Source organism: Pseudophryne corroboree, chromosome 2, assembly GCF_028390025.1.
Source record: "Pseudophryne corroboree isolate aPseCor3 chromosome 2, aPseCor3.hap2, whole genome shotgun sequence".
Lineage (NCBI taxonomy): Eukaryota > Metazoa > Chordata > Amphibia > Anura > Myobatrachidae > Pseudophryne > Pseudophryne corroboree.
In genome coordinates this window covers 791457363-791529451 of record NC_086445.1, presented here as the reverse complement: position 1 = coordinate 791529451, position 72089 = coordinate 791457363, and positions in this window count along the sequence as shown.

The following is a 72089-nucleotide window of genomic DNA, read 5'->3' as shown; positions in this document are numbered from 1 at the left end:
AAGTTGTGGCATAACTGACATTTTAAGGGCAATTATCCTACCCAGCCAGGATATAATGTGCGTCCTCCATCTTATCAAATCTGATTTGATCTTGTTCAGTATCCGTGGAAAATTTTCAGAGTATAGGGAATTATAGTGGGAGGTAATAAAGACTCCCAGGTATTTGATCTTATTGGTTTGCCAACGTAAGTCAAAGGAGGACTGTAGAGAGCGCCTAAGGTCTCCAGGGACATGAAGCAGCATGGCTTCTGATTTAGAGTAGTTTATTTTATATCCCGAGAGGGAACCATATTCCTCTATTATCCTGTATAGGGCGGGTAGGGAAGACTGCGGTTGGGTTAGAGAAAGAAGGACATCATCGGCAAAGAGGGAGATTTTGGACTCCTGTGAGCCCATCTGCACTCCCCGAACACTGTTTGATTTCCTAATCATAGCTGCTAGTGGCTCAATGACCATGGCAAACACCAGGGGCGAGAGAGGACAGCCCTGTCTAGTTCCATTAGTCAATGGGAAGGGGGGGGACAATATCCCGTTGGTAAGAACTTTCGCTATCGGAGAGGAATAGAGAGCTGAGATCCCAGTCAGAAATTTCGCCGATATCCCAAACGCCTGAAGAGTCTGCAGTAAGAAGGGCCAAGAGATGCGATCGAACGCCTTCTCAGCATCAAGAGAAAGTATAATAGATGGAGTTTGTCTGATATTCAGTAGGTGGATAGTGTCGATCGCTTTTCTAGTGTTGTCTCTGGCCTGGCGTCCTGGTATAAATCCCACTTGGTCATAGTGAATCAATTCAGGTAACACACTGTTGAGGCGAGTGGCCAGGATCTTTGCATATATTTTAATATCAAGATTTAGTAGGGAAATGGGGCGGTAGCTTGCGCAATTTCGCGGGTCTCTACCCTCCTTATGTATAACTATTACTCTGGCCTCCAGCATGGTACTAGGTAGTGGGGCTCCCTGTAGGACTGCATTAAATAGTACCCGTAGATGGGGGACCAACAAGGGGGCAAATTTTTTGTAATATGAGCCCGTAAAGCCGTCGGGGCCTGGGGCTTTAGAAGATTTAAGGTTTCTCAGGACGGCTGTTATTTCCTCCTCCGTGATATCTCTGTTCAAGTCTGCCGCATCAGTGGCCGATAGTTGGGGGAGGTCAGCTTGTCGGAGAAATTCTGAGATTAACACATCAGGGGGGTTGGGGCTTGGGGCCTTGGGGTTTAAGTTATATAGTTTGGTATAATAATCCCGAAATTCTCTGTTTATACCTCCTGGGTCATATGTAAGGACCCCAGAGTCAGACTTTACCGCTAAAATATTGTTACGAGAGCTTTGTGCTCTAAGGCGAGATGCCAGGATTCCGTCAGCTTTGTCGCCTTTCTCGTAGAAGGTCTGGTTAAGCCTCTGGAGAGTCTTCGCCGTGCGTTCCGACAGAGATAGTGACATTGCATTCCTAGCCTCTAGCAGGGGTTCTAGGTTAGATATGGTGGGGGAGAGTTTGTGTTGACGTTCAAGGGTCTGGAGTCTCGTGGAGAGGGAAAGGAAACTGAGCTTCTGGGATTTTTTAAACCTAGCCGTCTGGCTTATTAGATGGCCTCGTAAGACAGCTTTGTGTGCTTCCCACAGAGTAGTCGGGGATATCTCCGGGGCGTCGTTGAGAAGGAAGTATTCGGTCAGGCAGTTCTTAATTTGAGAGGTGACTTCTTGGTTATGTAAGACGGAGTCGTTCAGACGCCAGGAAACGGGGGGGGGTCGCGGGGTGATGGATTGAAGTACGGCTATGATCGGGCAATGGTCCGACCATACCATAGGGAGGATACCAGCGGATTTCAGTTTTGGGGATATATCCCGGCTGAGTAGGATCATGTCAATTCTGGAGTAGGTTGTATGTACCGGGGAATAGAAAGTGTAGTCTCTAGTCAAAGGTTCAGATATCCTAAAGGAATCGAATAGCAAGTGGGTTTTTAAAAGGTCTAGTAGGGCAAGGGATGCCAGCGTCGGGCGGGGGTGGCGAGGGGGCCCATGCCGTGGAGGGGATGATCTATCTAAAGAGGCATCTAGCACCTCATTAAAATCTCCAGCCATAATAACCTCTCCTCGGCCGAGACTAGTTAGTTGCGCGCTAATTCTCCTAAAAAATGTAGCTTGGTTTTGATTTGGTGCGTATATGTTAATTAGAGTGCATAGGCTATCATTCAGCTTCCCCACTAAGATAAGCCATCTACCTGCTTTATCTGCGTGACTGTCCAGCAGCTCAAACGTGAGGTGGGCAGCTATCAAGATGGAAACCCCCCTCTTCTTATGTGTGGCATCGCATGCGTGGAACGTGAGTGGGTAAGCTTTGGATTTTAGGTCAGGGTGTAGGGATTTCTTAAAATGTGTTTCCTGAAGGAAGACTAAATCTCCCTTGGACTGCTTAAGGGAGAGAAATAGTTTAGTGCGTTTATGGGGGCTATTCAAACCTTTAACGTTGTGTGAGTAGACTTTAAGAGCCATGTCCTACCGGGTCTCGAAACGCTTCATCTCCTCCCTCCGGAAACCGCATCTCTACAGAGAGCCAGAACAAAAACATTAAAGGTGTATGCAGATTCTGATTGGTATTTATGCATGGACGGACAGAAGGGAAGAAAAAGCCTAGAAATTGGGATAGTGATAGAAACAGGGAAGACAAAACGAAGGAAAGACAGGGAAGAGAGGGGGGTTGGAGACCAGAAAAAACGGTATCTGGCCATATGTGCCGGTCAAGGGGAAACCATAGGGGGTCACCAAGTGACAGCGACCGGGCAAGGGTATAAGACCCAATTGTGGGGACGCGGCCTGGCCGAGCCAGACGCATCAAGTGTTGTGGGCACTCATCTCAGTGCCCCGAGTCTGGGAATCTACGCTTAAAAAGATAAATGCGTAGGCATCCGTTCCCCATCTCCACCCTCCCCTGGGTTATCTAGCCATATACCATCGGCCAGCTTAAATTGCCATATCTAGATGACGGTGCAATGGATGCGGGGAGGTGAAACCCTATTTAGGGTGAAAGCAGGAGAAAGCCACGCCTGAGAGAGACAGACATACAGTTAAACAATGTAGAATAGAAGAATAAGGCAACTTTTAGACTAGGCTGTCCTCAGGGGTCTCGGCCAACGGAGGCGGACTTCCGCGCTGGGGGGACCCGTGTCCAATCACGGTTCAGGGAGCGTCTCGGAGTGTCGGACGACTCTGCATGGGGACCCTCGTTTGTCCGCAGCGGGGATTCGGGCATATTCAGGGACGAGGTAACGCCTAGATTGCGTAGAAGATCTTTAGCTTCAGCTAGGTCCCTAGCCGAGTGAAGGCGGTTATGATGCCACACAAGTATGCGGAAGGGGAATCCCCATCTATATCTAATGCCCTTATCACGGAGAGCCAGAGTGATAGGACGGAATTCCTTTCTTTTGATTAGCGTGCTGGGAGCAATGTCCTGGAATATTTGGAGGGAGTGACCCAGGAAGTCCAATTTAGAGAGTTTTCTGGTCTCCCGGAGCAAGTCCTCTTTAGCCGAATAGTAGTGGCAGCGGAGAATAACGTCTCTTGGTTGTGCTTGGTCCTGAGAGCGGGGGCGAAGTGCTCTGTGGGCTCTGTCCAGTAGAAATTGGTCTTCCGGCGTTGAGGGCAAGAGATGGGCGAACAATTTCTTAAGGAAGCCGGGGAGGGATGTCATATCGATTTCTTCGGGGATCCCCCTAATGCGAAGATTATTCCGGCGCGCCCGATTATCCTGGTCCTCCTGGCGTTCCTGGATCAGGCGCATTTCTTGTCTCATAGTATGGATATCGTCTTCTACCCCCTGCTGAAAGGCGACCACTTCGTCCATTTTGGACTCCAAGTGGTCTGTTCTGTCCCCCAGGTCTGTGATGTCGGCTTTAAGAGAGGTTATAGCAGTATGTACCTCCGCCTGAATCGCCTGTACAGATCTTCTTGTCTCCTTAATTTCGCAGAAAAGCAGGTGGAGATCCTTTCGGGTCAGAGGAGATTGGTCGGAATCCTCCGAGTCCGAGGCGTCGAGTTGCGGCGTGGTCTCTTGATCAGATTTTTTGGTATTTGCATAGGCGAATTTCTTCAGGTTTGGGGTCGCCGCTGCCGCTTGTTGCTTTTTGTTGCCTTTAGACATAGTGAGGTTGCGTGTGTATGAACTGGTTCAAAAGAATTACTGCATCGGAGAGTTTAAAATAGTCCCGGTGGTGGAGACGGAGCAGCTTCTATTTTATATATCATAGGTGATCCCGAGACTCAGGGCATGTTCAGATGAGTCACATTATGAGATACAGGCTAGACAGCCTGTAGCTGGGAGCAGATATGAGGGCCACCAGCAGATGGAGCTCCAGGATCATATATCATAAGTGAAGCAGAGCATTGTAAAATGGTGATAGATATTTATAGCAAGTTATTCTGCACTGGTTAAGTGCCCGGCTCCGGGGGTTCCTTGTGGGCTTTATTGTGGAGTGCCCGATTGGGTTGAGCAGCTCTGGTTGACGTGAGGGAGGGGGTATTGAGGTTATGGCGGGCTAGGGCCAGCGAGCCCAGCGAATACCCGCTTCTATGTCTGCCGGACAGAGATGTTTATATTTTGGGGGGGCACACTTCTAGGATCCACAGTGGTGGGAACCCGTCTGCGGTCCAGCCGACAGACCGGGTCCCCTAATCTCACCTCCTGGTCCCGCCTGCCGCGTCCGCACCCGGTCTCACTCTCCAAGATGGCCGCCAGCAGTCGGCCTGTTTCCTCCAGGCCCCTGTGTGGTGCGTCTCGATCCCTCCCGGCGGAGTAGGCAGCTCCGATGCTGATGGACAGGGCCGCCGCCGCCGCTCGCTGCCCGCTACAAGAGCCAGCTCCCAGCCTCCGGCGGATCGTGACAGTCGTCCCGGCGCACACAGTGCTCGCCGCAGGCAGCCGTCCGGGTCCTGTCTCGCTCGCCGTCCGAAACTCACGGGGCTCCGCACCTACGGAGCTTACAGGAGAGGTTGCAGGGTATGTGGCTGGGCCCAGCCTGTCCTCTGTAGGCTCCGCACCACTCCTCCACATCGATCGGGGCCTCCTCCGAAATCCAGCCCCCGGTCTCCGCCCGGCGCCTAGGCCCCAACCCGCAAGGAGGCAGGAGGCCTCCTCCGGCTCCGGGACCCGGTGTGATGGGAGCAGGGGGGACCGTGAGAGGCAATAGGATGTTGCTGGGGATATATATAAGCCGGATAAAGGGCTATTTCTGCTGTTTACCAGCTCTGGTGCCTGGAGCTGATCCTAAGCACGTCTATCCAGCTCAGCTACCCGGCCACGCCCCCAGAGCAATAAAGTTTAACAATGCCATTCTAAAGAATATTTTCTCACTAGTGATGAAATTTTTACCATTGAAAATCCAAACTGCAGAATGTATACCTAATTATCAGAGAGCTGTTTCTAAACAAAACATAATTGATCTCACATTTTACATGTGCTCCAGAGAAACCCAAACATTTGACATAACTCTTCTATTTACGCACCGACAAATGCCATTGGTGGAATCAGTTTGTAAAGCAGACCGCTCATACCACATAAGCCTATGAGTTTGGGATTCAAAAGTTACTGTATGTATCTTTGCATATTTGGATAATTGTTAATCCCATTTTTGTCATGTTTATAGATTTTGATTATAAAGCACTTTTTGGAATTTTAAGTATACCTCTACAAGAAGTCTTATAGGCCCTACACACTGACTGCAAGATATGAACGATCTCGTTCATTAATGAGCGAGATAACGTTCATATCGTGCAGTGTGGAGGCACCAGAGATGAACGATGCGTGGCCCTGCGCTCGTTCATCGCTGGTGCCCCGTCGGCTGTGCATGCAGACCAATATGGACGATCTAGTCCATATTTGCCTGCACTTCTATGGAGCCGGTTGACGGGGGGAGTGAAGAAACTTCACTCCCCCCGTCAATGCCCCCACAGTGGAGCAATGTCGGGCCGATATGCCGTTTCGTAACTACTCATTGCCTACATCAATCAGTGTGCGCGCTCCCGCTGGTTGCTAGCGTCTGTCATTTGTCATCCGTGCTGCACATCAAACCTAGCGATATCGCTAGCGTCATTGCTTATGCCAATGAAGGATGGAACTCCCTCCTTCATTAACATTGCTGCAGTGTGTACAGGCAATCCCCGCTGGCAGGCATTCGTTCCGATGTTGAAGTGAATGCCCGTCACGTTGCTCTGTGGACTTGTCTCTTCCAAGTGCTGCTTGGACTTCTAAGTGTGAGTTTTAAACAGCAAAAAGGTGAGTTAGAATACAGAAAAAGGTGAGTTTTATAATACACAATCAGGAACACACATTTGCAGTACCATTAAACTTCTGGTGAGGCTGCAAGGGGCTGACCTTGTGAGCGAGTGAGAGGGTCTCTTACTTTGAGTAGCAGAGGGGCTGTGATTGTGCGTGTGTGAGGGGCTTTTTTTTTTTTTCTCTTTTTTTTTTTATTAGCAGGAGCTGGAAGCCGAGTGAAAAGGAGGTGCAGTGAGCTGGAACAACTGCAACTGCTAAGTGGAGTATAGGTGCCGCAGGAGAGAGTACTACGGCTGCATAAAAGTGAAGGACCAAGAACCGCACAAAGATAGATAAGTATAAGCCAGCTTAATTTATTGTATAAGTGAGATTGCTTGTCTTCTACTTTTTATTTTTGCTGCTTTTTCTGTGAGAGTAACAGGGAGTTAGACCTTACAAACAATATGGGAGGGGCTGTGATTGAGGACCTCACTCAGTGCATGTCGTGCAAGATGTATGCACACCTGGAGCTACCAGCCCAGTGTGATTACATCTGCACGAGGTGTGTGCGAACTATTGCCCTGGAAGCCCAGGTAACTGATCTAGAGCAAACCGTTACGCAACTGAGGGAGATTCACAATCTCGAGCGTAGTTTAGACAGAACGGTGGAGGAGTTGCGGGAGGGGTCACTGGTAGAAGAGGATGATGATCAGGTAGCCAGTTGGGTCACAGTTAGAAGGAAGAAAAAGAGGGGGAGGCACGACATCTCCGAACTATCAAACCCGAACAAATTTGCCCGATTGGACGAGGAATCGGAGGATGATAGTGAAGAAATGACGGTGCCGGAGGAGACTGCTCCCTCTAGCATCCAGAGGTGCGGTCCCTCTGGCGCAGTTGGGATAAAAGATAGAGAGGTACCTAGTCAGATGGTGGTGGTAGGGGATTCTATCATCAGGAAGGCAGATAGGGCAATCTGCTACCGGGACCGTGATCGCCGTACAGTCTCTTGTCTCCCGGGTGCTCGGGTACGGCACATCGCGGACCGGGTAGATAGATTGTTGGGAGGGGCTGGCAAAGACCCGGCGGTCTTGGTGCACGTTGGCACCAATGACAAAGTTAGCGGAAGGTGGGATGTCCTTAAGAAAGACTATAGGGACCTAGGAAAGAAACTGAAGGCAAGGACATCTAAGGTAATATTCTCGGAATTATTACCCGTGCCACGCGCTAGTCCAGGGAGGTAGAGGGAGATTAGGGAGGTAAATGTGTGGCTTAGGGATTGGTGCAGGAAAGAGGGGTTTGTGTTCCTGGAACACTGGGCGGACTTCTCAGTCAGGCGCCATCTCTTTTGTCGTGACGGATTGCACCTGACTGAGGAGGGGGCAGCGGTGCTGGGGGGAAGGATGGTTAGAAGGTTGGAGGAGATTTTAAACTAGGAGCCTGGGGGGAGGGTTTAGCTAGAAACTACGGGTCATGCAGTGAGAATAGTGGGGATGGCGGTAGTAAACGAAATGGGGGAGAAGTTGGGGGGAGGGTAAGAGCAGGCGGTAAGGTTACTAACATGGGTACTAAAAGGGATTTTACCAAAGCACTAACCAATGACGATTACAGGTCATCCTTGCTACATAAGGTGAAAGATGTCCCTAACGTAAGGGAAAATACTTATCTTAGTTGTATGTATGTAAACACCAGAAGCATTACTGGTAAAAAGGGTGAACTAGAAATACTTGCAGCAAGCAAACAGTATGATATTATAGGCATTACTGAAACTTGGTGGGATGAATCTCATGATTGGACAGTCAATCTAGAGGGCTATACACTGTTTAGGAGAGACATACTAAATAAAAAGGGTGGAGGGGTGTGTCTTTACGTAAAGCCGTTTTTAAAACCTAATATATGGGAAGATATTCAGGAGGGGACTGTAGACACTGTCGAGACATTATGGGTAGAAATTGCATGCGGGGAAAAAGGAATAAAAAAGTTAGGATTGGGTGTATGCTATAGGCCGCCTGGTATCAACGCATCTGATGATGAATTGTTACTAAAGCAAATTGAAAGAGCAGCAGGAGTAGGAGACATAGTAGTGATGGGAGATTTTAACTATCCAGAGATAAACTGGAAAAACGATTCATGTGATACTGCTAGGGGCAATATGTTTTTAGTCCAACTAATTGAGGAACCAACTAGGTTCCAACTAGGTACAATGCAATCTTAGACCTGGTATTAACAAACAATGGAGATTTGGTATCAGGTATTATAGTAGGGGAACCCATAGGAAACAGCGACCACAATATGGTCACATTCAATATCAGTTTCTATAAACAGCCCTATACTGGCTCAACTAGGACTTTAAACTTTAGCAAAGCAAATTTTGAAAAGATGAGGGTATTTTTCAGGGATATTGAATGGGAAGTTTTGTTTTTAGGAAAAAATACTACGGAGAAATGGGAGGTACTAAAATTCCTGCTAGCTAAAAATACACTCAAATGTATTCCTATGAGTAGCAAAAAAAGGAATAAAAATCATAAACCGATGTGGCTTAACAAAAAGATTAAGGAACTTATGGGCAAGAAAAGGCGAGCATTTAAAAAATACAAATCTGACGGGGAAGCAGAGTCATTTCAGCACTATAAGGAATGTAACAAAATTTGCAAAAAGGAAATAAGAGCAGCTAAAGTAGAAACTGAAAAACTAGTAGCAAAGGAAAGCAAAGCGAATCCCAAAAAAATCTTTAAATACATTAATAGCAAGAGATTAAAGAAGGAGAGTATAGGCCCTTTAAAAGACAAGTTGGGAGTCTTAAGCAAAAATGATAATGACATAGCGGACACACTAAAGGAGTTTTTTTCAACAGTATTCACTCGTGAGGACCCAATTCAGGGACTAACGCACAATCTCAATAATGAGAATATCACACTGATAGGTACTTATTTAAGCGAGGAAGTAGTCTGTGACCGATTAAAACATTTAAAGATTAATAAATCACCAGGGCCCGATGGTATTCATCCAAGGGTTCTAATGGAGCTTCACTCTGAACTGGCAAAACCGCTATCTTTGATCTTTAAGGATTCAGTTATATCAGGTATGGTTCCCAAAGACTGGCGTATAGCGGAAGTAGTGCCTATATTCAAAAAGGGAAGTAAAGCTGAACCAGGTAATTATAGACCAGTTAGTCTTACATCTATAGTGGGGAAAGTATTGGAAGGTATTCTAAGAGATAGTATTCAGAAGTTCCTTGAAACCAATAAGGTCATTAAAAGGAATCAACATGGGTTTATGAAGGACAGATCCTGTCAAACCAACTTACTTGGCTTTTATGAAACAGTAAGCGCAAACCTAGATCAGGGTAAAGACGTGGATGTAATCTTTTTAGACTTTGCCAAAGCGTTCGATACTGTACCACACATGAGACTTATCTACAAGCTACAAGAATCAGGGCTAGGAAGCACAATATGCACTTGGGTCAAAAACTGGTTAGATAATAGGAAGCAGCGCGTTGTGGTTAATGGATCTTTTTCAACTTGGACTGAAGTGCTAAGTGGTGTGCCGCAAGGCTCAGTATTAGGACCGCTATTGTTCAATATTTTCATTAACGACCTAACAGAAGGTCTAGAGAGCATGGTGTCAATTTTTGCAGATGATACCAAATTGTGTAAGGCTATAAATACAGAGGAGGATGCCGAGTCTCTTCAGAACGACTTAGTTAAATTAGAAGCATGGGCAGCCAAATGGAGAATGCGCTTCAACACAGACAAGTGTAAGGTAACACTGTGGTAACAAGAACATAAATTACACCTACCTACTAAATGGGGTAAAATTAGGGGATTCTGTACTGGAAAAGGACTTAGGTGTCCTCATAGATAGCAAGCTAAGCAGTAGTACCCAAAGTAGGACTGCAGCAAAGAAGGCTAATAAGATATTAGCATGCATAAAATAAGAATTTACTTACCGATAATTCTATTTCTCGTAGTCCGTAGTGGATGCTGGGGACTCCGTCAGGACCATGGGGAATAGCGGCTCCGCAGGAGACAGGGCACAAAAATAAAGCTTTAGGATTAGGTGGTGTGTACTGGCTCCTCCCCCTATGACCCTCCTGCAAGCCTCAGTTAGGATACTGTGCCCGGACGAGCGTACACAATAAGGAAGGATATTGAATCCCGGGTAAGACTCATACCAGCCACACCAATCACACCGTATAACTTGTGATCTGAACCCAGTTAACAGTATGACAAACGTAGGAGCCTCTGAACAGACGGCTCACAACAATAACAACCCGAATTTGTTTGTAACAATAACTATGTACAAGTATTGCAGACAATCCGCACTTGGGATGGGCGCCCAGCATCCACTACGGACTACGAGAAATAGAATTATCGGTAAGTAAATTCTTATTTTCTCTAACGTCCTAAGTGGATGCTGGGGACTCCGTCAGGACCATGGGGATTATACCAAAGCTCCCAAACGGGCGGGAGAGTGCGGATTACTCTGCAGCACCGAATGAGAGAACTCCAGGTCCTCCTCAGCCAGGGTATCAAATCTGTAGAATTTTGCAAATGTGTTTGCCCCTGACCAAGTAGCAGCTCGGCAGAGTTGTAATGCCGAGACCCCCCGGGCAGCCGCCCAGGATGAGCCCACTTTCCTTGTGGAATGGGCCTTGACAGATTTAGGTTGTGGCAAGCCTGCCACAGAATGTGCAAGTTGAATTGTGCTACAAATCCAACGAGCAATCGTCTGCTTAGAAGCAGGAGCACCCCTCTTGTTGGGTGCATACAATATAAACAGTGAGTCAGACTATCTGACTCCCGCCGTTCTTGAAATATATATTTTCAATGCCCGGACCACGTCCAACAACTTGGAATCCTCCAAATCGTTAGTAGCCGCAGGCACCACAATAGGCTGGTTCAGGTGAAACGCTGACACCACCTTAGGCAGAAAATGAGGACGTGTCCGCAGTTCTGCCCTGTCCGTATGGAAAATCAGATATGGGCTCTTATATGATAAAGCCGCCAATTCTGATACTCTCCTGGCTGAAGCCAGGGCCAGTAGCATGGTTACTTTCCATGTAAGATACTTCAACTCCACCGATTTGAGCGGCTCAAACCAATGGGATTTGAGAAAATCCAAGACTACATTAAGATCCCACGGTGCCACTGGGGGCACAACCGGGGGCTGTATATGTAGTACTCCTTTTACAAAAGTCTGGACTTCAGGAACTGAAGCCAATTCTTTCTGGAAGAAAATCGACAGGGCCGAAATTTGAACCTTAATGGACCCCAATTTGAGGCCCATAGATAATCCTGTTTGCAGGAAATGTAGGAATCGACCCAGTTGAAATTCCTCCGTGGGGGCCTTCCTGGCCTCACACCACGCAACATATTTTCTCCAAATGCGGTGATAATGTTGTGCAGTCACCTCCTTCCTGGCTTTTACCAGTGTAGGAATGACCTCTTCCGGAATGCCTTTTTCCCTTAGAATTCGGCGTTCAACCGCCATGCCGTCAAACGCAGCCGCGGTAAGTCTTGGAATAGACACGGTCCCTGCTGAAGCAGGTCCGGTCTTAGAGGTAGAGGCCACGGATCCTCCGTGAGCATCTCTTGAAGTTCCGGGTACCAAGTTCTTCTTGGCCAATCCGGAGCCACTAGTATCGTTCTTACTCCCTTTTGCCGTATAATTCTCAGTACCTTTGGTATGAGAGGCAGAGGAGGGAACACATACACTGACTGGAACACCCACGGTGTTACCAGAGCGTCCACAGCTATTGCCTGAGGGTCTCTTGACCTGGCGCAATACCTGTCCAGTTTCTTGTTGAGGCGGGACGCCATCATATCCACCATTGGTTTTTCCCAACGGTTCACAATCATGTGGAAGACTTCTGGATGAAGTCCCCACTCTCCCGGGTGTAGATCGTGTCTGCTGAGGAAGTCTGCTTCCCAGTTGTCCACTCCCGGAATGAATACTGCTGACAGTGCTATCACATGATCTTCCGCCCAGCGAAGAATCCTTGCAGCTTCTGCCATTGCTGTCCTGCTTCTTGTGCCGCCCTGTCTGTTTACGTGGGCGACTGCCGTGATGTTGTCCGACTGGATCAACACCGGCTGACCCTGAAGCAGGGGTTTTGCCAGACTTAGAGCATTGTAAATCGCTCTTAGCTCCAGTATATTTATGTGAAGAGACATCTCCAGGCTTGACCATACTCCCTGGAAGTTTCTTCCCTGTGTGACCGCTCCCCAGCCTCTCAGACTGGCATCCGTGGTCACCAGGACCCAGTCCTGTATGCCGAATCTGCGGCCCTCTAACAGATGACACTCTGCAACCACCACAGAAGAGACACCCTTGTCCGTGGCGATAAGGTTATCCGCTGATGCATCTGCAGATGCGATCCGGACCATTTGTCCAGCAGATCCCACTGAAAAGTTCGTGCGTGGAATCTGCCGAATGGAATCGCTTCGTAAGAAGCCACCATCTTTCCCAGGACTCTTGTGCATTGCTGCACAGACACTTTCCCTGGTTTTAGGAGGTTCCTGACAAGTTCGGATAACTCCCTGGCTTTCTCCTCCGGAAGAAACACCTTTTTCTGAACCGTGTCCAGAATCATTCCCAGGAACAGCAGACGTGTCGTCGGGGTCAACTGAGATTTTGGAAAATTCAGAATCCACCCGTGTTGTTGCAGCACTAGTTGGGTTAGTGCTACTCCGTCCTCCAGCTGTTCTCTGGACCTTGCCCTTATCAGGAGATCGTCCAAGTAAGGGATAATTAATACGCCTCTTCTTCGCAGAAGAATCATCATTTCGGCCATTACCTTGGTAAAGACCCGAGGTGCTGTGGACAATCCAAACGGCAGCGTCTGAAACTGATAATGACAGTTATGCATCACGAACCTGAGGTACCCTTGATGTGAAGGGCAAATTGGGACATGTAGGTAAGCATCCTTTATGTCCAGGGACACCATAAAGTCCCCTTCTTCCAGATTCGCTATCACTGCTCTGAGTGACTCCATCTTGAACTTGAATTTTTGTATGTACAGGTTCAAAGATTTCAGATTTAGAATAGGTCTTACCGAGCCGTCCGGCTTCGGTACCACAAATAGCGTGGAGTAATACCCCTTTCCCTGTTGTAGGAGGGGTACCTTGACTATCACCTGCTGAGAAAACAGCTTGTGAATGGCTTCCAATACCGTCGCCCTGTCTGAGGGAGACGTTGGCAAAACAGACTTTAGGAAACGGCGAGGGGGAGACTTCTCGAATTCCAACCTGTAACCCTGAGATACTACCTGCAGAATCCAGGGGTCCACCTGTGAGCAAGCCCACTGTGCGCTGAAATTCTTGAGTCGACCCCCCACCGCTCCTGAGTCCGCTTGTAATGCCCCAGCGTCATGCTGAGGGCTTTGCAGAACCCTGGGAGGGCTTCTGTTCCTGGGCAGGGGCTGCTTGCTGCCCTCTCTTACCCCTTCCTCTGCCCCGAGGCAGATATGACTGTCCTTTTGTCCGCTTGTTCTTATAGGACCGAAAGGACTGCGGCTGAAAAGACGGTGTCTTTTTCTGTTGGGAGGGGGTCTGAGGTAAAAAGGTGGATTTTCCGGCAGTTGCCGTGGCCACCAGATCCGATAGACCGACGCCAAATAATTCCTCCCCTTTATACGGCAATACTTCCATATGTCGTTTGGAATCCGCATCACCTGACCACTGTCGCGTCCATAAACTCCTTCTGGCAGATATGGACATCGCATTTACTCTCGATGCCAGAGTGCAAATATCTCTCTGAGCATCTCGCATATAAAGGAAAGCATCCTTTAATTGCTCTATAGTCAATAAAATACTGTCCCTATCCAGGGTATCAATATTTTCAGTCAGGGAATCCAACCAGACGACCCCAGCACTGCACATCCAGGCTGAGGCGATGGCTGGTCGCAGTATAACACCAGTATGTGTGTATATACTTTTTAGGGTAGTTTCCATTCTCCTATCAGCTGGATCCCTGAGGGCGGCCGTATCAGGAGACGGTAACGCCACTTGTTTTGATAAGCGTGTGAGCGCCTTATCCACCCTAGGGGGTGTTTCCCAGCGCGCCCTAACCTCTGGCGGGAAAGGGTATAATGCTAATAACTTTTTTGAAATTAGCATTTTTCTATCTGGGTTAACCCACGCTTCATCACATACATCATTTAATTCCTCTGATTCAGGAAAAACTACAGGTAGTTTTTTCACCCCCCACATAATACCCCTTTTTGTGGTACTTGCAGTATCAGAGATATGCAAAGCCTCCTTCATTGCCGTGATCATATAACGTGTGGCCCTACTTGAAAATACGTTTGTTTCATCACCGTCGACACTAGATTCAGTGTCTGTGTCTGGGTCTGTGTCGACCGACTGAGGTAAAGGGCGCTTTACAGTCCCTGACGGTGTCTGAGACGCCTGGGCAGGTACTAACTGGTTTGCCGGCCGTCTCATGTCGTCAACTGATTTTTGTAATGTGCTGACATTATCACGTAATTCCATAAACAAAGCCATCCATTCCGGTGTCGACTCCCTGGGGGGTGACATCACCATTATCGGCAATTGCTCTGCCTCCACACCAACATCGTCCTCATACATGTCGACACACACGTACCGACACACAGCAGACACACAGGGAATGCTCTTATCGAAGACAGGACCCCACTAGCCCTTTGGGGAGACAGAGGGAGAGTTTGCCAGCACACACCCAAGCGCTATAATATATATGGGAACAACCTTATATAAGTGTTGTTCTTTATAGCAGCTTAAATATATCAAAATATCGCCAAAAAAATGCCCCCCCTCTCTGTTTTACCCTGTTTCTGTAGTGCAGTGCAGGTGAGAGTCCTGGGAGCCTTCCTCACAGCGGAGCTGAGCAGGAAAATGGCGCTGTGTGCTGAGGAGAATAAGCTCCGCCCCCTATTTCGGCGGGTTTTTCTCCCGTAGTTTTAGATAACTGGCATGGGTTAAATACATACATATAGCCTCAATGGCTATATGTGATGTATTCTTTTGCCATAAAGGTATTAAATATTGCTGCCCAGGGTGCCCCCAGCAGCGCCCTGCACCCTCCGTGACCGCTTGGTGTGAAGTGTGTGACAACAATGGCGCACAGCTGCAGTGCTGTGCGCTACCTTCATGAAGACTGAAGAGCCTTCTGCCGCCTGTTTCCGGACCTTCAATCTTCAGCATCTGTAAGGGGGGTCGGCGGCGCGGCTCCGGGACGAACCCCAGGGTGAGACCTGTGTTCCGACTCCCTCTGGAGCTAATGGTGTCCAGTAGCCTAAGAATCCAATCCATCCTGCACGCAGGTGAGTTGAAATTCTCTCCCCTAAGTCCCTCGATGCAGTGAGCCTGTTGCCAGCAGGACTCACTGAAAATAAAAAACCTAAAAACTTTTTCTAAGCAGCTCTTTAGGAGAGCCACCTAGATTGCACCCTGCTCGGACGGGCACAAAAACCTAACTGAGGCTTGGAGGAGGGTCATAGGGGGAGGAGCCAGTACACACCACCTAATCCTAAAGCTTTATTTTTGTGCCCTGTCTCCTGCGGAGCCGCTATTCCCCATGGTCCTGACGGAGTCCCCAGCATCCACTTAGGACGTTAGAGAAAACGGGGTATTGATGCTAGGGACGAGAGTATTATACTCCCGTTATATAAATCACTAGTGAGGCCACACCTTGAATACTGTGTACCATTCTGGGCACCGTACTACAAAAAGGATATCCTCGAGCTTGAAAAGGTACAGAGGAGGGCGACCAAACTAATTAAGAGCATGGAGACGATGGAATACAAGGAAAGGCTTGAAAGACTAGGCATGTTTACATTGGAAAAGCGGAGACTAAGAGGGGATATGATCAACATCTACAAATATATAAGGGGACAATACACAGAGCTTGCGCGGGACCTGTTTTTGGTTAGATCAACACAGAGGACTCGTGGACACTCGCTCAGGTTAGAGGAGAGGAGATTCCGCACAATACGGCGTAAAGGCTTTTTCACGGTAAGAACAATACATGTTTGGAATTCCCTGCCCGAGGGAGTTGTAATGGCGGAATCTGTCAACACCTTTAAGAATGGGTTAGATAAATTCCTAATGGATAAGGATATCCAGGGGTATGGTGCATAGTCATGCATTATAGTTACTATAAATAGGGATAAAATGTAACGGCTGACAGCAGCATCAGTCAGAAATTTTAGTCAAATCATCATGCATAGGACACCACAAATAGGTTGAACTCGATGGACAATTGTCTTTTTTCAACCTCAGATACTATGTTACTAGGTCATCAACATATTTCGGCATGTGTCAATCTGCATTGGTGATGTCAGCTTCATGCTGAATGGCAAAGCCAGCCTGGGTAGCAGAGAAGAGGGAGTTGGCTGGGAAAGCAGGGGACAGAAGATGAAGCCAGTTAGGACAGCAGAAGCAAGCAGGTAGAGTATGTCTCTTAACTGCTTTTCTCTGAATATGCAAGTAAGATGACATAATGCTATCTAGTGATGTCATTAGGTTTATCAAAAAAGATGACAGAAGAAATATCATTCCTGCACAGCCCTATTGTAACCAATGGGGCTGCAGGAATGCGGCAAGAGAAACGAACAGGTGGAGAAATCAATGATTTTGCTGCACTTTATATGTATCTAAATACAAAAAAAAAAGTTGGCTTCTTCCAGCTAAAATGTTGAAGAAAAGTTACCTTTGGTATATTAAATATTAAACGCTTATTATCTATAGGCCTAGAGAATAATGATGACATTTAACACGCAGGGAAAGCCAAATTGTATTGGTCACTGCTGAAAAGCACAGACATTTCCAATTAAATACCTTTAAACCCTGGGACTTCCCTTGAAAAAAGGGACATTAAGAAACTAGGGCAGTCTGTGTAAACGGGTGTAGTATGGTATGCCGGCGGCCGGGCCCCCGGCAACCAGCATACCGGCGCCGGGAGCCCGACCGCTTGCATACCGACAGTGTGGCGAGCGCAAAGGAGCCCCTTGCGGGCTCACTGCGCTCTCCACGCTGCGGGCACGGTGGCTTATTCTCCCTCCAGGGGGGTCGTGGACCCCCACGAGAGAGAATAGCTGTCGGTATGCCGGGTGTCGGGATCCCGGCGCCGGTATACTGTGCGCCGGGATCCTGACATTCGGCATACTGAAGACCACCCATGTAAACTGTCCTAATTCTGTTCTGCTGTTTGACACTTCATAATAATACATAGTTGGCATAAACTCCAGAGATTTTGTAGTGAATGCAGGGCTGGAAACATACAAATGTGCCAAGATACAATGACAATCACATCACATGCTTTAACCTCCATGTCCAATACCTGGGCCAAACAATCAATTACAGGGAACTGTTTTAACATGTTTTGCAAACAACAATTTATGCAACACACCTTATACAATGTAATCATATTTTACATTACACATAATAATTTCATATAATCATGTATTCAACCTCTTAAACCATTACTGATTATATCCTTCAGTATTATTTTAAGAAGACTACCAACGCATTATGTAAGCCCAACTGTGAGATAGATTATACAGAGAGATAATGACATCATAGACAGGATTGTATGAACGCTGATACAAGTATCTCTTAAGGTTTTGCTTTTATTTACAACAGATTTATATGAATATTACAGAATAGTCACTAGTCTCATATTAAGAAAGCACTAACCCATACAGCTGGCAACTGAATGAACATTACCACAAAAGCCACAGCTATATAGACAACCCTCATAATAACATATGATCATTTTTAAATGAAATGCAGATTTGGATGCGATACCGCATGTCTTTGTAGTTCCAGTACTTGTTTCGCATCCCTGGAATATTACTGGAGAGCATATAGCGCAATCCACAGAATCTGTTTCAATGCTAGCCTGTGTTATAAGCATCCAGGACATACATGGTATATTCAGCAACAAATGCTGTATTCAAACCCCAATAAGAGCACATACTGTACATCTTCTACAGTGGTAAGCTCTTCATGGGTTTATATTTACTTATGTTTAAAGAAAGAAAATAAATTGACAGAAATATTAGTACTCAATAGATTTCTATTTTAAAAGCACTGTATTGGATACGGCAGTCATATGACATGTATATTCAGCAAGCAGCTATGAGTACATAGATGATCATTGCTACATTATACACCACATTTCCAGCACTGATACAAGCCCAGTCTTTGCAGTAGAGCTGATTAGCTTTTCTCATTATTACATTCGCCTTTAGTGCACCCAGGGTCCTTGGCATCACTGTGGTTACAGACATGTCTCTATAGAACCTCATTAATTACACCATATACAGCAAGAAGTAGGGACAGCCCTGAGAGCGCGCTGAGTCTGAAGGGGTTAATCTGCCCTGGGAATTAGCAAAGACACCTGTGTGGATACATATATCTATATGGATATATAGCTACACAGCTATATATACTGACAGTATACACCCACACACACCACTAATCTCATGGCTAGCAGACGTGACTGGCAGGACAAGCAGCCACCGTACACCTTCTCCACTGACAAGCAGTGATTTCCCCATATGCCCATTACCCCCGTATTCAAGGGGTGCCCGGTGGCTTAGCCGGTCTTGTCCCCCCAGCCTGGCACAACAAGGCTCTTATTTTGCGCAGTAACCATGATTAGAGCAATGCAGGAGGAGTGGATGGGAGACAGGGGAGGACATGTACAGCCCAGAAAATGTATCTTATTAATTGCGAATTGTTTCCATCTAGCAGGGAATATCGGGCGCCCTGAGTGGCAGGGGCACAATGCATGGCACGGAGCGCTGGTGGTACTCACCCAGAAGACGAAAGAGTAGATTATCAGGAGGGTTTTCAGACACGTTATAACTGGCTTGGTCTCCATTCTCCTTGATGCCATGCTACTGAAATCCGGCAGCCGGGTGTTACTGCTGCTGCTCTCAGCCCCTCCTGCCTGCAGTTTATCCCCAATCCGCAAGAGGAGGAAAGAGGGAATGACAGCAGCGTTCCAAGCAGGAGCTGTCTCTCCTCCGCCACACTAGTGCCTGCCTCGTATATGCAGATAAGGTCTGACTGTGGCGACCAATCACTCCACCCCATAGGTGAGATTCCTGGCCCTGGCCGTGGTGCTCTCCTGCTGGGCAGCGGCCGACGAGGATTTCGCTGTCCGGCCTCTTTGGCAGCAGAGTTGATGTAGAATGACATAACGTAACGATACAGAGGTGTCACTTTTATAATTGTAACATTGCGCGGTACATATTTATCATCTAATTGATTGCACATGATTCCAGCAATGAATAAGATGCAGAATTTCTACTAATGACGTTGTAATTACACATGACTTAAAAAAAAAATAATAATAATAATAATAATAATAATAATAATAATAAAAACAATCCCCCAAAACTGATTTTACAGCGTTTGGGGCTTATCCATGGATTCAGAATTAGGTAAAAACTGAACCGGTCCGGAACCCGGAATGCCAGACCAGACTGGCTCCATTTCTGCCTTTCTTGGGGGCCCATTTATACATAATCACATCTGCAGTGTGATCCCAAAATCTCCTAATGATTTTTGTGAATTGTTGCCTATAGGTTGCAGCAGCACAATGCCAATTGAGTTATTTGCGGGGCCAACCTCCAGAGTAAATCTGACAGCATTGCATCCCCCCATAGAAAGCTATGGGGGCCAGTAGTGTATCTATAATGGGTGCAGAGTGTGTGGTGCATACAGGCCCCTGGGTCCAGAGAGGGACCCACACTGCACACCCTTGACCCATTTTTCAATACCTTTCTGGGGGCCTGTGGCAGTGACAGTGGCTCTGAGCATAAAGTGGTGCACAGGTCTCCAGGCAAATGGTGTGGCAACCATTTTCCCAACCTTTTTTTTGTATGCATAGTAGGGAAAATGGCCGCTGCACCAATTTCCTGGCCTGCATACCACCTAATGCTTAGATTCACTGCCTCTGCCTGCTAGAGAGGAGGGGGCTCGGATGGAGACTGCACACTAGCCCCCTCTTCTCTTAATACGCCCCTGCTGGGGACCTCTTTCAGAAATGGACAGTCCGCAGCAGATATTGGAGATAACTGCTGTGCTCCCTCCCTCCGTCATGCATTTCAGTGATACTTAATATTTGCGGTATATTCCCCAAAAATGTGTGTCACACTGATCGCGCCTCTCCCACTTGAATGGCTCATGTCTGAGGGGCAACTGTGCCCCATTATGTAGCTCACTGCATCGCAAAACTGTTCCTCCATACTTTAGGACATGCCCCCCCCCACCCCCCATCCTTCCCCCAGTATAGGGGCAAACGCAGGATTTACTGGCAGGGGTTTCCATAGATCAACAGATATAGATAGATATATAGAGATATATGAAAAAATGTACATAATATGAACTGGGCCACTGTAATGTGGAATAATATATAGTGGGGACCCTATAATGTGGCATAATATGAACTGGGGGCATTGCATGTCATAATGGGCGGGATGTACTAATGTACATCGCCGCCCATCGCCACCCTGCGCCACGATGCTGATCACATATGTACTAACATATGCGATCAGCATTGCGGAGGACAGCTCTTCCGATAAGAGCTGTCCTCCTCGATGCGCAGCGGCAGCCTAACTTCCGGGATTCGGCCCCAGGAGTCAGTCTGCGCATGCGCGGGGTGACGGGGGCGGCCGCAGGGCATGCTGGGAGGGATCCGATCGGATCCCTCACACAGCGCCGCGGAGAGAAGCCCATAGGCTTCTATGGACGTACCCCGCCGCGGCGCTGTCCTGCCTGCCGGGGGTTAGTACATCAGGAAAATGCGGTAAACAGGGAGTTTATCGCATTTTCCGCTTAGTACATCCCGCCCAATATGAATTGGGAATGCTTTGTGGCATAATGTGTGCTGGCATCCCTATAATGTGACATAATGTGAACTAGGGCACTACTATGGTTCATAAAATAAACTAGGGCACTACTATGGGGCATAACATTAAGGCACTACCATGGTTCAGAAAATGAACTTGAGCACTATTTTGGGGCATAAAATGAACAACTGCTGCGGAGAGGTGTCTGTCTAGAAGCATTGGGAAAGGGGCTACTTCAAAATGTTGCTATGGAGCCCACAAAGTTCTGGCTTCACCACTTTGTATCAGGTTTCCTATCACTGTGCTGAGCTCTCTTCTGGATGACTCTTTAGTGTCACCATACCACAATGGGTCTGATTCTGAGTCGAATGCATCCACTGCTGCTTGCTGCGGCAGCTTACTTACTAGGTTATGCTAATGTAAGTATCCGCCTGCTTATGCAATTATCTGTGCGCTGAAATTTGTCTGAGTAACAACCATGACTATTTTTCCATCAGCAGCCGCAACTGACATGAATAGTGTCAACACTTACCCCATCCTATGCTGCATGCAAAATATCTGTCTGAAACTGGTGCACCAGCTGTTTCCGGATGCCTCAAACAAGCATAGAAGTTGGGCTACGCTGTTCTGATGCAGCTGTTCTGTGTTCACGAATAGTCATCACCCAGAAGTGCCTGGTATGCTACATCAACTCAAGCAATGGCTGAGATAGAGATGCTTGCTACGTTTGCATTGTCGGCAGAAAATCTCAAGATGCATCCATTTCTGTGGATACATCCGACTGAATCAGCCTACATGTCAAAAAACTGTGCTGCACAATGGCCCTAGAAGTTAAAAGTTTCACATAAGAACTGAACCTGAAGTTGCTTAAAAATAAGGCCAGATGGCATAACATCAATGTTAATAAGGTATTGTTCACTTATTACTGTAGGGCCATAAAAAGGGGTGTACAACCAGTACCACAGCCCAGGGAACAAGTTGCAACAAAGGCACCTGTCTCCCGCAGAGGGGGTGTATCTAGTGGTGCCGCACTGTATGGAAAGTAGCAGGGAATATCTTTAGGACACGCCCAGTGCCCTGGCGTCTGCTCTTGTTGCTTGGTCTGTGACATAACAGACAAATAGGCAGAGGAGGTACTGGTCTATGGGCACGCCGCTCCGTTTAGGAGCCCCGCGACAACGGATCAAGATAATATTAATTTGATCTTGAAAGAAAATTACAATCAAGCTCTCTTAAATTGTTTCCAAAAACTGAAAAAATGAATCAACTCAATTAAATTACATCAAAGACTCTATAGAGAAAAAACTGTATTAATGTAATGTACCCGTTAACAACTTAAAGTACTGTACATAGACCATAGACATTAGATTCACATTACAGTTTCCAGATCGTAGACCAGTGTTTATCAACCACTGTGCCGTGCAGTGGCGGAACTAGCGAGCGGTGGGCCCAGGTGCAACAATATACTTTGCCCCCCTCATCCCATCCAAGTCCACCCCCTCGCTCCCAACTCCAAATTAGGGATTTGCTGGCCACACAGGTGTATGTATGTATATATATATATATATATATATATATATATATACATACACACAGTACACACATATATATATATATATATATATATATATATTCAGCGGCACTCAGGGTTACAAAGTACAGTATGACGTAACAGGGTAGAGATACACATACAGATGGGATCCGTTCAGGTTTAGGATGTGGATGTGTCCTAGATTTAGTATGTGGAGAGGGGGGTGATTATTTAGATTTTATGGGGGCACTGTACTGGATAGGATCTGGTGAGGGTGACCTGCTCAGGGCTAGGGAAATGGATACCTAGCAACAGTGCCGTAACTAGGCATTTTAGCGATGTGCGCAAGAAACAGCATTGGCGCCACCCCCCACCCCCCCTTATGTAAAATAGGGGCAGTGGGCGCGCGGGAAAAATATAGGGGTGTGGCTTCATGGGGAAAGGGTGTGGCCACAAAATAATACCAATTCATATTACGGTGCACAGTAGTCTCCATTATTCAAATTACACTGCACAGTAGTGCCACTACACCAGGGTGAGCCCCTTTTACACATTACGGCAGACAGATTCCCCTTTTTACACATTACAGCAGACAGCATCCCCTTTTTACACATTACGGCAGACAGCGTCCCCTTTTTTACACATTACGGCAGGCAGCGTCCCCTTTTTTACACATTACGGCACACAGCGTCCCTTTTTTTTACACATTACGGCAGACAGAATAGATAGATAGATAGATAGATAGATAGATAGATAGATAGATAGATAGATAGATAGACAGACAGAAAGAACTGATGAAACTTATTGTCTCCGTTGGCTCAGGCAGTCAGGTTCCTCGGTGCAGCTGCTGGCAGATCCCGGGCAGGGGAGAAGGAGGGAGGAGGACTCGGGAGCCACAGCAGCGCAATGTAATTGGTGGTGGTGCAGCTGCAGCTGTCCCTCTCCTACATAGGCTGGCCGCCGCCACTGTGATTAGGGAAGCGCATCCCATTATTCACAGCGGCGGCGGCCAGCCAATGTGGAAGAAGAGGGATAGCTCCCGCGGCGCTGCCACCAATTACATTACGCTGCTGCGGCTCCAGAGTCCCTCTCCCTCCTCCTCCTCCTCCTCCTTCTCCCCGTGGCTGACGGCTGTGTCCCTGCGCTTTGCTGCTCCTCTCTTCGGCGGCCCGCATCACACAGCGGCAGGCGGCATGTAATGAGTCAGTTTGACTCATTACATGCTGCTACCTATGGGCCCCATGACAGCGGTGGGCCCTATGACAAGGCACCGCTTGCACTGGTGGTAGTTCCGCCACTGCTGCAGTGGCACACTAGTGTGCCCTGAACAGTCTCCATGTGCGCCTCCATAGAAGCACAGCCAGGCCCGTCAGGGTTTTGCCGCTACTGAGGCCCTGGAACGATCAATACTGGTGGGTTTAGTGGTTGCAGAGCCAGTTCTAATTTTGGGCCCGGGCAGTGTTGGGCTCTTCTGGCTTTCTCAGATCGGGCTCGGGCGTTACCTATGGAGAAGCTGCGACATGACATCCTAGGACATGCATCTGCACCATGCATCACCATTATATTTTAATGTGCCTTGGCAGTATTTAAATCTTGTTCAGTGTGCCGCGAGTTGTAAAAGGTTGAAAATCTCTGTCGTAGACTGTGGGTTGGTAAACTTAAAAACTTAATTAAGAGATAATTTGCGAATGGGACCCGGGATTTCGACTTCCTAGGGGCCTCCACAGGATTTAAGCTGGCACTGACCCTGCTACTGCACTGAATTGTTGCTACTGCACTGATAATGTTTAGAAAGTTGTACCTTTTTTCTTTCAGTTATTTTGAGTAAACCAAAATTTCCAATTACTCCGTCATCTTTCACTTTCATTGACCTGCCTCTTCCCAGTGGTGGTTGTAGCTTCTCCTAAGTACATGTAGCCACAACCATTTCTGTTACTTCCACAGCACCCATAATCCTGTGCAAACAAGGAATCTTGGCAAAGTAGGACTATTGAATTTCATATTTATTTAAGGAAAATTAGGATCTGGCATGCCTTTGAGAAGATTTTCCTGTCTAAATCTGGTCCTTCTGGAAGTTGACCCTTTGTACCTGTAGCAAATGCTCTACGCTCAATTCCCCACATATTTTATGATTGCAGCAACCTGTAAGAAGAGGTGATTTTAAATCATCAACTAGCAATTTAAGTAGATCCCAGATTAGTGCAATTGGAAAGTAAGTGGAAAAGTTGAGATCAGAGCATCACATGCCAGATAAAATGGGCTACTCACAAATACAATGCAGGTTGCTATCTGTCTCCTGACAGCAAGGTGGGCACTTTTTACATAATTGGGTAAATCTATGATTTTACTATGTGCAGAGTGAAATCTTAGCCAATGACGAATGCGCAATGGTGAACAATGGCTCATTCCATCTGCAATTTCTGTGAGCACCAGACAATGCTACAGAGAACACTTTACTGACCACTAGACAATATTGACAGCAATTTTGTGACCGCAAAACAATACTGAGAGCAATTTAATAACCACCATACAATACTGAGAACATTTTAGTGACTGCTGTACACTACTGAAAGCCTTTTTTTAGATCGCTAGACAATACGTAGAACATTGCAGTGACCGCCATATAATACAGAGTGTCGCAGTACCCATCATATAATACATAGTGTGTAGTGACTACCAATTAATGAAGAGAGTGTCGCCGAGAATGCAGTATTATACAGAGAGCATTGCAGCCCAATACAGACCCACCTGCCCACACACCCGCCCATTCTGCATTCAGGATTTCCGCCTGTGATTGGAAACTCATACTGTACAGTATATACAGAATTACACAAACACACATAAACAGTTACTCAAATATATACAGCTACATAGATACATATGGTACAGTATATAGAGTTACACAGACACATATATGCACAGACACATAGAGTTATACAGACACATATATAGTTACAGACACATGTATACAGACTCATACATAGTTACACAGGAACACATATACACAGATACATACATAGTTACACAGAAACATATACACAGATACATACTGTTACAGATACATATGTACAGACACATACATAGTTACACAGACACAGACACATACATAGTTACACAGACACATATACACAAAGACACATACATAGTTACACATATATACACAAAGTAACAGACATATGCATAGATATCTACATACAAAGACACATATATGCACAGACACAGAGTTACACAGACACATATATAGTTACATAGGGTTCACTACGATATGCCGGCGGTCGGGCTCCCGGCGATCAGCATACCGGCGCCGGGAGCCCAACCGCCAGCTTACCGACAGTGTGGCGAGTGCAAATGAGCCCCTTGCGGGCTCGCTGCGCTCGCCACGCTACGTGCGCCACACTATTTTATTCTCCCTCCAGGGGGGTCGTGGACCCCCACGAGGGAGAATAAGTGTCGGTATGCCGGCTGTCGGGATCCCGGTGCCGGTATACTGTGCGCCAGGATCCCGTCAGTCGGCATACTGAAGACCACCCGTTACAGACACATACATACATAAACACATGCAGAGTTACACAGATACATATATAGTTACAGACACATACATACACCGAAACATACATAATTACACAGACACAATGTAATGCAATGCCTCTCATAGATTACATATTGGTAGTTGTCACTGAATGAGGAGGATTGTGGCAGCTCCATCCCTCCTATCTCCCATGCTATCTGCAGGAATGAGGGCTGTACTCCGTAGCTGGGTAGTCCTGCCCCCTGCTGGGACACTGCACTGCCACCTCCATCTCATTCTGATTATTGACTCGAGGATGGCCCCTGGAAAAGAGGGGGATCTAGGATACATGGCCCAGCCCAGAGACCCCTTAGTGCTCTGCAAGCAGATCAATGCCTCATCCTCGTCTGGGAGTTGAAGCTTCAGCCTGCCCGGCTGGGAGGGGGAAAACAGTAGTGGAGGTAAGAGAGAGCTCAGCTGAGCAGCATGAGGGCTTGAGGAGGCAGAGCGGAGCTGGCACAAGCAGGGGAGAACTGTTCAGATCATTCATAGCGCTGGCTGCGGGTCTTATTTGCCGCAGCAAGTGCTATGATCTGAACAGGCATTGATCACATGAATGAGATCTATTTTGGCTCAGCACTGGGCTGGAAGCTGGCTGGAACAATGGAGGAGAAGTGCCCCCTTAAGGGCTGGAGCCCGGCGGCAACTGACTCCATTGTCTCCAGCAGTTCCTCCACTGACAGTGATACTAACGAATTTGTCACTGGTATTTAACTAGACTCCACTCTCTGGTGAGGTCCAGAGATGTCCTCATCCTCAGCGGCGTTCTCCACTCTGATGTTTACAGAGGACACAGCAAAGCCAAGAAGTTTTCCTGGAGTCAGTATTTTCTGCAACCAATTCTACCAGGTTAGTAAACATCAACCTGATTAAATTATTTGTTGTGTGGACTAACCTCCATCACATGGCACTGCCACCTATATCCACATCTCTAGGTTCTGTGGCTGGAGGAATCTGCTCATTCAGTGAAGAAAAGCCAGGTGTGACCACACCTAAAGGCTACAGTGGAGGGTCAGTATTGAAGATGCGGCAGAGAGGAAAGTCTGTGTGGAAGCCAGTCAGAGCTAAGTATGTGGAGTAGCTGCTGAAGGTCAGGAGACCTGTGTCTAACCCTGGAGGAGACAAGGGAGACCATCAAGCTCTGGGAGTTACCTGCAAGGAAGCAGGACAGATTGTGAAGCTGTACATATAAGCAGCTGTGCAGACAAAATCAAGCAGGCTAGGAGGCCAGGATTCTACCTGTCAGAGACAGGACTGGGGGGTCTATTTACTAAACCTTGGAGAGAGACAAAGTGGATGGAGATAAATTACCAGCCAATCAGCTTATAACTACCATGTTACAGATTGTGTTTGAAAAATGACAGCTACTGTAGGAGCTGATTATCTGGTACTTTATCTTCGTCCACTTTACCTCTCTCCAAAGCTTAGTAAATAGACCCCTGAGACTTTGGGCTGGATGTAATGGCTTGTGGAGATGGTCGGAGCTCTGAGACTCCGGTCAAACTCCTCCGTTTTTTTAAAGCAGCAAACATTTACAAGGCAAAACCAGCCAGGTTTTGCATTGTAAACATTTGCTGCTTTAAAAAAACGTACGAGTTCGGCTGGAGTCTCGGAGCTGCGGCCGTCTTGCAGCCCATCACAACTGGCCCTTTGTCTGAGAAGCCAGAGACCAAGCCAGGCTAACTAACTCTGAAAAGACTGAGAGACTTTAGGCTAGATCAGTGATGGCTAACCTTGACACTCCAGCTGTTGTTGAACTACACATCCCAGCATGCCCTGCTATTTGGCCTTGCTAAAATTAATGCAGGGCATGCTGGGATGTGTAGTTCAACAACAGCTGGAGTGTCAAGGTTAGCCATCACTGGGCTAGATGCATCATCGCTTGGAGAGTGATAAAATGGAGAAAGAAAAAGTGCCAGCCAATCAGGTCCTAACTGCCATGTCACAGGCTGTGTTTGAAAAATGGCAGTTAGGAGCTGATTGGCTGGTACTTTTTCACTCTACATTTTATCACTTTCCAAGCGATAATGCATCTGGCCCTTTAAATTGTATGTTTGCAGGCTAGTAAGTGCCCTGAATGGGGGCTAGGTGTTTGTTATTATTCTGTTCACTTGTGCTGCTTCCTGATATCATACTGAAAGTAAGGCACCATTAGGTACATTAACCTGAAAAGCTGTGTTGGATCCTGTCTGAACGGGTACGGGTCATTGGGTCGACTCAGCTTAGGTCAACAGTCATTAGGTCGACAACTGAAGGTCGACATAGGCACTAGGTCGACATGCACCTGGTCAACATGGACATTAGGTCGACATGTACTAGGTCGACACGACGACCGGTGAAAAAGGTTGCCATGAGTTTTTTACCTTTTTTGGTGTCGTTTTCTTTGTAAAGTGACGGTGAACCCAAATTAGTGCACCGTGTCCCCTCGCATGGCTCGCTTCACACGCCATGTTTCGGGCAAGGTGCCGCACTTCGCTCGGCACAGGTTACCGTTCCAATCATAGTCCATGTGGATCGTCAAGTATGGAAAAATCCAAAAAATGAAGAAAAAAAATGTGAAAAACTCATGTCGACCTTTTGACCTGTCAACCTGGTACATGTTGACCTAATGACCATGTCAACCTAATGCATGTCGACCTTCAGTGGTTGACCTAATGACTGTCGACATAAGCTGTGTCGACCTAATGGCCGTATCCCGTCTGAACACCTAGACACTGCACAAATCCACCCCTCTACCAAGCTAATTATCCCCAAATCATCACATATTACAAACTAAGGGCCTAATTCAGACCCAATTGCTGCAACGGCAGCGATCGCAGCCTGATGACCTTTTTAGAGTGCGCCCGCACAGCATGCGCACTGCGCGTGTGCACAGAGTGAGATGCAAAGGCATCTCACTGGTGCAATCGCCTCTGCCTGATTGACAGGTAGAGGCGGTCACAGGGCAGGCGGGAGCGAGCAGGCGGCATTAGAGCACCGCTGGAAGGGGGTGTGGTCCGGACAACACAGGCGTGTCCGGAAAGTGGCTGGAGCTGGCCGCGGTGGCTGCGTGACGTCACATGCAGCCGCTACGACTCAAAATGTGGGGGGTGGCCACCAGGGCTGTTTCTAGCCAATTTGGCTCCCAGTGCGAGATTTAAAAATGCGCCCCCTCCCAGTTCACATTAGAAAAAATGCGCCCCCCCCCCCCCCCCCCCATAGATATAAAGAGGAAAAGCATGCGCGCGCCGCGCGTGCTCCCGGCAAGGGGGCGTGGCCTCGTTAGAATGGGCGTGGCTTTGTTAAGATGGGCGTGGTCTCGTCTGATCTCATCATCACGGCCACCACAGGATATATAAAAAAAAAAAAAATCCTCATTTTACACATTACAGCAGGCACGCGACCCCATTTTACACAGCACGGCAGGCAAGTGTCCCCATTTTACACAGCATGGTAGGCAAGTGTCCCCATTTTACACATTGCGGCAGGCACGTGCCCCCATTTTACACATTGCGGCAGGAAAGTGTCCCCATTTTACACATTGCGGCAGGCATGTGCCCCCATTTTACACAGTACAACAGGCAAGTGTCCCCATTTTACACATTGCGGCAGGCAAGAGTCCCCATTTTATACATTGCGGCAGGCACGTGCCCCCATTTTATACAGTACAACAGGCAAGTGTCCCCATTTTACACATTGCGGCAGGCAGGTGTCCCCATTTTACACAGTACGGCAGGCACGTGTCCCCATTTTACACAGTACGGCAGGCACGTGTCCCCATTTTACACAGTACGGCAGGCACGTGTCCCCATTTTACACAGTACGGCAGGCAAGTGTCCCCATTTTACACAGTACGGCAGGCAAGAGTCCCCATTTTACACATTGCGTCAGGAAAGTGTCCCCATTTTATACATTGCGGCAGGCACGTGTCCCCATTTTACACAGTACGTCAGGCATGTGTCCCCATTTTACACAATACGGCAGGCACGTGTCCCCATTTTACACAGTGCGGCAGGCAAGTGTCCCCATTTTACACAGTACGGCAGGCAAGTGTCCCCATTTTACACATTGCGGCAGGCACGTGTCCCCATTTTACACAGTACGGCAGGCACGTGTCCCCATTTTACACAGTACGGCAGGCACGTGTCCCCATTTTACACAGTACGGCAGGCACGTGTCCCCATTTTACACAGTACGGCAGGCAAGTGTCCCCATTTTACACATTACGGCAGGCACGTGTCCCCATTTTACACAGTACAACAGGCAAGTGTCCCCATTTTACACAGTACGGCAGGCAAGTGTCCCCATTTTACACAGTACGGCAGGCAAGAGTCCCCATTTTACATATTACGGCAGACAGGTGTCCCCAATTTACACGGTACGGCAGGCAAGAGTCCCCATTTTACATATTACGGCAGACAGGTGTCCCCAATTTACACAGTACGGCAGGTGGAGGTTGGGAGGGAGAGAGAGGGAGAGGGGCTGACTTACATTTGAAGCGGTCCTTCCCGCTCTTCAGCCGCCTCTCCCTCGTCTGCGCGGCTCCCCCTCATCTGCGCGGCTCCCCCTTCTCCCTCCTCCTGAGTGCCCAGCTTGGGGGGCGGGGTTTCGAGGAATGACGCGATTGCGTCGTGACGTCACAACGCAAACGTGTCATTCCGCGAAACACCGCCCCCCGAGCTGGGCACTCGGGAGGAGAGGGGAGGGGGGATTCAAAGTGCTGAAGAAGTGCAGCGGCGGGCGCCCCGTGCGGTTGCACGGCTCGCCCGCCGCAAGAAACGGCACTGGTGGCCACCTGCCAGCTAGGCTATGCATGCAGGGAGCTACTTGGCGGATGCAAAAGCATCACCGCCTTGAGATGCTTTCACACCTATGTGAGGGGGGGTAGGGGCTGACATGCGGGGTGGACTAGCCCTGTACTGGGCGTCCCCCCGCATATCGTCAGAGAATCTGATCAGAGATGGGCTAAATGTACCACATCTACGATCAGGTCTGAATCACCCCCTAGGCCTCTTGCTTTGCACATTTCTTGGAATACTATAATACGGGTCTGGGACTCAGGGTCGACAGTACAAAGGTCGACACACTTTAGGTCGACGCCAATTGGTCGACACACATTAGGTCGACAGGGTCAAAAGGTCGACAGGGTCAAAAGGTCGACAACAACAAGGTCGACATGGAAAAAGGTCGACATGAGTTTTTTATGTTTTTTTGGTGTCGTTTTCTTCGTAGAGTGACCGGGAACCCGAATTAGTGCACCGCTTCGCTCGCCATGCTTCGGGCATGGTGCCTTCGCTCCGCTCCGCTTCGCTCGGCACACTTTACCATTCCAATCGTAGTCCACGTGGATCGTTAAGTATGAAAAGGTTCAAAAAAAGAAAAAAATCGTGAAAAACTCATGTCGACCTTTTTCCATGTCGACCTTGTTCCTGTCGACCTTTTGACCCTGTCGACCTAATGTGTGTCGACCAATTGGCGTCGACCTAAAGTGTGTCGACCTTTGTGCTGTCGACCTGGAGTCCGGATACCTATAATACTTGGCATGTCACATCTTGTTGTGAATAGTACTTTTCATTAAATCTGAGTGTGCATGTGTACACACACACACACACACACACACACACACACACACACACACACACACACACACACACACACACACACACACACACACACACATAATTTGATGATATGGAAAAAAAAATCTTCACACTGAGAAAAAACTGACACTTGTCTACCCCCTGCTCCCATCCTAAATATTTCCAATGACACCTTCAAGACCAGGAGCAGTTCGCTATCCGACCACAAGTCGATAGAAGTGGAGTTGGTGCTCTTGGTCAGCTCTTGGCTCTCTAACAGCTTAGTGTGGGTACTCTCCAGCCTGAAGCACCTAGATGTGCATGGGAGGAGCATAGTGCTAGTATGGAAAAGAAGATGAGGACCCCAGTTGAGGAGGAGGCACCTGTATATGCCATGGTGTGTACATCTCTATAAGACTACAGCCGCTGGTATGTTTATTTGCAAATCGCACCCCAGGAACTAAGGTAACTATGGGGGTCATTCCGAGTTGATCACATGGTAGCAGTTTTTTGCAGCCCATGCAATCAGATAGTTGCCGCCTATGGGGGAGTGTATTTTAGCATAGCAAGTGTGCGATCGCTTGTGCAGGAGAGCTGTGCAAAAAGTTTTTGTGCAGTTTCTGAGTAGCTCTGTACTTACTCAGCCACTGCGATCACTTCAGCCTGTCCGGGGCCGGAACTGACGTCAGTCACCCGCCCTGAAAACGCCTGGACACATCTGCGTTTTCCACAGCACTCCCAGAAAATGGTCAGTTGCCACGCAGAAACGTCTTCTTGCTGTCAATCACCTTGCGTTCGCCGCTGTGATCGCATTCTTCTTAAGGTCCCGTGGTCCCAACAACGTGCCTGTGCATTGCAGTCGCGGCGCATGCGCAGTTCAGACCCAATCGCACCGCTGCAAAAAACTGCAGCGTGCAATCGTGTCGGAATGACTCCCCATGTGCTAAGCCTTGAAGAAAGATAAAGTGGGGGGGAGATAAAGTACCAACCAGTCAGCTCTTAACTGCCATGTTACATGCAGTTAGGAGCTGGTTGGTACCATCTCTCACCACTATATCTCTATCCAAGGCTTAGTAAATACACCCGTATATCTTAGAGGTTTTCATTGTACCTCATCTTTAAGCACAAGAACAGGATTGCAGTTGGATGGGATATTGAGGTGACTCCATGTATGGCAGGTCCAATTTAATAGTGTTACATATTGGACTATATTAAGTGGAGAAACTGCCTTTTTCTTGCATAACCAAGAAAAGGGGCTTGCTTAATGCTTAATGGTGTTATACACTTTGCACAGAATGATATTATAAGCATCGTATATCTTGCTTTAGTATTCTGTAGCTCACCCATTTTGAGCCATCTCTGCCAGGCATTGCGTATTCTGCAACTAAGTAGTGAGCTCAAGATGTCTACCTCACATGGCTACCTCGATACCTATGTGGGTAGGATAAATATTTATTGGAATTTATGACCCAAAATGGCTGCCTCAACTCTGTATTATTATTTTCTCTTACGTCCTAGAGGATGCTGGGGACTCCGTAAGGACCATGGGGTATAGACAGGCTCCGCAGGAGACATGGGCACTCTAAAGACTTTAGAATGGGTGTGCACTGGCTCCTCCCTCTATGCCCCTCCTCCAGACCTCAGTTAGATCCTGTGCCCAGAGGACACTGGGTGCACTGCAGGGGAGCTCTCCTGAGTTTCTCTGAAAAATACTTTTTGTTAGGTTTTTTATTTTCAGGGAGCACTGCTGGCAACAGGCTCCCTGCATCATGGGACTGAGGGGAGAGAAGCAAACCTACTTAAATGATAGGCTCTGCTTCTTAGGCTACTGGACACCATTAGCTCCAGAGGGTCGGAACGCAGGTCTCACCCTCGCCGTTCGTCCCGAAGCCGCGCTGCCGTCCTCCTCACAGAGCCGGAAGATAGAAGCCGGGTGAGTATTAAGAAGAAAAGAAGACTTCAAAGGCGGCAGAAGACTTCAGATCTTCACTGAGGTAACACGCAGCGGTAACGCTGCGCGCCATTGCTCCCACACATACACACACAGCGGGCACTGTAAGGGTGCAGGGTATATTGAACCCCCCCGCCAGTATAAATAATTTGAGCGGGTCCGAAGCCCGCCGGTGAGGGGATCGGAGCTTGATCCTCCAGCACTAACCAGGGCCATTTTCTCCACAGCACACTGCAGAGAAGCTGGCTCCCCAGACTCTCCCCTGCTGAACACGGTTACAGAGGGCAAAGAAGAGGGGGGCACACTTAATTGGCGCAGTGAGTGTATATATATATTTATATAAAAGCGCTGTACTGACTGGGATTTTATTCCAGGGTCAGGTGGCGCTGGGTGTGTGCTGGCATACTCTCTCTCTGTCTCTCCAAAGGGCCTTATTGGGGGACTGTCTCCATATAGATATATCCCTGAGTGTGTGGGGGTGTCGGTACGTGTGTGTCGGCATGTCTGAAGCGGAAGGCTCATCTAAGGAGGAGGTGGAGCAGATGATTGTGGTGTCTCCGTCGGCAACGCCGACACCTGATTGGTTGGAGATGTGGAATGTTTTAAATGCAAATGTGTCTTTATTACATAAGAGATTGGACAAAGCAGAGTCCAGGGATAAAACAGGGAGTCAATCCATGGCTTTGACTGTGTCACAGGGCCCTTCAGGGTCTCAGAAACGTCCCCTGTCCCAAATAGCAGACACTGATACCGACACGGATTCTGACTCCAGTGTCGACTACGATGATGCGAGGTTACACCCAAGGGTGGCCAAAAGTATTCATTATATGATTATTGCAATAAAAGATGTTTTGCATAACACAGATGACCCCTCTGTCCCTGACACGAGGGTATGCATGTTTAAGGAAAAGAAACCTGAGGTAACCTTTCCTCCATCTCATGAGCTGAACGCGTTATTTGAAAAAGCTTGGGAAACTCCAGACAAGAAACTGCAGATTCCCAAGAGGATTCTTATGGTGTATCCTTTCCCTGCACAGGACAGGGTACGGTGGGAATCATCGCCCAGGGTGGACAAGGCTTTAACGCGCTTGTCCAAGAAGGTGGCGCTACCGTCTCCAGACACGGCAGCCCTCAAGGACCCTGCTGATCACAGACAGGAAACTACCTTAAAATCAATTTATACACATACGGGTGCTTTGCTCAGACCGGCAATAGCGTCGGCTTGGGTTTGTAGCGCTGTAGCAGCTTGGACAGATACCTTGTCAGCTGACATTGATACCCTAGATAGGGATACCATTTTATTGACCTTAGGTCACATTAAAGACACAGTCTTAAATATGAGAGACGCTCAGAGAGACGTTGGGCTGCTAGGTTCGAGAGCCAACGCCATGGCGATTTCTGCTAGGCGAGCCCTGTGGACCCGCCAATGGACGGGTGATGCCGACTCAAAGAGGCATATGGAAGTTTTGCCTTACAAGGGTGAGGTTTTATTTGGGGAAGGTCTCGCGGACCTGGTTTCCACAGCTACTGCGGGTAAATCTACTTTTTTACCTTATGTTCCCCCACAGCAAAAGAAAACACCACAATATCAGATGCAGTCCTTTCGGCCGCATAAGTCCAGAAGAGGTCGGGGCTCTTCCTTCCTCGCCAGAGGTAAGGGTAGAGGGAAAAGAATGCCTGCTACAGCTAGTTCCCAGGAGCAGAAGTCCTCCCCGGTTTCTACTATATCCACCGCATGATGCTGGGGCTCCACTGAGGGAGTCCGCGCCGGTGGGGGCGCGTCTTCGACTCTTCAGCCACGTCTGGGTTCAGTCAGACGTGGATCCTTGGGCAATAGAAATTGTATCCCAGGGATACAAGCTGGAATTCGAAGACGTGCCTCTTCGCCGGTTTTTCAAATCGGTGTTACCAGCTTCTTCCCGAGAAAGGGAGATAGTTTTAGCTGCAATTCAAAAACTGTGTCAACAACAAGTGGTTGTCGAGGTTCCCCTAGGTCAACAGGGGAAGGGGTACTATTCAACCCTGTTTGTGGTCCTGAAACCGGATGGCTCGGTCAGGCCCATTCTAAATCTAAAATCCCTAAACCTGTACTTGAAAAAGTTCAAATTCAAGATGGAATCGCGCCGGGCAGTTATCTCCAGCCTGGAAGGGGGGATATTATGGTGTCACTAGACATAAAGGATGCATACCTTCATGTCCCCATATATCCCCCTCATCAGGCGTACCTGAGATTCGCTGTACAGGACTGTCATTACCAGTTTCAGACTTGCCGTTTGGGCTTTCCACGGCCCTGAGGATTTTCACCAAGGTAATGGCAGAAATGATGGTGCTCCTGCGCAGGCAGGGAGTCACAATTATCCCGTACTTGGACGATCACCTGATAAAAGCGAGATCAAGAGATCAGTTGCTGAAAAGCGTGTCGCTGTCCCTGAAAGTGCTGCAGCAACATGGCTGGATTCTAAATCTACCAAAGTCACAGTTGGTTCCAACAACTCGGCTATCTTTCTTAGGCATGATTCTGGACACGGAACAAAAGAGGGTTTTTCTCCCAATGGAAAATGCCCAGGAACTCCAGAACATGGTCAGAGACCTGTTAAAACCGACAAGAGTGTCAGTCCATCAATGCACTTGAGTACTGGGAAAAATGGTGGTGACCTACGAGGCCATCCCCTTCGGCAGGTTTCATGCGAGGACATTTCAGTGGGACCTTCTGGACAAGTGGTCCGGGTCCCATCTTCAAATTCATCAGAAAATAAGCCTGTCCCCCAGGGCCAGGGTGTCTCTCCTGTGGTGGCTGCAGAGTACTCACCTTCTAGAGGGTCGCAGGTTCGGCATTCAAGACTGGGTTCTGGTGACCACGGACGCGAGCCTCCGAGGATGGGGAGCAGTCACACAAGGAAGAAACTTTCAGGGACTATGGTCAAGCCAGGAGGCTTGTCTACATATCAACATACTGGAATTACGGGCCATATACATGGCCTACGACAAGCGGAGAATCTTCTTCACGACCTACCGGTTCTGATTCAATCAGACAACGTCACAGCCGTGGCTCATGTAAACCGCCAAGGCGGGACAAGGAGCAGAGTGGCAATGGCGGAAGCCACCAGGATTCTTTGCTGGGCAGAAAATCACGTAAGCGCTCTGTTAGCAGTCTTCATTCCGGGAGTGGACAGCTGGGAAGCAGACTTCCTCAGCAGACACGATCTCCATCCAGGGGGTATATTTACTAAGGTCCCGATTTTGACCGAGATGCCGTTTTTTCTTCAAAGTGTCATCTCGGTAATTTACTAAGCAATAATCACGGCAGTGATGAGGGCATTCGTAATTTTTTGGAAGTCCAACAAAAAAAATACGAATGAATACACCATCGGTCAAAACGCGGCTGTTTAAGTATGAATCTCGGTAATTTACTAAGAAGTGCAAAGCAAAAAAAAAACAAACACTGCCGTGAAAAAGTACAACTCGTAAAAAAGTGCTAAAAAAAAACAGACCTGCTTTTTTAATCCGTGATTGTATAGGCATGCAGGGATCCATGAGATCCGTGCATGTATATCAGTGGGAAGGGGTGGGAAAGTGGTTATTTTCTTTAAAAAAATTGCGTGGGGTCCCCCCTCCTAAGCATAACCAGCCTCGGGCTCTTTGAGCCGATCCTGGTTGCAGAAATATGGTGAAAAAATTGACAGGGGTTCCCCCATATTTAAGCAACCAGCATCGGGCTCTGCGCCTGGTCCTGGTTCCAAAAATACGGGGGACAAAAAGAGTAGGGGTCCCCCGTATTTTTTAAACCAGCACCGGGCTCCACTAGCTGGACAGATAATGCCACAGCCGGGGGTCACTTTTATATAGTGCCCTGCGGCCGTGGCATCAAAAATCCAACTAGTCACCCCTGGCCGGGGTACCCTGGGGGAGTGGGGACCCCTTCAATCAAGGGGTCCCCCCCCCCAGCCACCCAAGGGCCAGGGGTGAAGCCCGAGGCTGTCCCCCCCATCCAATTGGCTGCGGATGGGGGGCTGATAGCCTTTTGTGAAAATGAAAAGATATTGTTTTTAGTAGCAGTACTACAAGGCCCAGCAAGCCTCCCCCGCATGCTGGTACTTGGAGAACCACAAGTACCAGCATGCGACGGAAAAACGGGCCCGCTGGTACCTGTAGTACTACTACTAAAAAAATACCCAAAAAAAGACAAGACACACACACCTTGAAAGTAAAGATTTATTACATACATCCACACAAACATACATACATACTTACCTTATGTTCACACGAGGGTCGGTCCTCTTCTCCAGTAGAATCCAAGGGGTACCTGTTGAATAAATTATACTCACCAGCTCCAGGGTCCCAGGCTCCTCGTAGCATCCATTTGTAATCCACGTACTTGAATAAAATAAAAAAACGGAGAGCCGAGCCACGCACTGAAAGGGGACCCATGTTTTCACATGGGCCCCCTTTCCCCGAATGCCAGAAACCCACTCTGACTGATGTCTAAGTGGGTTTCTTCAGCCAATCAGGGAGCGCCACGTTGTAGCACCCTCCTGATCGGCTGTGTGCTCCTGTACTGACTGACAGGCGGCACACGGCAGTGTTACAATGTAGCGCCTAAGCGCTCCATTGTAACCAATGGTGGGAACTTTCTGCCCTGCGGTTGACCGAAAGTGACCTCACCGCAGGGCAGAAAGTTCCCACCATTGGTTACAATGGAGCGCATAGGCGCTACATTGTAACACTGCTGTGTGCCGCCTGTCAGACAGTACAGGAGCACACAGCCGATCAGGAGGGTGCTACAACGTGGCGCTCCCTGATTGGCTGAAGAAACCCACTTAGACATCAGTCAGAGTGGGTTTCTGGCATTCGGGGAAAGGGGGCCCATGTGAAAACATGGGTCCCCTTTGAGTGCGTGGCTCGGGTCTCCGTTTTTTTTTTTTTAATCAAGTACGTGGATTACAAAAGGATTATCCGAGGAGCCTGGTACCCTGGATCTGGTGAGTAGAATTTATTCAACAGGTACCCCATGGATTCTACTGGAGAAGAGGACCGACCCTCGTGTGAACATAAGGTAAGTATGTATGTATGTTTGTGTGGATGCATGTAATAAAACTTTACTTTCAAGGTGTGTGTGTATTGTCTTTTTATGGGTATTTTTTTAGTAGAAGTACTACAGGTACCAGCGGGCCCGTTTTTCCGCCGCATGCTGGTACTTGTGGTTCTCCAAGTACCAGCATGCGGGGGAGGCTTGCTGGGCCTTGTAGTACTGCTACTAAAAACAATATCTTTTCATTTTCACAAAAGGCTATCAGCCCCCCATCCGCAGCCAATTGGATGGGGGGGACAGCCTCGGGCTTCACCCCTGGCCCTTGGGTGGCTGGGGGGGGGGACCCCTTGATTGAAGGGGTCCCCACTCCCCCAGGGTACCCCGGCCAGGGGTGACTAGTTGGATTTTTGATGCCACGGCCGCAGGGCACTATATAAAAGTGACCCCCGGCTGTGGCATTATCTGTCCAGCTAGTGGAGCCCGGTGCTGGTTTTAAAAATACGGGGGACCCCTACTCTTTTTGTCCCCCGTATTTTTGGAACCAGGACCAGGCGCAGAGCCCGATGCTGGTTGCTTAAATATGGGGGAACCCCTGTCAATTTTTTCCCCATATTTCTGCAACCAGGGTCGGCTCAAAGAGCCCGAGGCTGGTTATGCTTAGGAGGGGGGACCCCACGCATTTTTTCTCTCCGTTTTACAGTGTTTATTTTAAATAAAAAAGTAAAATAAACCCCAGCACGGATCACACAGATCCGGCCGAGATTCATTGTGATAAAGTCGGCAGTGTTTTGCTAATCACTGCCGTAAAAAACGGGAAAAAAACACGAATGACATCGACATCGGAACAAATGAAAAATCCGAATACGACAGCTTAGTAAATTAGGCGTAATAAATTCAAAAAGTTGCAGTTTTACACTTTCGATGTCATTCGTGATTGAACTTTGACCTTTTTCCGAAAATTACGAATGTTAGTAAATATACCCCCAGGAGAGTGGGGACTTCATCAAGAAGTTTTTACAGAGATAACAAGTCTTTGGGGACTTCCTCAAATAGACATGATGGCGTCACGCCTCAACAAGAAGCTTCGGAGGTATTGTGCCAGGTCAAGGGACCCTCAGGCAGTAGCGGTGGATGCCCTGGTGACACCATGGGTGTTTCAGTCGGTCTATGTGTTTCCTCCTCTTCCTCTCATCTCAAAAATATTGAGAATCATAAGACGAAAAAGAGTGCAGACAATACTCATTGTTCCAGATTGGCCTTGAAGGGCCTGGTATTCGGATCTTCGGGAGATGCTCACAGAAGATCCATGTCCTCTTCCTCTCAGGGAGTACCTGTTGCAGCAGGGGCCCTGCGTGTTCCAAGACTTACTGTGGTTATGTTTGACGACATGGCGGTTGAACACCGAATCCTAGCGGGGAAAGGTATTCCGAAAAAAGTCATCCCTACTCTGATAGGGGCTAGGAAGGTGGTGACGGCGAAACATTATCACCGTATCTGGAAGAAGTATGTATCTTGGTGTGAAGCCAAGAATGCTCCTACGGAAGATTTCCACCTGGGCTGTCTTCTCCACTTTCTACAGACAGGAGTGGATATGGGCCTGAAGTTAGGCTCCATTAAGGTACAGATTTCGGCCCTATCAATATTCTTTCAGAAGGAATTGGCTTCTCTCCCAGAAGTCCAGACTTTTGTAAAGGGAGTGCTGCACATCCAGCCTCCTTTTGTGCCCCCAGTGGCACCATGGGACCTTAACGTGGTGTTACGGTTCCTGAAATCTCACTGGTTTGAACCTCTTCAAACGGTTGAATTAAAATTTCTCACTTGGAAGGTGGTCATGTTGTTGGCCTTGGCATCTGCAAGGTGGGTGTCCGAATTGGCGGCTTTGTCTCACAAAAGCCCCTATCTGATTTTCCATGTGGATAGAGCAGAGTTGAGGACTCGTCCTCAATTTTTGCCTAAGGTGGTTTCATCGTTTCATATAAACCAACCTATTGTGGTGCCGGTGGCTACGGGAGACTTGGAGGATTCCAAGTCCCTGGATGTAGTCAGGGCCTTAAAAATTTACGTAGCCAGGACGGCTCGGGTTAGGAAAACAGAGGTACTGTTTGTCCTGTATGCAGCCAACAAGGTTGGCGCTCCTGCTTCTAAGCAGAGTATAGCTCGCTGGATCTGTAACACGATTCAGCAGGCTCATTCTACGGCTGGATTGCCGTTACCAAATTCGGTAAAGGCCCATTCCACTAGGAAGGTGGGCCCTTCTTGGGCGGCTGCCCGAGGCGTCTCGGCTTTACAGCTTTGCCGAGCGGCTACTTGGTCGGGTTCAAACACTTTTGCAAAATTCTACAAGTTTGATACCCTGGCTGATGAGGACCTCATGTTTGCTCAATCGGTGCTGCAGAGTCATCCGCATTCTCCCGCCCGGTCTGGAGCTTTGGTATAATCCCCATGATCCTTACGGAGTCCCCAGCATCCTCTAGGACGTAAGAGAAAATAAGATTTTAAACCTACCGGTAAATCTTTTTCTCCTAGTCCGTAGAGGATGCTGGGCGCCAGTTCCAGTGCGGACATATTTCTACAAGACTTGTATATAGTTGTTGCTTACATAAGGGTTATGTTACAGTTAAGATCAGTCGTTGGCTGATGCTGTTTTGTTCATACTGTTAACTGGTTAGTATATCACAAGTTATACGGTGTGGATGGTGTGGGCTGGTATGAATCTTGCCCTTAGATTAACAAAAATCCTTTCCTCGTACTGTCCGTCTCCTCTGGGCACAGTTTCTCTAACTGAGGTCTGGAGGAGGGGCATAGAGGGAGGAGCCAGTGCACACCCATTCTAAAGTCTTTAGAGTGCCCATGTCTCCTGCGGAGCCCGTCTATACCCCATGGTCCTTACGGAGTCCCCAGCATCCTCTACGGACTAGGAGAAAAAGATTTACCGGTAGGTTTAAAATCTTATTATTATTATTATTCAAATTATTGTTGTTATTATTATGGAGTTGGTCTACAGACATAGGGTGTTATTCAGGTCGCATAGCTAATGCGACCGCAATAACCCACTTGGCAGTGCTACTGCGCACACACATGTCCCATCCTGCGATCTTATCTTATTGGCTGCGAATGATTCTGCCTGATTGACAGGCAAAGACGTTCATGGGGCAGGTGGGGGACGGCGACGGATTGTTGTGGGGGTGGCGACAAAGCATTTCGGGGGTGATGCGCCAATAATGGGGGCGGGTCAGTAGCATTTTCGGGGCAGCTACGTGAAGTCACACGCAGCCTAGTTGCGGCTGCAGGGGTTCGTCCACAGTTGCTGTGATCACAATAAAATTGCGGTCGCAGCCACTAGGCAGTCCATTTAGCATGCTCGGCAGCCTTGCCCTGCGATGGACGGCCCCCAGCATGCAATAGTAAGGATTGCAGATTTTGCTTTTTAGCAGAATCTGCAATCCAAACTAAATAACCCCCCATAAATATGATATATAGTATTTTAAAATGGAATACAATTTAATGATGGTGTCTATCTCCTTGCCTTGTGCTGTGAACCACGATGGCAAGGGGCAGAACCGTAACTAGACATTTTGGTGCCCTGTGCCAGAGAGATAATTGGTGCTTTCCCCCCATCCAAACCTAAAATAGGGCTGAGCACACAGCTCTATAGCAGAGCAGCGATTGAGGAGCCTCCCAACTGCCCCCCCTTCCCCCCCATCCACACACACATGGGGGATACTGCAGGTGAGATAGCGGAGCAGTCCCAAAAAAATGGGGCTGCCCCACAACACACACACACACACACACACACACACACACACACACACACACACACACACACACACTCACACTCACACACACATTCATAATGGAAAATTATCAATTCAGCCTGTCAGATAAAGAGCTTTATACAGTGTCGGACTGGATCCTGAAGGGCCCACCGGGGTATGCAGTGGTAGGGGCCCATGATTAGAGGTGTGGCCAGCCTCCAAAGGGGGTGTGGCCAGCCACCACAGAGGTTTGGCTAACCATTATAGAGTACCTGGTCTGGACTCCTTGATAATTTGTACAGTAATTAATGCTAGTGCATGCATGATAATGTGCCAGATTAATAACAGCAATGTACTGTAGAGAATACGGCATAATCCTGTGCAGTATAATGTAACATATGCATACCTCCCAACTGTCCCGATTTTCGCGGGACAGTCTCGATTTTTGGGGACTGTCCCGCTGTCCCACCCGCGGGCCGCAGTGTCCCGCGGTGGGGGGGCAGTTTGGAGGCTCTGTCACTCGCTGACAGGAGGAGAGGGGGCATGCCAGCGGCTCACAGAGCGCTGGGCATGCCCCCTCAGTGATGAAAACGGGGATGGGGCTTGCGATCGTGGGTCATCCGCAAAGCCACGCCCCTTTTGCACAGGCCACACCCCTTTTCCGGGCTTCGCCGCACGTGTGTCTCTCCTTGGGCCAGGACAAAGTTGGGAGGTATGCATATGTATAATATATAATTCAAGTACACAGTCTAGAACCTGATCCCTAGAGGAGGAGGGCCCCCCAGGCAGTGGGTCCTACCGGTGGTTTCCCCTGTACCCCTGTGGGCCAGTCCGAGCCTGGCTTTATATCCTTAGAAAATACAAGAGGTGATTTAGTCTAGAAATTCCTTTTACTTAGATTTTCCCTTTACCTGTATATTGCGGCACTCTGTACAACATTGCCTTATAGTTCATTTTCTACACTAGTCTCAATTTTTTAAACTAGAAATTCATGTAAATCCAGTTATAATTGATCTATAAAATGTATTTGTAGCTTTGCTGCTGGTTACTGTGACATCACACACCTAGCCTGTTACATCACTAGCCTGTGACATCACAGTGCTTCATCCTGTAACATTCTATCTACAGCTGCTGAAGTTTCCAGTTACCATGCAGGAAGACAGGTAGGAGGAGGTGAGTCCTACATAGCAGGGTATGATGGTGGAGGGTAAGGTAGACAGTACAGTATAGTCAGCTGAAAGGCAAGACAAGATAAGGAACAGGGAATATAGGTGCAAGGACACATAATTAGGAGAAGCTCAAGAAGGAATTACATATTTAGGAATAAAAATATAGCATTACAGAAATAAAGAGGGCAGTATGGCTGATAAGCACATATACAGGGGATGCAGATAAGTCTCTATGAGGCAGGATCTTGCTTTGGGATGAAAAAGTAAATATATATATTTAATAAATAGATAAATGGCAACTTGATAAATTTGAAAGTATGTTTGGTTTAAGGAAAATTGGAAAATCGGTTGACTCATGGACATTTTATTGTACTTAAACTAGTACTATGCTTAAAAATAGTCTTTTGTGTTTTTTCATCATCTAGCAAAGTTCTGGCAAAGAGATTTGCAGAGTGTCGAGTGACCGGCAAAGAGATCTGCTAAGTGTCAGTTGAAGACGACGGGAGGGGTCGCAGAGGCAGCAAGGACTGGAGGACAACATGCAGGAGGTAAGTAACCATACTTGTGTAATTGTGTGTGTGGTGGGGGGCATTGAGAGCACAGTACAAAACAGAGACTAGAGTATGGTGGGGGAGAGTGGACAATACAAAACATGCAGAAGGGGGCAGCTCAGTATAGGACATACAGATGGTGTGGGACGTGAAGGAGTGCCCCCTTTCAAACTATACATTTGAGCCCTCCCATATTTTGTAAAGTAACAGCGAGCTGCCTGGAAAAAAGGGTGTGGTTTCACAAAGAAGGGGCGTGGCCACAAAATAGTACTCCCAGTTTAAATTACGACACACAATAGCACAATCTTAGTCACATTACACCGTGTCCCTTATTAATATTACATCACACAGTAGCGCCCTCTATTCACATTATGCTACACAATAGTGCCCATTACACATATAATGCCCACAGTAGTAATGCCTCATACAAATAATGCCCACAGTAGTAGTGCCACTTATACACATAATGCCCACATTAGTAGTGCCCCTATACACATAATGCCCACAGTAGTAGTAGTACCCTTTATATATATAATGCCCATAGTCATGATGCCCCATATATACATAATGCCCACAGTAGTTGTGCCCCATATACACATAATGTCCACAGTAAGAGTGGCCCTTGTGTAACCCTTGGTTACGTATAATATGGGTATATTATGCACTACTAGACTATCAGTGTACTGTGCCTCCACCCAAGCTCAACTTAAGTTTTAATTACTTTACTTTACTGGGCTAGCTTGGGATAGCCAATATTATTTTATCTATTCCCTATGCGAAATAAATTATCCACACTCCCTTTATTAGTGTTTTTAAATAAATGTGATAACATTTAATTAGACTAAAGTAATGTAATATCACATGGATGGTAATATAACAGTATAATATAATTTATAAATCACACCTTCTCTCTAATCCTACCCTCCAGGCCTATACAGTTTCATCTGCATGAAATACAAAAATTACCTTTACCTTTGAGGTAGCTACCTGAATTCACCTTTGATTATAATAAAAATTTTGAATAATCTGAAGTGAATGTCCGGGTTATAAGATTTAAATGTCATGCATAACACACCCTCTTAATAAACATACATTAATGTATACCTTAAGGGCTAATATGTAAAATACAATCTTTACTTAGGGATAAATACACTTTCATATAGGCGCTGCAGACGCCAAAATAGATGTCCTCTTTAAGTGCGCTTTACATTTATACACTGTTTGTTAACTCTAAGATCCATATGTCCAGTGAACCTGTTTCTAGCTCGGTCTTTACACTCATAAGGCTAAAACACACTACCCGGCTTTTGCCGGCCGGGAAAAAGCCGGACGGCTTTTTCCCGTACCGGCATTGTAATGAACAGTTTGAGGGGTAGGGTCCCTTCACACTGCACGGCCCCGGCCCGGCTGCCGGGTTGCAGCCGGAACTATCCACTGGAAGGTCCGGCTGCCGGGCCGGCGCCGGGCCATCTTTGCAGCCAGTAAACCATGTGTGTGAAGGGGAGCTTTCACACAACGTTTTTTTTCCAAGCCGTGTCTAATGCTGCGCATGCGCACAGCATTACACACGGCTCAAAGCCGTCCTGTGTGACAGACTCTGCCGGTTTCTCCCGGATGGCAAAAAGCCGGACAAAGTTTGTCCGGCTTTTTGCCATCCGGGGAAAACCGGCTAGTGTGTTACAGTCCTTATAAGCTGTTTGTTGTCTGGGAGGTTTTTGCAATAAATTACTTTACTATTCCAGACAGTACTTGTTACAATTTTGTGTCTTTCTTGTTCTAGCAAAATGATTATCTGGCAGAACTCAGCTCCCAAGGTCTATTTGTTACTTTGTTTAGCCAGACTGAGTTTTGTAAGTAAAATGTTTCCAAAGTCTTAAAGTCTAGTTGTACTTATCGGGCAGCACTACTGATGTCTCATTGGGCGGTATATTATATTATATTATACTGTCACTGAGTGACTGAGCGGTACTTAACGACAAATGACCCTGTGCACATATATGGGGTTTTCCTTTATGTGTGGCTTAAGTGCCCAGCAATGAGGCTGGAACAATTTAAATGTGAATGTTCCTTGCAGGCTACTTTGACTGAAATGTCTATTGGTGCTGCAGGTGAGTGTATTCAATATTTCTCGCCATTCCACTTTTAGCTGTACTCCTTGCTCTCTCTCTTGAACTGCCATGCTACGTGCTGCATTGAGTACCTCAACCTTCTCATCACAGCCTGGTGTCTCAGCTGCTCAGCTCTGACTACTCTCAGCCTCAGCGTACGATGGAGAAGAGCGACCTCTGGCCAACCTCTGTTACAGCTCACTCTGTGCAGCTACATTCACAGTTGTCTGTGGCAAACTCACTCTCCCTGGCATTAACATCTAAGAGTACTCTGCACACCTACTTTATGTTTACAGCTGACGCAGGGGCAAAAATACTCTCAATGTGCCTAGCTCTTATGTGTATGGAGGGCAGCGCTATCAGTCTACCTACTGCCCACTCAGTGTTTACAGCTCAACGTGAGTGGCAGCAAGCACGATTTGAAAAACGCCATATGACCCCCTAGGCGTGCATCAAAGGTGACCTTCTCAGTCCTCTCTCTCTCTGCTCACTCGTGTTTACAGCTCAGGTGAGTAGTCATGGGCAAAGTGATTCACTGAACTGAGTTGAGACACATGACTCAGTTCAATGAAGTGTCTCGAGTCAGTGTCTCGGCACATGAGTCATGACTCATTTGTACTGGAATGTATTGCAGAGACTGCACATGAATCAGTGAGTTGCCAGTGCTGGCAGATCAGTGCTGGACTCATGGAGTTATTCAGCTGCAGTGATTGTGCAGTGTATCTGGGGGATGCAGCTGCTTATGCACTGATTGTTAATAATATATTAACATAGATTCAGTGTTATGTTGATATATTATTAATAACCACTTATTGCATACTAGTTACAGAATATGCACATTACTTCTGGCTGAGGAGAGAAAGCTTAACAGCCATGAAACACATCATTCAGTCTGTAACTAACCCAAATAAAAACTTTTTTTTTTTACTTTGCATACTTTGCTAATTGGATGATTTTAGGTGGGCTTTTTTTTAGGTGGACTTGGATTTATTATATTATCCACTATCTAGCATCCAGGGAGTTTGCCACCCACAATCACACTGAGCAGGATCAGTGAGCACTGAGCTGAGAGCCCTGTACCACAGGGGCTCCCACCTCCTGCAGGCTTATGCTGCATGAATCAGATCCATCCACTGAGTCACTGAGTCTACACAGTGTACAACTGTCTCAACTCACTGGCAGACTCAGGATGAATCATGATTCATGACATGACTCAGGCACAGCAGCACAGCACTCACTGACTGGTGAGTCGTGACTGCTCCCTCTCCCCTCCCACTGGGTGTCACCTGGTATAGCCTCTGGCCAATCACAGCTAAAGACACTCAGCAGAACACACTGACTGAACGATACACTGAGTTTCCTCCAACTGGCTGAGAGAGGCTGCTGCTGCAGCTGTCTCGACTCATTAAACAGTGAGTGACTCGAATCATTCATACTTCCTGATGATTCGAGCCACTGTGTTGAGACAGTGAGTCCGTAGCCATTTCTACAGGTGATTGATAGCAGTGGAGAGACTTCAACAGAGCCACCCACTAATGCGCCTTACACTGGCTATTGCTCGGTCCTGGCTACAGCCCTAGAGCTGTCCTCCGCCAATGTTACAGCTCTATAGCGGCGGGGACCCGGGTACTGCGCACTGACCGAGGGAACTGCAGTCTGGCGATCAGCGCTGAGGAGCCTACCTTTATGTCCCTAACTAGTTAGGCTTGCGCTGACCGGCAGACTCTTCTACTGGTCGCTCCTCGTCCCTGCTGCCAATCAGCGCGTCCCAACTTCCAGCGGCTCGCGGTCAGTTTAGCGGGCTCGAGGTACCCACTCCTCCTGCCCGGCAGACTGTTTCTCTAGCGGCGCATGGATGTGGACAGCAGCTCGGGGAGATGCTTCTGCCGCCCTGCAGACCATTACCACTCGGCAGTTAGCGCTGGGGACCTACTACAGCTATCATAGTAAGATTCTATAAATGGCTGCACTTGGCTCGTGCAGCAAAACTTAATAAAGTTTTATTTACAAACAACAGCTCCTTGACACCATGGCAACCACCTGTTCATATATATATATATATATATATATATATACCATCACACATTTTATACACATTTACTTTCTTTTCTGTACATAGATGCAACACAAATTATGGATCTTTTTATTAATAAAATATATTTACATTTTATATATTTATTTATTTATAAAATAATTCCCATATATATATATATATATATATATATATATACATACATACACACACTGCTCAAAAAAATAAAGGGAACACTTAAACAACACAATGGGGGTAATTCCAAGTTGATCGCAGCAGGAAATTTTTTAGCAGTTGGGCAAAACCATGGGGGGTAATTCCAAGTTGATCGCAGCAGGATTTTTGTTAGCAATTGGGCAAAACCATGGGCCCTCATTCCGAGTTGTTCGCTCGCAAGGCGATTTTAGCAGTATTGCACACACTAAGCCGCCGCCTACTGGGAGTGAATCTTAGCATCTTAAAATTGCGAACGATGTATTCGCAATATTGCGATTACACATCTCGTAGCAGTTTCAGAGTAGCTTCAGACTTACTCGGCATCTGCGATCAGTTCAGTGCTTATCGTTCCTGGTTTGACGTCACAAACACACCCAGCGTTCGCCCAGACACTCCTCCGTTTCTCCAGCCACTCCCGCGTTTTTTCCGGAAACGGTAGCGTTTTTTCCCACACGCCCATAAAACGGCCTGTTTCCGCCCAGTAACACCCATTTCCTGTCAATCACACTACGATCGCCTGAGCGAAGAAAAAGCCGTGAGTAAATATCCAAACTTCATAGCAAATTTACTTGGCGCAGTCGCAGTGCGGACATTGCGCATGCGCACTAAGCGGAAAAACGCTGCGATGCGAAGAAATTTTCAGAGCAAACGACTCGGAATGACCTCCCATGTGCAGTGCAGGTGGTGCAGATATAACATGTGCAGAGAGAGTTAGATTTGGGTGGGGTGTGTTCAATCTGCAATCTAATTTGCAGTGTAAAAATAAAGCAGCCAGTATTTAGCCTGCACGGAAACAAAATAACACACCCAAATCTAACTCTCTCTACACATGTTATATCTGCCTCCCCTGCAGTGCATATGGTTTTGCCCATTTGCTATCAAAAATCCTGCTGCGATCAACTTGGAATTACCCCCCATGTGCACTGCAGGGAGAGGGCAGATATAACATTTGCAGAGAGAGTTAGATTTGGGTGGGTTATTTTGTTTCTGTGCAGGGTAAATACAGGCTGCTTTATTTTTACACTGCAATTTAGATTGCAGATTGAACGCACCACACCCAAATCTAACTCTCTCTGCACATGTTATATCTGCCTCCCCTGCAGTGCCCATGGTTTTGCCCAACTGCTAAAAAAGTTCCTGCTGCGATCAACTCAGAATTACCCCCAATGTAACTCCAAGTCAATCACACTTCTGTGAAATCAAACTGTCCACTTAGGAAGCAACACTGATTGACAATCAATTTCACATGCTGTTGTGCAAATGGAATAGACAACAGGTGGAAATTATACGCAATTAGCAAGACACCCCCAATAAAGGAGTTGTTCTGCAGGTGGTGACCACAGACCACTTCTCAGCTCCTATGCTTTCTGGCTTATGTTCTGGTCACTTTTGAAAGCTGGCAGGGCTTTCACTCTAGTGGTAGCATGAGACGGAGTCTAAAACCCACACAAGTGGCTCAGGTAGTGCAGCCCATCCAGGATGGCACATCAATGCGAGCTGTGGCAAGAAGGTTTGCTGTGTCTGTCAGCGTAGTGTCCAGAGCATGGAGGCGCTACCAGGAGACAGGCCAGTACGTCAGGAGACGTGGAGGAGGCCGTAGGAGGGCAACAACCCAGCAGCAGGACCGCTACCTCAGCATTTGCGCAAGGAGGAACAGGAGGAGCACTGCCAGAGCCCTGCAAAATGACCTCCAGCAAGCCACAAATGTGCATGTGTCTACTCAAACGATCAGAAACAGACTCCATGAGGGTGGTATGAGGGCCCGACGTCCACAGGTGGGGGTTGTGCTTACAGCCCAACACCGTGCAGGACATTTGGCATTTGCCAGAGAACACCAAGATTGGCAATTTCGCCACTGGCGCCCTGTGCTCTTCACAGATGAAAGCAGGTTCTCACTGAGCACATGTGACAGATGTGACAGAGTCTGGAGATGCCAAGGAGAACGTTCTGCTGCCTGCAACATCCTCCAGCATGACCGGTTTGGCAGTGGGTCAGTAATGGTGTTGGGTGGCATTTCTTTGGGTGGGGCGCACAGCCCTCCATGTGCTCGCCAGAGGTAGCCTGACTGCCATTAGGTACCGAGATGAGATCCTCAGACCCCATGTGAGACCATATGCTGGTGCGGTTGGCCCTGTGTTCCTCCTAATGCAAGACAATGCTAGACCTCATGTGGCTGGAGTGTGTCAGCAGTTCCTGCAAGACGAAGGCATTGATGCTATGAACTGGCCCGCCCGTTCCCCAGACCTGAATCCAATTGAGCACATCTTGGACATCATGTCTCGCTCCATCCACCAATGCCACGTTGCACCACAGACTGTACAAGAGTTAGCGGATGCTTTAGTCCAGGTCTGGGAGGAGATCCCTCAGGAGACCATCCGCCACCTCATCAGGAGCATGCCCAGGCGTTGTAGGGAGATCATACAGGCACGTGGAGGCCACACACACTACTGAGCCTCATTTGACTTGTTTTAAGGACATTACATCAAAGTTGGATCAGCCCGTAGTGTGTTTTTCCACTTTAATTTTAGTGTGACTCCAAATCCAGACCTCCATGGGTTAATAAATATGATTTCCATTGATAATTTTTTGTGTGATTTTGTTGTCAGCACATTCAACTATGTAAAGAACAAAGTATTTAATAAGAATATTTCATTCATTCAGATGTAGGATGTGTTATTTTAGTGTTCCCTTTATTTTTTTGAGCAGTGTACTGTATATATATATGCACTACCCTAATATATATCTAATTATTTATTACATGGCTACACTTGTACACCTAATGCCACACAGTAATGCCCTTTATACATAATGCTTTACACACAATGCCCATAGTATTGCCCCTTATACATAATGTCCACAGTAGTGCCCTTTATACACATAATGCTCACAGTAGTAGTGCCCTTTACACATAATGCCCACAGTAGTAGTGTACCTTACACATAATGCCCACAGTAGTAGTACCCATTATACACATAATGCCCACAGTAGTAGTGCCGCTTAAACATAAAGCGCACAGCAGTAGTGCTCCTTATACACAGAATGCCTACAATAGTAGTGCCACTTATACACATAATGTCATTTGTAATATAAAAGGATAATTACAGTAGCTCTATCATTATGACTGTAACCTGCACACTGTGGGTATTGTATGATGCTAACATGGTCCTAACACTAGGGAAGATAAAATCTAGAACAGATAACTTGGGTCTCTATGAGACAGGATCTTGGTTTTAGATGAAAAAAGTCAATAAATAGATAAATTGCAAATGAATAAAATTTAAAGTACACAACAAAATGTAGTAGTACAATTATACACATAGTATGTCTAACCAATCAATTCTGGTTGTTTAGATCATCATCTGGCAAAGTTCTGGCAAAGAGATTGGCAGAGTGTCGGGTGACCGGCAAAGAGATCTGCAGAGGCAGCAAGGACTGGAGGACAACATGCAGGAGGTAAGTTATCATACTTGTGTAATTGTGTGTGTGGTGGGGGGTATTGAGAGCACAGTTCAAAACAGAGACTGGACAATACAAAACATGCAGAAGGGGGTAGCTCAGTATAGGACATACAGATGGTGTAGGGGCAGGGGCAGGGGCGATGCAAAGGTGTTCGGCGCCCCCCTGCAAACTATAAATTTGAGCCCTCCCATACTTTGTAAAGTGACAGTGAGCTGCCTGAAAAAAGGGGTGTGGTCTCACAGTAGTAATCCCAGTTCAAATTACGCACACAATAGAACAATCTTATTCACATTACACCACACGTAGTGCCCCCGATTCATAGTACACAACATAGTAGTGTCCTTTTTTTACATTATGTCACACAGTAGCACCCCCTAGTCATGTTATGCTATACAGTAGTGCCCATTATAATGCCCACAGTAGTAATGACCCTTACAAATAATGCCAATTGCAGCAGTGCTGCTTATACTCATTATACCCACGGTAGTGCCCCTTATATGCATAATGTCATCAGTAGTAATGCACCTTGGCCCTCATTCTGAGTTGTTCACTGGCTAGCTACTTTTAGCAGCATTGCACACGCTAGGCTGCCGCCCTCTGGGAGTGTATCTTAGCATAGCAGAATTGCTAACGAAACATTAGCAATTCTGTTATTAATAGCAGAATTGCTAACGAAAGATTAGCAATTCTGCTATTAAGTATTTCCTTGCAGTTTGTGAGTAGCTCCAGACCTACTCCTAGATTGCGATCACCTCAGTCCGTTTAGTTCCTGGTTTGACGTCACAAACACGCCCTGCGTCCGGCCAGCCACTCCTCTGTTTCTTCAGCCACTCCTGTGTTTTTACCTGGCACTCCTGCATTTTTTTAGCACACTCCCTGAAAACGGGCAGTTTCCGCCCAGAAACACCCACTTCCTGTCAATCACACTACGATCAGCAGAGCGATTGAAAAGCTTTGTTCGCCCGTGAGTAAAATAGCATAGTTTTGTGTAAAATTGCTTAGTGTGTGCGCCCTGCTGTGCATACGCATGCGCAGAACTGCTGGATTTTAGCCTATTAGCAATTCTGCTAAAAATAGCAGTGAGCGAACAACTCGGAATGACCACCCTTATACACATGGGGGGTAATTCCAAGTTGATCGCAGCAGGATTTTTGATAGCAATTTGGCAAAACCATGTACACTGCAGGGGAGGCAGATTTAACATGTGCAGAGAGAGTTAGATTTGGGTGTGGTGTGTTCAATTTGCAATCTAATTTGCAGTGTAACAATAAAGCAGCCAGTATTTACCCTGCACAGAAACACTATAACCCACCCAAATCTAACTCTTTCTGCAAATGTTATATCTGCCCCCCCTGCAGTGCACATGGTTTTGCCCAACTGCTAAAAAATTTCCTGCTGCGATCAACTTGGAATTATCCCCATAATGCCCACAGTAGTAGTGGGGAGCCTATTTTTCTCTGTTCGTTTCCCCTAATGTCAAAACTGGATAAGCCGCTACTCTGGAGTTAGTGAAATGGCAGACCTTTTTATCAATGAACTGGGGGCAGATATACTAAGCCTGGAAGAGTGATAAAGTGGAGAAATAAAAACTAACAACCAATCAGTTACTATCTGTCATTTTTCAAGCACAGACAGTAACATGGCAGTTAGGAGCTGATTGGCTGCTACTTTATCTGTCTCCACTTTATCACTCTGCATGGCTTAACACATCTTCTCCCCCATAGAATAACCAAATGATGAAATAGAACAAAATAGTATAAATTATATGAAATAGAGCTGTAACAAGTGACTGTTTCTCAATCTTTGCATATAATAAAGGTGACATGGCCCTTTTTCCTAGAGTCCTTTTCCTTGCCCCACAGGTTGCCTGATTCAGATGCGGATGCAAAGGCTGCTGTTGCACGCAAGTAGCTCAATGCTTTTTCACTGCGCATGTGTGTAAGCTGCACTGCGTACAATGGGGGTAATTCCAAGTTGATCACAGCAGGAAATTTTTTAGCAGTTGGGCAAAACCATGTGCACTGCAGGGGAGGCAGATATAACATGTGCAGAGAGAGTTAGATTTGGGTTGGTTATATTGTTACTGTGCAGGGTAAATACTGTCTGCTTTATTTTTACACTGCAATTTAGATTGCAGATTGAACACACCACACCCAAATCTAACTCTCTCTGCACATGTTATATCTGCCTCCCCCTGCAGTGCACATGGTTTTGCCCAACTGCTAACAAAAATCCTGCTGCGATCAACTCAGAATTACCCCCAAAATGCGATCAACCTCACATAGAGGATCCCATTGCAAAGTGATTGACAGGAAGTCAGCATTTGGGGTGGTAAATGGGGTGGCTAACTGTACACAAGCATGTCAGTTCTGTTCAAACACTTTTCCATGCGCGTGCATAAATTACCCATTGTGACCTGTGTTGCTGCTGGAGAGTCCTCTGTGTCTAGGCGACTTGCTCAGCCTACGACTGCTCAGACTCACTCAGGGTGGACTGCAATGCAATTGAAAAACGGCAAAAGGTTGCAGCAACGATCGCTTTAACAACCACAACTGAATCAGGCCCATAATTACACCATTATATTTTACTATTTTATCGCATTAAACAACTAAGGGGTCAATTTAATTAGGTGCGAGTTTGTCCTACAAATGCCGCACTTTTCGATAGCCCAAACTTGTTCAAAAGTGCCTGCAACCCTATCTGGCCACAAAGAGTGCGAGTCTGGGTGCCGTTACCGATGTTGAAACATCGCAGCAATGGCAACTTGTACCTAATTGGATTGACCCCTAAATGTCAGCAATTTATAGCTTTTATTATTTACTGGTAAAATTTATTTTCTGAAGGTACCCACTTATTACTGTAGGAAAGAACTTATGCCTCCCAATGTGTGTATTATATAAAAACAATAGGCCATTTGTGTTAACTGTCCTTATTTTAGGCATTTTCCATGTCCTTAATAGTTACATTAACATATTTACATAGAGAGATTTTTCTCTCTACACAATTACTCCACTGTTTGCAGTTTGTCTCTCTACTTGTTCATCCACTAACAATGTTTTTTTTATCTTTTCCTCTTAGTCTACACAGCAGTTGACCTTTGGCAAGTATAGGCAGGTATAGGTAAGTATTGTACCCCCTCCTATTACCTATAGCTCCCAGGGGGGTTAGATTTAGACTTTGGGTGGGGAGAGGTTAGGGTTAGTCCGTGGGTAGGACGGGTTAGGGTTAGGCACCCCTGGGGGTGGTTAGGCTGCAGGAGAGGAAGGGTTAGGTTTACGCAGTGGGGACGGAGGTTAGGATTAGGCACCTCTGTGGTCAGGCACAAAGGGGGGAGGTTAGGGTAAGGCTGTGGGCAAGGAGGGTTAAGGGGGTGGGGAGAGGGGAAAACACCCCTTTACTCAGCCCTAGATGTGTCGGAATAGGTGGGGAAAGGGGGCGGCTTGTCCCCCCAAACATGAGAGGCACCGGCCAATGTATACAGGAGCGATGTGCAGTCAGTTTAAAAACTGCACATCACAACCTCCGTGCAGTGCAGGGACTAGGCAATGGCGCTCCCCCACCCCTAACTCCCAGCAGGGCAGTGCCAAACTGCCACGAATCATGGGGGCAGGGCCTAATGTCGAGGAGTGCCCACTTTCTCCTGTGCTGCTGTGTAATCGGGACAGGTACAATAGTGTCTCTCTCACTCCACCTCTCTGCCTGTTCCACTCTCTCTCCCTAACACTCTCTCTCTCTCTCTCTCTCTCTCTCTCTCTCTCTCTCCCTCTCTCTCTCTCTCTCTCTCCCCCCTAATGCTCTCTCCACTCTCTCTCTCCTCTCTCTCCCTAACACTCTCTCAGCTCTCTCTCTCCCTAACACTCTCTCTCCTCTCTCTCTCCCTAGCACTCTCTCTCTTCTCTCTTTCCGTAACACTCTTGCTCCTCTCTCTCTCCCTACACACTCTCCCTAACACTCACTCTCCCCCTCTCTCTCTCCCCCTAACACTCTTTCTCCTCTCTCTCCTCTCTCCCTAACACTCTCGCTCCTCTCTTTCTCCCCCCAAACACTCTCTCTCTCCCCCTCACACTCTCTCTCCTCTCTAGCACTCTAGCTTCTCTCTCCCTAACATTCTCTCTCCTCTTGCTCCTCTCTCTCCTTGACACTGTTTCTCTCTCTACCCGAAACTGTCCCTTTCTCTTCCTCACTCTCCCTGTCACTTAGTCTCTCTCTCTCTTTCTCTCTCTCTCTTTCTTTCTTTCACTGACAGTCTCCCTTTCTCTTCACACCTCCTCCCCACCATGGGGCTGCCTCCATTTTGTCCCCGTAGTATGGCCTCCTCCTCCCCGGAGGCTCTGCCCCTAGGGGGCACCAAATGAGGAGCTATCTTGATCCCCCCCAGCCCATAAATGTTCTGACGCCCCTGCTCACCCCTGTCGGTCTTTTTTGCACCAGGATCCCTGCATCAGTATTACGATCACCAGGATCCCATGCGCCGCGATATCATACTGATCCCCCTATTAGTACACCTCTTAATGCCCAGAGGGAAGGGCAATCCTGAGGCCATGGTTCCCCAGGTTTCCCTCCAAGGGGGCTTTTCCTCTCCTGAGTGCTGAAGGATGACTCTTCGTGAGTCCAGAGGTGTAGCTTTTATGCCATAATCAATCTCATGCCCATCCCACACTTTACTTCTGGGTTTAGACCCTGGCTGCGCTACTTCACATGTGCATTCGTCAGACAGTAATGCAGAGGGATCCCAAGGATCCCTCTCCAGGGAAGAATTGCATAATGTATACCACAGGCTACAAGCGCCATTTGGAAATGGCATTAGCTGCTGGGCTAAGCTCAGAAATGCTTTGCATTCTGGAGCTTGGTGAGTTTCGCAGTTTACCAACTGCCGTAGAAACTTTTGGTGGCTGCTTTTGTGATCACAATCGGAAGAATGCAGCAGATATCTTCAATATCTATTGCAGTCCCGAATACATACATTCAGGGGCTGTTTAATATTTGTGGGCAGCCTCCAAAACCGACTGTTTTTGAAAATGTCTCACAAATATTATTTATTAAATATTCTTCATAATAAACTTTTAATATTTTAGCATAAACTAAAAAATGTTTTATGACTGAGTCTCCGTTCTTTATTGCATGCTAATTTCACAGGGTCCGCAAATTATTACTGATATGACTGTTATTCTACTGCCATGCTGGTGCTCCTGACCTGCTGTATAGCAGCGAGACATATATACAGCACTCTTGGGCAGATGTATCAAGCCTTGGAGATAGATAAAGTGGAGATGTCCAAAGCACCCAATCCTCTTCTGTCACTTATCCAGCACAGTACATGAAATGATACCTGTAGTTAGAAGCATCATTTGCTTTGGGCAAATACCCAACTTTATCTCTCTCCGTGGCTTGATACATCTGGAAAATATCATGTCTCCCTTTCACTTAATTAACAAGTTAACTTAATAATTGACAATGTCTTTGTCTTGGAAACAGGGTAAGAAATTCCCAGTATAAGATAATGTTGAAAAGGAGTTTCCATCGTCCGATAACTTTCTAATGGCTTGTCAGTACCCTCCTGGTACATTTACTTTGATTTATCATTCACGTTAATTCCATGCCAGTCAGGGGCGGATTGGGAATTTAACGTCGCCCTGGATGGAAAAATATGAAAAGTGGCCTCATGTAGGTTGGAGTAAGTCAACTATAAGCGGGGCCCAACACACATTGGGGTTTAGCAAATTGTTAGCATTAGTCACAATGGTATTAAGCAAGGCCAATGCAGCATGGTAGGCAGTCACAGCACCTGCAGGAGGATCCTAGCACAGTAGGTGGAGATCACACCAGTAGGTGAGTTATTGCTCTGGTAGGCAGCACGCCAGGCTGACAAGTACACACATTCAATTATTACTACTACTTAATCCAGAAGAAGGGAATTCCAAAGATTAGCACGAACTTGGTAAAAGGTCATTATAAAATAGATAATTCTTACTGGGGTCTCATTTATTGTTAAACATCCACTGGTCTCACATTTTCCCTTTGCAGTGTAAAAGAAAAAATAAATCACAATGCCTCTGTCTACCATTCCAGTGAGAGATATTCAATACAAGGAGCATCCCAGTGACCACCATACAATGCCCATAGCAACCAACCAGGTTCTAGCTATCATTTTATAGAGTATATTTGATAAATGATAGCTAGAAGCTTATTGGTTGTTATGGGCAACAAACTCTTTACAAGGTTTGCTATCTCTCCCTCTGGCATTGCCGCAATGTCCAGTTGAGCACATATTGGGCACTTATGGTAGTGCCCAAATCTCAGGTTTTCTCTCACCTTTCCATGTTGTAATGCCGGTAGGACACGATGTGCTGTTGGAGCCGCTGAACTGGTATGGCCCTGTCCGGCTCAGATTAGGCCAAAGATAAAATAAAAACGTAATATTACAGAACAGTGTTATTAGCTAATAGGGGGAGATATTGGTTAAATATATATACAGTAGAGTCTGATTCTGAGATTTACATAAATCCCTGATGTTTAATGATCTGCACATAAGCAGGCACCGCAAGGCACACATATATATACAGTATATATATATATATATATATATATATATAAAAATACACACACATTTATAGAACACTGCACGAAAATGGATTTGCCGGCATGGACATGTACTCCAGGACATTTTAACCCTTATTCGTTGTTGATCTACATTTGGCATGCATTAAGTTGTACTTTTGGTATTCCGTGACTCGCATGCTGGCAGTCTCTGGCTGTGTTTTGAATTGGATAAGGAATTCTGTTGCATATATGCTGAAGTCATAAGGAGTAAATGATGCTGAAATTTACTTGAACCATATATGTTTTATCTACTAATATGTGTGAACTAAAAAGCCTTCTCCTGATGAAGATTCATCCTTTCTGAATCGAAACGTCGAGACATGTTGAGGCTATGCAAAATAAAACTTTGTACCTTCAGTGATGTATTCGTGTTATTTACAGAGAGTGCACCTTCCACTTTAACCAAGTGGTATCCTGGATATATTGAGCAGACCATCCTTTTGGATCGATTGGGAGCACCCTGACAGTTGCACTGGAAATTTATGAGAGTGCAGGACCTATGTGAATATATATATATATATATATATATATATAGATAGAAAGACAGAACTGGTGTAAACCGTCACTCCGTGCTGGAAAAAGTTGCTCCTTGGTGCCCTCAGTAGAAGTAGTGAATAGTAGACGTGGAGACTGCGGCACTCAATTTCAATAATAAGGCTTTTTACTGAAGCATATTAGAAGGTTACAGGATGCCTAGACAAGGCCGACGTTTCGGTGCTGCAAGCACCGTTTTCAAGGCAGGCATGAAATGCTTGGTAAGAATAGCTAACAAGACTAACAAACATAGATTTCTTACCTAAATAGGGGAACAGCCATCACGCCGCTGGAGAGCCGGGACCGGCGTCCGCTTCCGCCCGCCGCAGCTGCGTATGCGTCACATCCGGTGACGTCAGTCGACTTCCTTTCACGTTACCATAGCGACGCGTCCCGTAGTCACGGAGATGCGTATGGATGCCTGGCCGCCTCTGTGGAGCCGCTGACTGATCTCCCCGGCCCTCCATACAGCGCTCTGCCACAAAACACAAGGGGACACGTCATAGAGAGTTAAAATATACAGATAGGCAATACACTATAAGCATGTATATGCAAATAAAGCGTAGGTGGGCACATAAGTGTAACAGTCATATAAGTGCTTGTACAAAAGATATCATAAATCGTATGTACTGTAAGGGATGAAGGAAGAAGAAAAGGAAGACAGAAGGAAGGAAACACACTAAATGACCAGTTTGATCTGGCATCATAGCACTCATGTATGAACCAGATGGAGAAATGTGAGATGTAGCAGACCACTTGATCAGGGGACAAGATAATGTAAACTTCAACTTGCGTTGTACGAGGTTAATGTCCTCCAAAGACGTTCCAGTTGAGGCGTTCATTCATTCCATTGGGGGATACTGTATTCAGGACGTGAATCCACCTGCTTTCACATCTAAGTAGCTGGCCGTCACGATCACCCCCACGTATTGAGATGGGAATGTGGTCAATCAGAATATGTTTGAGCTGGGCCAATGAATGTCCCTCTGCAAGAAAATGGCGAGCCACCGGTTGATCAGCCACCTTAGATTTAAGTGCCTTATTGATGGATGAACGGTGTAAAGCCATGCGTTCCCGGACGGTGCGAGTGGTCTTCCCCACATAATACATGTGACAAGGACAGATGATAATATACACCACGTGCGTGGATAAACAGGATAGTGTATGTTTGATCTTGAAACTCCGGTCCTTATGTGGATGTTTAAATGAGTTGCCGGTGATCATGTGGGTACAAGTAGTGCATCTAGGGCACTTGTAGCAACCCGCTGGTTTTGTCATGAAGTGGGGTTGCACTTGGGTTTGCTTGAAACCCGTGATGTCCGTATGGACCACCATATCTCTGATGTTTTTGCCCCTTGTGAAACAAGGCATAGGACGTTTTTGTCTAAAGCATGTTGTTTCTTTATCCGTCGCTACTATGGGCCACAAGGCCCGACTTGCTCTTTGGACGACTTGACTGGAGGTAGTAAAGGCCATTTTCCATGGAATCACTGCTTCATTGGTACGAACTTTGGGACGTAGCAGTTCACTGCGACTCATGGCTAACACCTCGTCTTTTTGTTGTTTCAAAAGGTTCAAACTATAGCCTCTAGTTAAGAACCTATCGAGTGTAGCATCGATACCTTTGACAGCGGTGGCTGGATCGTCCGCAATTCTTGCAACCCTCATCATCTGGGACTTAGGCAAACCGCGTTTAAGGGGTTTGGGATGGTGGCTTGATGCTAGCAGTAGGGTATTCCTATCAGTTGGCTTGGAATATACCTCGGTGTGTAAATGGCCAGATTCAAGTGTTACCAGTACATCCAAGTAATGAATGGTAGAGCGGCTATGCTGATGGGTGACCTTAATAGTGGAGTCACGATGGTTGATGTCCTCAATCATCTGGTCCAGCAGTTCCTCACTCCCTGTCCAAATGATGAACAGGTCGTCGATGTAGCGCATATAGATCAAAATGTATCGCTTATATTCATCTTTATTGAAGAACATCTGAGATTCTTCCTGAAACATAAATATGTTTGCATAGCTGGGTGCCACGTGACTTCCCATTGCACAACCGGACAGTTGTCTATAGAAGCGTCCGTTGTAGATGAAATAATTTCGGGTTAAGGTTAATTCCAACAGCTGCATAAACAAATCAATATCCAAGTCATCGATCTGTTGTGATTGATAAAATGACTTGGTTGCCGCAAGGCCCTGGATGTGTGGAATGGATGTATATAGGCTGTTAATGTCCAATGTACACAGTATGCTGGCATCAGGGATGTTATTAATAGCTGAAAGTTGTTGTAAAAAGTCGGTTGTGTCCTTGATGAGAGTAGGTTGACTGATGACATGAGGTTGTAGAATACAGTCTAAATACATGGAAATTGGATGGTATAGCGAATTGCAAGCCGAGATGATCGGACGGCCAGGTGGATGAGTTGGATTCTTATGAATTTTTGGAACGGTGTATAAAACAGGACTGATAGGAAAGGGTTGTTGAAGAGCTTTAAGGAGTTTAGGTTCCAGGGTCCCCTGCTGATGTGCTGCCTTTAAAATGTCCTGCAGTTCCGTTTGATACTGAATCGTAGGGTCGCCTGGCAGTAGTTGATACACCTCCCCGTCGGCAAGTTGTCTGTCAATCTCGGTCATGTAGTCGTCTAGATTTTGAATGACAATGGTGCCCCCCTTATCGGCGGGGCGCACAATGATGTCTCGGTATTCCGACAAATTGCGTAAGGCCTGGTGTTCTAACCGGCTGAGATTGTAATGTAATTTTGGTTGTGCCTGAACGAATTTCTGGACGGAATCGTCCATGAGTCGCGTAAATGTTTTGATGGAGCTGTTGGAAGATGCCGGATCAAAGGTGGAGGTGCTACGTTTAGACAGAAATACCTGTTGAGGTGAATTTTGTTGTAGGGGTTCGGAGTTCTGGAAGAACTCTTGAAGTCTTCACAACAGATCGATGACTTGGATATTGATTTGTTTATGCAGCTGTTGGAATTAACCTTAACCCGAAATTATTTCATCTACAACGGACGCTTCTATAGACAACTGTCCGGTTGTGCAATGGGAAGTCACGTGGCACCCAGCTATGCAAACATATTTATGTTTCAGGAAGAATCTCAGATGTTCTTCAATAAAGATGAATACAAGCGATACATTTTGATCTATATGCGCTACATCGACGACCTGTTCATCATTTGGACAGGGAGTGAGGAACTGCTGGACCAGATGATTGAGGACATCAACCATCGTGACTCCACTATTAAGGTCACCCATCAGCATAGCCGCTCTACCATTCATTACTTGGATGTACTGGTAACACTTGAATCTGGCCATTTACACACCGAGGTATATTCCAAGCCAACTGATAGGAATACCCTACTGCTAGCATCAAGCCGCCATCCCAAACCCCTTAAACGCGGTTTGCCTAAGTCCCAGATGATGAGGGTTGCAAGAATTGCGGACATCCGCTGTCAAAGGTATCGATGCTACTCTCGGTAGGTTCTTAACTAGAGGCTATAGTTTGAACCTTTTGAAACAACAAAAAGACGAGGTGTTAGCCATGAGTCGCAGTGAACTGCTACGTCCCAAAGTTCGTACCAATGAAGCAGTGATTCCATGGAAAATGGCCTTTACTACCTCCAGTCAAGTCGTCCAAAGAGCAAGTCGGGCCTTGTGGCCCATAGTAGCGACGGATAAAGAAACAACATGCTTTAGACAAAAACGTCCTATGCCTTGTTTCACAAGGGGCAAAAACATCAGAGATATGGTGGTCCATACGGACATCACGGGTTTCAAGCAAACCCAAGTGCAACCCCACTTCATGACAAAACCAGCGGGTTGCTACAAGTGCCCTAGATGCACTACTTGTACCCACATGATCACCGGCAACTCCTTTAAACATCCACATAAGGACCGGAGTTTCAAGATCAAACATACACTATCCTGTTTATCCACGCACGTGGTGTATATTATCATCTGTCCTTGTCACATGTATTATGTGGGGAAGACCACTCGCACCGTCCGGGAACGCATGGCTTTACACCGTTCATCCATCAATAAGGCACTTAAATCTAAGGTGGCTGATCAACCGGTGGCTCGCCATTTTCTTGCAGAGGGACATTCATTGGCCCAGCTCAAACATATTCTGATTGACCACATTCCCATCTCAATATGTGGGGGTGATCGTGACGGCCAGCTACTTAGATGTGAAAGCAAGTGGATTCACGTCCTGAATACAGTATCCCCCAATGGAATGAATGAACGCCTCAACTGGAACGTCTTTGGAGGACATTAACCTCGTACAACGCAAGTTGAAGTTTACATTATCTTGTCCCCTGATCAAGTGGTCTGCTACATCTCACATTTCTCCATCTGGTTCATACATGAGTGCTATGATGCCAGATCAAACTGGTCATTTAGTGTGTTTCCTTCCTTTTGTCTTCCTTTTCTTCTTCCTTCATCCCTTACAGTACATACGATTTATGATATCTTTTGTACAAGCACTTATATGACTGTTACACTTATGTGCCCACCTACGCTTTATTTGCATATACATGCTTATAGTGTATTGCCTATCTGTATATTTTAACTCTCTATGACGTGTCCCCTTGTGTTTTGTGGCAGAGCGCTGTATGGAGGGCCGGGGAGATCAGTCAGCGGCTCCACAGAGGCGGCCAGGCATCCAGACGCGTCTCCGTGACTACGGGACGCGTCGCTATGGTAACGTGAAAGGAAGTCGACTGACGTCACCGGAAGTGACGCATACGCAGCTGCGGCGGGCGGAAGCGGATGCCTGTCCCAGCTCTCCAGCGGCGTGATGGCTGTTCCCCTATTTAGGTAAGAAATCTATGTTTGTTAGTCTTGTTAGCTATTCTTACCCAGCATTTCATGCCTGCCTTGAAAACGGTGCTCGCAGCACCGAAACGTCGGCCTTGTCTAGGCATCCTGTAACCTTCTAATATGCTTCAGTAAAAAGCCTTATTATTGAAATTGAGTGCCGCAGTCTCCACGTCTACTATATATATATATATATACTGTATATATATATATATATACTGTATATATATATATATATATATTCATACATATACATATATATATATATACATATATATAACCAGAAAAAAGAGGCGGCACTCGGAGACTTAAAAGTAGAGATGAGCGCCTGAAATTTTTCGGGTTTTGTGTTTTGGTTTTGGGTTCGGTTCCGCGGCCGTGTTTTGGGTTCGAACGCGTTTTGGCAAAACCTCACCGAATTTTTTTTGTCGGATTCGGGTGTGTTTTGGATTCGGGTGTTTTTTTCAAAAAACACTAAAAAACAGCTTAAATCATAGAATTTGGGGGTCATTTTGATCCCAAAGTATTATTAACCTCAAAAACCATAATTTACACTCATTTTCAGTCTATTCTGAATACCTCACACCTCACAATATTATTTTTAGTCCTAAAATTTGCACCGAGGTCGCTGTGTGAGTAAGATAAGCGACCCTAGTGGCCGACACAAACACCGGGCCCATCTAGGAGTGGCACTGCAGTGTCACGCAGGATGTCCCTTCCAAAAAACCCTCCCCAAACAGCACATGACGCAAAGAAAAAAAGAGGCGCAATGAGGTAGCTGTGTGAGTAAGATTAGCGACCCTAGTGGCCGACACAAACACCGGGCCCATCTAGGAGTGGCACTGCAGTGTCACGCAGGATGTCCCTTCCAAAAAACCCTCCCCAAACAGCACATGACGCAAAGAAAAAAAGAGGCGCAATGAGGTAGCTGACTGTGTGAGTAAGATTAGCGACCCTAGTGGCCGACACAAACACCGGGCCCATCTAGGAGTGGCACTGCAGTGTCACGCAGGATGTCCCTTCCAAAAAACCCTCCCCAATCAGCACATGATGCAAAGAAAAAGAAAAGAAAAAAGAGGTGCAAGATGGAATTGTCCTTGGGCCCTCCCACCCACCCTTATGTTGTATAAACAAAACAGGACATGCACACTTTAACCAACCCATCATTTCAGTGACAGGGTCTGCCACACGACTGTGACTGATATGACGGGTTGGTTTGGACCCCCCCCAAAAAAGAAGCAATTAATCTCTCCTTGCACAAACTGGCTCTACAGAGGCAAGATGTCCACCTCATCTTCACCCTCCGATATATCACCGTGTACATCCCCCTCCTCACAGATTATCAATTCGTCCCCACTGGAATCCACCATCTCAGCTCCCTGTGTACTTTGTGGAGGCAATTGCTGCTGGTCAATGTCTCCGCGGAGGAATTGATTATAATTCATTTTAATGAACATCATCTTCTCCACATTTTCTGGATGTAACCTCGTACGCCGATTGCTGACAAGGTGAGCGGCGGCACTAAACACTCTTTCGGAGTACACACTTGTGGGAGGGCAACTTAGGTAGAATAAAGCCAGTTTGTGCAAGGGCCTCCAAATTGCCTCTTTTTCCTGCCAGTATAAGTACGGACTGTGTGACGTGCCTACTTGGATGCGGTCACTCATATAATCCTCCACCATTCTATCAATGTTGAGAGAATCATATGCAGTGACAGTAGACGACATGTCCGTAATCGTTGTCAGGTCCTTCAGTCCGGACCAGATGTCAGCATCAGCAGTCGCTCCAGACTGCCCTGCATCACCGCCAGCGGGTGGGCTCGGAATTCTGAGCCTTTTCCTCGCACCCCCAGTTGCGGGAGAATGTGAAGGAGGAGATGTTGACAGGTCGCGTTCCGCTTGACTTGACAATTTTGTCACCAGCAGGTCTTTCAACCCCAGCAGACCTGTGTCTGCCGGAAAGAGAGATCCAAGGTAGGCTTTAAATCTAGGATCGAGCACGGTGGCCAAAATGTAGTGCTCTGATTTCAACAGATTGACCACCCGTGAATCCTTGTTAAGCGAATTAAGGGCTGCATCCACAAGTCCCACATGCCTAGCGGAATCGCTCCCTTTTAGCTCCTTCTTCAATGCCTCCAGCTTCTTCTGCAAAAGCCTGATGAGGGGAATGACCTGACTCAGGCTGGCAGTGTCTGAACTGACTTCACGTGTGGCAAGTTCAAAGGGCATCAGAACCTTGCACAACGTTGAAATCATTCTCCACTGCACTTGAGACAGGTGCATTCCACCTACTATATCGTGCTCAATTGTATAGGCTTGAATGGCCTTTTGCTGCTCCTCCAACCTCTGAAGCATATAGAGGGTTGAATTCCACCTCGTTACCACTTCTTGCTTCAGATGATGGCAGGGCAGGTTCAGTAGTTTTTGGTGGTGCTCCAGTCTTCTGTACGTGGTGCCTGTACGCCGAAAGTGTCCCGCAATTTTTCTGGCCACCGACAGCATCTCTTGCACGCCCCTGTCGTTTTTTAAAAAATTCTGCACCACCAAATTCAAGGTATGTGCAAAACATGGGACGTGCTGGAATTTGCCCATATTTAATGCACACACAATATTGCTGGCGTTGTCCGATGCCACAAATCCACAGGAGAGTCCAATTGGGGTAAGCCATTCCGCGATGATCTTCCTCAGTTGCCGTAAGAGGTTTTCAGCTGTGTGCGTATTCTGGAAAGTGGTGATACAAAGCGTAGCCTGCCTAGGAAAGAGCTGGCGTTTGCGAGATGCTGCTACTGGTGCCGCCGCTGCTGTTCTTGCGGCGGGAGTCCATACATCTACCCAGTGGGCTGTCACAGTCATATAGTCCTGACCCTGCCCTGCTCCACTTGTCCACATGTCCGTGGTTAAGTGGACATTGGGTACAACTGCATTTTTTAGGACACTGGTGAGTCTTTTTCTGACGTCCGTGTACATTCTCGGTATCGCCTGCCTAGAGAAGTGGAACCTAGATGGTATTTGGTAACGGGGGCACACTGCCTCAATAAATTGTCTAGTTCCCTGTGAACTAACGGCGGATACCGGACGCACGTCTAACACCAACATAGTTGTCAAGGACTCAGTTATCCGCTTTGCAGTAGGATGACTGCTGTGATATTTCATCTTCCTCGCAAAGGACTGTTGAACAGTCAATTGCTTACTGGAAGTAGTACAAGTGGGCTTACGACTTCCCCTCTGGGATGACGATCGACTCCCAGCGGCAACAACAGCAGCGCCAGCAGCAGTAGGCGTTACACGCAAGGATGCATCGGAGGAATCCCAGGCAGGAGAGGACTCGTCAGAATTGCCAGTGACATGGCCTGCAGGACTATTGGCATTCCTGGGGAAGGAGGAAATTGACACTGAGGGAGTTGGTGGGGTGGTTTGCGTGAGCTTGGTTACAAGAGGAAGGGATTTACTGGTCAGTGGACTGCTTCCGCTGTCACCCAAAGTTTTTGAACTTGTCACTGACTTATTATGAATGCGCTGCAGGTGACGTATAAGGGAGGATGTTCCGAGGTGGTTAACGTCCTTACCCCTACTTATTACAGCTTGACAAAGGGAACACACGGCTTGACACCTGTTGTCCGCATTTCTGGTGAAATACCTCCACACCGAAGAGCTGATTTTTTTGGTATTTTCACCTGGCATGTCAACGGCCATATTCCTCCCACGGACAACAGGTGTCTCCCCGGGTGCCTGACTTAAACAAACCACCTCACCATCAGAATCCTCCTGGTCAATTTCCTCCCCAGCGCCAGCAACACCCATATCCTCCTCATCCTGGTGTACTTCAACACTGACATCTTCAATCTGACTATCAGGAACTGGACTGCGGGTGCTCCTTCCTGCACTTGCAGGGGGCGTGCAAATGGTGGAAGGCGCATGCTCTTCACGTCCAGTGTTGGGAAGGTCAGGCATCGCAACCGACACAATTGGACTCTCCTTGTGGATTTGGGATTTCGAAGAATGCACAGTTCTTTGCTGTGCTGCTTTTGCCAGCTTGAGTCTTTTCATTTTTCTAGCGAGAGGCTGAGTGCTTCCATCCTCATGTGAAGCTGAACCACTAGCCATGAACATAGGCCAGGGCCTCAGCCGTTCCTTGCCACTCCGTGTGGTAAATGGCATATTGGCAAGTTTACGCTTCTCCTCCGACAATTTTATTTTAGGTTTTGGAGTCCTTTTTTTACTGATATTTGGTGTTTTGGATTTGACATGCTCTGTACTATGACATTGGGCATCGGCCTTGGCAGACGACGTTGCTGGCATTTCATCGTCTCGGCCATGACTAGTGGCAGCAGCTTCAGCACGAGGTGGAAGTGGATCTTGATCTTTCCCTAATTTTGGAACCTCAACATTTTTGTTCTCCATATTTTAATAGGCACAACTAAAAGGCACCTCAGGTAAACAATGGAGATGGATGGATTGGATACTAGTATACAATTATGGACGGGCTGCCGAGTGCCGACACAGAGGTAGCCACAGCCGTGAACTACCGCACTGTACTGTGTCTGCTGCTAATATAGACTGGTTGATAAAGAGATAGTATACTCGTAACTAGTATGTATGTATAAAGAAAGAAAAAAAAACCACGGTTAGGTGGTATATACAATTATGGACGGGCTGCCGAGTGCCGACACAGAGGTAGCCACAGCCGTGAACTACCGCACTGTACTGTGTCTGCTGCTAATATATAGACTGGTTGATAAAGAGATAGTATACTCGTAACTAGTATGTATGTATAAAGAAAGAAAAAAAAACCACGGTTAGGTGGTATATACAATTATGGACGGGCTGCCGAGTGCCGACACAGAGGTAGCCACAGCCGTGAACTACCGCACTGTACTGTGTCTGCTGCTAATATAGACTGGTTGATAAAGAGATAGTATACTCGTAACTAGTATGTATGTATAAAGAAAGAAAAAAAAACCACGGTTAGGTGGTATATACAATTATGGACGGGCTGCCGAGTGCCGACACAGAGGTAGCCACAGCCGTGAACTACCGCACTGTACTGTGTCTGCTGCTAATATATAGACTGGTTGATAAAGAGATAGTCTACTCGTAACTAGTATGTATGTATAAAGAAAGAAAAAAAAACCACGGTTAGGTGGTATATACAATTATGGACGGGCTGCCGAGTGCCGACACAGAGGTAGCCACAGCCGTGAACTACCGCACTGTACTGTGTCTGCTGCTAATATATAGACTGGTTGATAAAGAGATAGTATACTCGTAACTAGTATGTATGTATAAAGAAAGAAAAAAAAACCACGGTTAGGTGGTATATACAATTATGGACGGGCTGCCGAGTGCCGACACAGAGGTAGCCACAGCCGTGAACTACCGCACTGTACTGTGTCTGCTGCTAATATAGACTGGTTGATAAAGAGATAGTATACTCGTAACTAGTATGTATGTATAAAGAAAGAAAAAAAAACCACGGTTAGGTGGTATATACAATTATGGACGGGCTGCCGAGTGCCGACACAGAGGTAGCCACAGCCGTGAACTACCGCACTGTACTGTGTCTGCTGCTAATATATAGACTGGTTGATAAAGAGATAGTATACTCGTAACTAGTATGTATGTATAAAGAAAGAAAAAAAAACCACGGTTAGGTGGTGTATACAATTATGGACGGGCTGCCGAGTGCCGACACAGAGGTAGCCACAGCCGTGAACTACCGCACTGTACTGTGTCTGCTGCTAATATATAGACTGGTTGATAAAGAGATAGTATACTCGTAACTAGTATGTATGTATAAAGAAAGAAAAAAAAACCACGGTTAGGTGGTATATACAATTATGGACGGGCTGCCGAGTGCCGACACAGAGGTAGCCACAGCCGTGAACTACCGCACTGTACTGTGTCTGCTGCTAATATATAGACTGGTTGATAAAGAGATAGTATACTCGTAACTAGTATGTATGTATAAAGAAAGAAAAAAAAACCACGGTTAGGTGGTATATACAATTATGGACGGGCTGCCGAGTGCCGACACAGAGGTAGCCACAGCCGTGAACTACCGCACTGTACTGTGTCTGCTGCTAATATAGACTGGTTGATAAAGAGATAGTATACTCGTAACTAGTATGTATGTATAAAGAAAGAAAAAAAAACCACGGTTAGGTGGTATATACAATTATGGACGGGCTGCCGAGTGCCGACACAGAGGTAGCCACAGCCGTGAACTACCGCACTGTACTGTGTCTGCTGCTAATATATAGACTGGTTGATAAAGAGATAGTATACTCGTAACTAGTATGTATGTATAAAGAAATAAAAAAAAACCACGGTTAGGTGGTATATACAATTATGGACGGGCTGCCGAGTGCCGACACAGAGGTAGCCACAGCCGTGAACTACCGCACTGTACTGTGTCTGCTGCTAATATATAGACTGGTTGATAAAGAGATAGTATACTCGTAACTAGTATGTATGTATAAAGAAAGAAAAAAAAAACACGGTTAGGTGGTATATACAATTATGGACGGGCTGCCGAGTGCCGACACAGAGGTAGCCACAGCCGTGAACTACCGCACTGTACTGTGTCTGCTGCTAATATAGACTGGTTGATAAAGAGATAGTATACTCGTAACTAGTATGTATGTATAAAGAAAGAAAAAAAAACCACGGTTAGGTGGTATATACAATTATGGACGGGCTGCCGAGTGCCGACACAGAGGTAGCCACAGCCGTGAACTACCGCACTGTACTGTGTCTGCTGCTAATATAGACTGGTTGATAAAGAGATAGTATACTACTAATATTATATATACTGGTGGTCAGGTCACTGGTCACTAGTCACACTGGCAGTGGCACTCCTGCTGCAAAAGTGTGCACTGTTTAATTTTAATATAATATTATGTACTCCTGGCTCCTGCTATAACCTATAACTGGCACTGCAGTAGTGCTCCCCAGTCTCCCCCACAATTATAAGCTGTGTGAGCTGAGCAGTCAGACAGATATATAATATATATAGATGATGCAGCACACTGGCCTGAGCCTGAGCAGTGCACACAGATATGGTATGTGACTGACTGAGTCACTGTGTGTATCGCTTTTTTCAGGCAGAGAACGGATATATTAAATAAACTGCACTGTGTGTCTGGTGGTCACTCACTATATAATATATTATGTACTCCTGGCTCCTGCTATAACCTATAACTGGCACTGCAGTAGTGCTCCCCAGTCTCCCCCACAATTATAAGCTGTGTGAGCTGAGCAGTCAGACAGATATATATAATATATTATATATAGATAATAGATGATGCAGCACACTGGCCTGAGCCTGAGCAGTGCACACAGATATGGTATGTGACTGAGTCACTGTGTGCTGTGTATCGCTTTTTTCAGGCAGAGAACGGATTATAAATAAAACTGGTGGTCACTATCAGCAAAACTCTGCACTGTACTGAGTACTCCTAATGCTCCCCAAAATTAGTAAATCAAGTGTCTCTCTAATCTATTCTAAACGGAGAGGACGCCAGCCACGTCCTCTCCCTATCAATCTCAATGCACGTGTGAAAAATGGCGGCGACGCGCGGCTCCTTATATAGAATCCGAGTCTCGCGATAGAATCCGAGCCTCGCGAGAATCCGACAGCGTCATGATGATGTTCGGGCGCGCTCGGGTTAACCGAGCAAGGCGGGAAGATCCGAGTCGCTCGGACCCGTGAAAAAAAACATGAAGTTCTGGCGGGTTCGGATTCAGAGAAACCGAACCCGCTCATCTCTACTTAAAAGTGCAAGTCAAAATTGTATTCCTACAAAAGAGAACTAACGTTTCGGGGTCACAATACCCCTTTGTCAAAGTTCACTACACGCTATTTATATATATATATATATATATATATTTATATCAGGTTGAGTATCCCTTATCCAAAATGCTTGGAACCAGAAGCATTTTGGATAGTGGATTATTCTTTATTACGGAATATTTAATCATTTTTGCCCCCTCCTTTACTGCCAGATACAAGTAATGCCCCCAGTATAGTGCCTCTGCGACCATCACCCATTTACCTTCCCCCTCACCCATTCACATACCCCCTGCTATCAACAATCAAAATTGGCACTTAGTCAAA